At 56.1% G+C, this 52733-nt stretch overlaps 2 protein-coding genes and 1 pseudogene across 4 annotated transcripts; 2 read left to right on the top strand and 1 right to left on the bottom strand.

The window, feature by feature from the left end:
* Positions 1–2473: 2473 nt before the first annotated feature.
* LOC112917412 (small ribosomal subunit protein eS24 pseudogene) lies at positions 2474–2948 on the bottom strand (annotated as a pseudogene).
* Positions 2949–4461: 1513 nt separating this feature from the next.
* On the top strand, positions 4462–17852 carry UBL7 (ubiquitin like 7). Of its 2 annotated transcripts, none has more exons than XM_025983597.2 (11): positions 4462–4589; positions 5975–6187; positions 7154–7273; positions 11076–11158; positions 12000–12084; positions 12676–12733; positions 13514–13647; positions 13907–13956; positions 14185–14352; positions 14930–15052; positions 17605–17852. In XM_025983597.2, exons 1-11 carry the CDS (start codon positions 4502–4504, stop codon positions 17740–17742), a joined length of 1260 nt encoding a protein of 419 aa, XP_025839382.1. In that variant the 5' UTR covers positions 4462–4501; the 3' UTR covers positions 17743–17852. The 2 variants fall into 2 exon arrangements, with proteins under 2 accessions (XP_025839382.1, XP_072602076.1); XM_072745975.1 differs by having other exon boundaries at positions 4520–4807.
* A 9191-nt stretch (positions 17853–27043) lies between these two features.
* On the top strand, positions 27044–49889 carry SEMA7A (semaphorin 7A (JohnMiltonHagen blood group)). Of its 2 annotated transcripts, none has more exons than XM_025996206.2 (14): positions 27044–27291; positions 40208–40359; positions 40906–40947; positions 41259–41351; positions 41544–41628; positions 41747–41857; positions 42674–42813; positions 43434–43618; positions 44511–44619; positions 44701–44899; positions 47357–47484; positions 47599–47753; positions 47933–48000; positions 48317–49889. In XM_025996206.2, the coding sequence occupies exons 2-14, from the start codon at positions 40351–40353 to the stop codon at positions 48676–48678; spliced, it is 1686 nt and encodes a 561-aa protein (XP_025851991.2). In that variant the 5' UTR covers positions 27044–27291; positions 40208–40350; the 3' UTR covers positions 48679–49889. The 2 variants fall into 2 exon arrangements, with proteins under 2 accessions (XP_025851991.2, XP_072602077.1); XM_072745976.1 differs by lacking the exon at positions 27044–27291 and adding an exon at positions 27446–27710.
* The last annotated feature ends 2844 nt before the right edge of the window (positions 49890–52733 follow it).

The following is a 52733-nucleotide window of genomic DNA, read 5'->3' on the forward strand; positions in this document are numbered from 1 at the left end:
GCCTGCGGCCCAGGATGTTATCCTGGAGACCTGGGATCGAGTCCACGTCAGGCTCCTGCATGAAGCCTGTTTCTCCCTCTGCCTGTGTCTCTGCCTCTGTGTGTGTGTGTGTGTCTCTATGAATAAATAAATAAAAATCTTTTTTTTTTTTAATAAAAATCTTTAAAAAAAATGTATGCTCCATGCCCAGCGTAGAGCCCAGTATGGGACTTGAACTCACAACCCTGTGATCAAGACCTGAACTGAAATTGAGTTGGTCACCCAACCGACTCTGGTGCCCCAAATGAACTAAAAGACCTTAAGGAAATGGTATGTGATATGAAAGCATAACATCAATCAGGACTAGGAAAGCTCAGAAATGAAGTGGAAGAGCTCAGAAAAGAATATACAAATAAAAGAAGAAAAATACAAAATAAAGCCTAAAACAAAAGGAACATGAGGAATAAATACAGCAGGTAACGCTAAAAGAGAAATATAAGGAGGAAAGAAGGAACATCTAAAAAATAAAAAAGGAAGATATAAAAGGATTGGAGAAAAAGCAAAAAATATTGAAGAGACAACAAAGATCCAACATATGAATAACAAGAGTCTTCTTAAGAAGCAAATCAGAGCAAGAGAAAACATACAATTCTAAGACTTATAATTCAAAAAAGTTGTCATGAAATTTTTAAAAAATTGATGTTACGTTTTGAAAGATCTAACCATTTGCCTGAGATGACTGACCTAGAACAAGTGACACCAAGGCATAGTCTGGCAAAATTACCAGAACTTATAGAAAAAGAAAATTATTTTTGAGAATTTAAATTTTTATTTTATTTTTTTAAAGATTTTATTTATTTATTCATGAGAGGCACAGAAAGAGAAAGACACACACAGGCAGAGGGAGAAGCAGGCTCCTCACAAGGAGCCCGATGTGGGACTCGATCCCAGGACTCCAGGATCTCACCCTGAGCCAAAGGCAGACACTCAACTGCTGAGCTACCAGTCATCCAAAAATTTTATTTTTATTAGAGAGAGAGTGCATGAGTGCATGTGAGTTGGGGAAAAAGGGGCAGAGGGAGAAGAAGAGAGAAAAAAATCTTCAGCAGTTTCCACATTCAGTGCAGAGCCCAACGTGAGGTTCTCACAGCCCTGAGATGATGACCTGAGCTGAAATCAAGTCAGGCTTAACTGACTGAACCAGCCGGATGCCCCAAGAAAGAAAAATATTTGATGAAACTAGGAGCAAGTAAAAAGGGCAAACAAATTGCAAGGGAAAGAAAATTAGGTTTTCATCATAAGAAAATGAAATATCTTGAGGAAAGAAAATGTGAGCCCAAAATTTTATGTTTAGACAACTGATTTTTACATGTAAAGGCTATTGCTATGAAAAAGCTCCAAGAATATTGTAACCCTTCCTGGGAAATCTAGTAGGGAGTGAGTTTCAATGGTAAAACAAAAAACAAAAAACAAAAACAAAACCACTAGTTGTGAACATTAAACACAGAATTCCTTGGAGAACTAAAAGTGTTAAAAGAGGGATGCCTCGGTGGCTCAGTTGGTTGAATGTCTGCCTTCAGCTTGGGGTCCTGGGATTGAGCTCCACATCAGGCTCCCTGCTAAGCAGGGAGTCTGCTTCTCTTTATCCTGCTCCCCTTGCTTGTGCTCTCTCTGTCAAATAAATAAATAAAACATATTTTTAAAAAGTATTAAAAGGAAGAAGGTATTTAATGGTATAGATTCAGATAATACATAATATGTCTGTTGAAGTAGAGAGGAGTGGAAGGGGTAGAGTGAAAAGTATATGCAAAAGAAAATTTTTAACTTTTCTCCTCTTTTTAATTTTAAAAGATTTTTTTATTTTTTAATTATTTTTATTTTTAAAAAATATTTTATTTATTTATTCATGAGAGACACACAGAGAGAGAGGCAGAGACACAGGCAGAGGGAGAAGCAGGCTCCCTGCAGGGAGCCCGATGTGGGACTCGATCCTGGGACCTGAGGATCACGCCCACTCAACTGCTGAGCCACCCAGGCGTCCCTAATTTCAAAAGTTATTCATTTATTTAAGCAATCTCTACACCCAGTGTGGGGATCGAACTCATGACTTGGAGATCAAGAGTCACATGCTCTTCAACTGAGTCAGCCAGACACTCCTTACACCTTTCTTAACAATTATATTGGTGATGATTGTACTCTTATTTTGGAGAGTGTTATTTATATAATGTGGGCTAAAGTAAATGAGTAGGGCAGCCCGGGTGGTGCAACAGTTTAGCGCCGCCTGCAGCCTAGGGCGTGATCCTGGACACCCTGGATCGAGTCCCACGTCAGGCTCTCTGCATGGAGCCTGCTTCTCCCTCTGCCTGTCTCTCTCTCTCTCTGTGTCTCTATGAATAAATAAATAAAATCTTTTAAAAAAATACAAAAAAGTAAATGAGTAATTATGGCTTACCCCTATGTTCTGTTTTTTTTTTTTTAACATTCTTAGTTTATTAATCCTCTCATGAAAAATCTTCAGAATCACCACAGATAAAGCCACTGCAGAATCTTTACTCCTTCTGTTGTCCAATCTCCAGCTCACTTTTTGCCAGCACCAACACTGGCTTTTGCAGTCCCCTGACTTTCTTCATTTTGTTTCTGCATTCTTTGCACTGTTTTCTTGATGTCTTTTTCTTCTCATACAGGCCATGTCTTGCAAGTCTATGTTTGGGTTCATTTTTCTTTGCATAATCCAAGGAATCATAAATCATGCCAAAGCCAGTTGTCTTGCCACCACCAGAATGGGTTCTGAATCCAAATACAAATATGACATCTGGTGTGGTCTTGTATATTTTGGCTAGTTTTCCCCGAATTTCTGTCTTAGGTACTGTTGCCTTCCCGGGGTGAGGAACATCAATGAGCATCTGTTTCCGCTGAAGTAGTTGGTTGGTCATGAACTTCCTGGTCTGGATAGTTACTGTGTCATTCATGATGGTGGCTGAGCTTCAAGCAGCCGGGGAGGAAAAGAGATACCCCTATGTTCTTGAGAACTAAGAATCTCAGTGTGGAAGACAGGAAATAAACATGCAACATAGAAAAGATTACGAAAACCCCCCTGCAGCCTTGAATTTGAAGGAACCATATAAACTTTTTATCTCTATAAAGATCTAGATCTCTTTCTAGCTCTGACCACCAAAGCACCTTAGAAATAATGAGCAATCTAGTAGCACTAAGCATCTCTAGGTGCTGATTGGGATCTTGCAATACAATTTCCAACTAACAACCATTTGAGCTTCTTGAAGGAATGGTTCATTCTTGGGTTTGGGGCAGGAATTGTACAAGATGAGTCTAGAACTCTTGTCATGACATAGTGTGGAAACCATCAAAAACTTCCAGGACTGTATGTTAAAAGGACTCAGCCTCAAGTTGAAAAAGCTTGGGACACCTGGGTGGCTCAGCAGGTGAGCGTCTGCCTTTGGCCCAGGGCATGATCCTGGGGTCAAGAAGCCTGCTTTTGCCTCTACCTGTGTCTCTGCCTCTCTCTCTCTGTGTCTCTCATGAATAAATAAGTAAAATCTAAAAAAACAAAAAATAAAACACCATTAAGAGTGTGAAAGAGCAAGCCAACCACTGGGAAGATATTCATAATACACATTCTTGACAAGGACCTACGTTTGTGCAATTCTTAATTTCAGTGACGATACCTATTTCTTTTCTTTTCTTTTTTTTTTTTTACGATACCTATTTCTAAAAGTTATTTTTGGTTCGTCTCAAATATGCCTGTTCTTTTTTCATCATTTCTTACTCTTAAAGGCTTGATATCTTCTTCAGTTTATTTACTATTTATTTATTATTTATTTTTATTTATTTTATTTATTCTTATTTATATTTATGTATTCTTTATTTATTTTACTTACTTATTACCTATTTATTATTCATTTATTTATATTTATTATCATTTTTATTTATTTATTTATATTTATTATTTTTAATTTTTAATTAATTTATTATTTATTTATACTTATTTATTTATATTTATTTATATTTATATACCTATCTATCTACCTATTTATCTACCTATCTACTATTTATATTTATATTTATCTACCTATCTATTTATTTATTTACTTACTTATTTATGACAGAGAGAGAGGCAGAGACACAGGCAGAGGGAGAAGCCGGCTCCACGCAGGGAGCCCGACGCGGGACTCGATCCCAGGTCTCCAGGACCAGGCCTTGGGCTGAAGGCGGCGCTAAACCGCTGGGCCACCCGGGCTGCCCCTTCTTCCACATTTGGGCGCTCATCCTAACTTCCGTGCAAACACAATGCAATTTTTTTTTTTTTTTACAATGCAATTCTTACAGTGCAACCAAAATATGCAGTTTCTCGGGACTCCCGGGGGGGCCCAGCGGTGGAGTCTCCGCGCGGGAAATTTCAAGCGGCCCGGAGGCCACGCCCCCTGCGTGGGTTGACCGGAAGCCGAGTAGGCGGCCGGTGCCTCGGGAGGGGTGGGGCCGCCGCAGAAAGACTGCAACTCCCAGAATGCAGCGCGGGACTTCCGGTTTCCGGCGAGTGGCCCGGAGCGTGTTTACACCGGCGGCTCTGCGGCCGGGTTCCTTCCGCGGGACGGGTGAGGGCGCTGGGGGCCCCGGGCCGCGCGGGCCCGACGAGCGTCCACTAGTTAGCAGCCCCCGTGGGGGCGGCGGGGTCGTCGCCTGCGACACAGCGTCCCTGCCCCGCCGCTGGCTGGCTGTAACCTTGGGCCAGGGGCTTCTCCTTGCTGAGTTTCGGTGCCCTGGTCTGTACTGTCCGTGATAAGGCCCTTCAGGGAGCAGCCGGGAGGAGCAAGTGAGATACGGGGTCATGATTCTGACCACGGCCTGCCCTGCCCTAGGAGGGTCTCCCACCCGCAGGAGTCTCTGATTCATTTTTCTGGACACATCGGCCAAACACTGGGACGAAGAGGCAGAAATTCTATTCTTTGCTTTCACGGCAGGGCCTCCCAAGAATGGGAATGGGGTGGGGGGTTGGGCATTAAATAAGTATTTGCAAGCGTTTGCTTACAAAGGGGGTTGTGGGAACGTCAGAGGGAAGGGAGACGGGACGGAGGAGGTTGTATTTGAAGGTGATCCAGGTAGGAGTCGGCAGAGCTAACAGATGGTTCCAGGAGGGAGCTCGGGGGGCGGGGGGGGGGGGGGCGATAGGGGGTGGAGGATGGGAGAAGTAGGTGATGGGGCTTGAGAGGACACTTACAGGATGAGCAGGGAGTGCTGTAAATTGGTGAGTCGCTGTATTGTACGCTTGAAAGGAATGCAAACGCTTGAGCTTGAGTAGAAAACACTAAAGTGATGGGTTGCGGGGCAGCGTGGATATTGGACAGGGAGAGAGGCAAGAGGCAGGGAACTTGTTATACAGGATTGAGGAAGAAGCAAATTGAACTCCAATAAAAAAAAAATATCATGTAAGAAAGAGACACCTAACTCTGGGAAATGAACAAGGGGTAGTGGAAGGGGAGGTGGGCAGGAAGGTTGGGGAGATTGGGTGATGGGCCCTGAAGGGGGCACTTGGTGGGATGAGCACTGGGTGTTATGCTACATGTTGGCAAATTGAACTCCAATAAAATTTTTTTAAAAAAATCATGTAAGAAAAGAATTGATGAAGAAAATTGGCAATAAGGAGCATACATAGGGAGAGGGTTGGATGATCTCGTTTGAACCTCACAACATTTCCTATTAGGTGAGATGAGGTTTTTATGTCCACTTTAAAGATCGAAGGAACTGAGGCCTAGAAAACTGAAGTCTTGTGCTGTTTCTCATAGGATGAGTAAGGAGAGGGAGGACTCCACAGATTCTGGTTCTGGCCTGAGGTTGCGTCCTTTGTTTTTCTCCAACAGTGTCACACTGAATTTGCGTTCATTCAACCCCTAGGTGGGGGTGGGCATGGGGGTGGGGGTGAGGTAGGGAGGGGTAGGGTGGTGGTCTACCCTTTAACCACTCAGGCTTTGTTCCTTTACAGGGAGAAAGAGAGAGCGCGAAAGAGAGAGGATGTCTCTCTCAGATTGGCACCTGGCGGTGAAGCTGGCTGACCAGCCACTTGCCCCAAAGTCCATTCTCCAGTTGCCAGAGTCAGAGTTGGGTGAATACTCACTGGGGGGCTACAGTATTTCATTTCTGAAGCAGCTTATTGCTGGCAAACTCCAGGAGTCTGTTCCAGACCCTGAGCTGATTGGTGAGTTGCTATGGACTGGGAATGGGATGCTGTTCTGACCTCTTTCTGGGGAGGACACTTCTGGAATTACAAGGGTAGACTAAGATTTTGGGGTCTGTTGCCTCCACCGTGTTAACCGTGTCCAGGGAAGTGAGTGTCGTTGGGTGAAGAGGAACATAAGCCAAGTAATAAAACTGCGGGTTGCAGTTTCAGTTGTGCATCATACGGAGCTTCTTTATCACGGAGTTCCTTAACAATGACATGAAAGAGCAGGAATTTAGGGTGGGCTAGGGAAGGAGGAGCTCATCTTTGGGGGAGGCCCCCAGTATGTAGTATTCGAGATGGGTTTTGAGGGATGATTGGAAGGATTTTTGTTTGCTTGATTGGTTAGAGAGAAGGCAGTAAAAAGGGAAAAGAGGATGGCAAGGGTATTTTTTTTTTTTTTTGGCAAGGGTATTCTAGGTGGAGGAAGAAAGAATTAAATGATAAACATAATTTATGATAGCTGAGGGATCCAGTTGGCTCATCCTTTTTTTTGTTGTTGCGTTTTCTTATTTATTTATTTATTAGATTATTTATTCATGAGAGACACAGAGAGAGAGGCAGAGACACAGGCAGAGGGAGAAGCAGGCTCCACGCAAGGAGCCCAACGTGGGACTCGATCCCGGGTCTCCAGGATCAGGCCCTGGGCTGAAGGCGGCGCTAAACCACTGAGCCACCCGGGCTGCCCTTTCTCATTTATTTAAATTGATCAGTCTCCCGGATATTAAGCTCTAGAGGTTTCCCTTGCACAGACTGTGTATTTTATAACTTTGTACACGCTAATGATTTTTTTCACTAATGATTTTTATTGAAACGTATCTATTAAATAAGAGTACTTTTTAAAGCACTCCGGCTATCTCTCCCATTGAGATAAGTTTCTTATGAGGCAGAAGCCATCCACATTGTTTTGAGAAGCAAAATATAAGTGGACCGTTTTCTTTTTAGATTTGATATACTGTGGCCGGAAGCTTAAAGATGACCAGACCCTTGACTTCTATGGCATTCAACCTGGGTCCACAGTCCATGTTCTGCGGAAGTCCTGGCCCGAGCCTGATCAGAAACCAGGTGAGTGAGGAGGGCCCTGAGATAGACAGAGTTTCTGTAATATCTGCAAGAAAAGGGTCTGTGTGTTCTGGAGGCATGGCCTGGGTAGAACAAAAAGTGAGATGGTGATGGAGGATATCTGTATTACTTACTGAATTAATCTTCCATTGGCAGTAGAGTGCGATTTTGATCTACTTGCTATCAACACCGCTAAAGGAAGGGGGTTTGTTCCTCTACTTTTTTTTTTTTTTTAATATATATTTTTTTTATTCATGAGAGAGAGAGAGAGGCAGAGACACAGGCAGAGGGAGAAGCAGGCTTCATGCAGGGAGCCCGATGTGGGATTCGATCCCGGGTCTCCAGGATCGCGCCCTGGGCCAAAGGCAAGCGCCAAACCACTGCGCCACCCAGGGATCCCTCTACTTTTTAAGTTCATTACCCACTGTTTCCTAGTGGGGTAGGGAGTGAGTGTCTATTTAAACTTCCTTAGATTATGGGATCCCTGGGTGGCGCAGCGGTTTGGCGCCTGCCTTTGGCCCAGGGCGCGATCCTGGAGACTCGGGATCGAATCCCACGTCAGGCTCCTGGTGCATGGAGCCTGCTTCTCCCTCTGCCTATGTCTCTGCCTCTCTCTCTCTCACTGTGTGCCTATCATAAATAAATAAAAAAAAATATTTAAAAAACTTCCTTAGATTAACAGTTGATTTCTCAGTGAACTTTGTATCTTTTTGTTGTTATTGTTCTCATTAGAAAAAAACTGAAAACTCGTGGTGTTCCTGTAATGATGTAGTTTGTCCTCTTGTTAGCAAATCTTCCCAGAAATGGCCCTAGGCGGTGATTTGTTCAGTTAGGTCATTCCTGCTATACTGGTAATGTATTTTCCTGAAGCTTGCAAATATCTGAACAATATTAAAGTAGCTCTGGGAGAAAACTTCCAAAACCTTATAAAACAAATGCCTTTTTATTTATTTATAAAAGGTGCGGCTTGGAATTCATAATGTAAGTTTTACATCTGTGTTTAAAAAGTTTCCCCAAGGATAAAGCTAAGCTGTATAAAACAGATAAGCTTTGTGAAACTGGCAGTTTGTTATATTTAGGTACGTTCATGATTGCTGTGATTGGTTATCAGCTTGAAATTTCCCCTCTTTTCTATTCTAAACATTAGGACAAAAAAGATCTTTTTTTGTCCACTAATGGGAAGTGAGAAAAAAAGAAAGGCAGTCTCTAACATTCAAGGGGTTGGCCTGGCCCTCAGGTAAGCCTTGAAACATGAAGTTTGACAGATCACCAACATCTATAAGGCCGCATGCTCTGAGGCAGTAATGGATCAAGACAAAAATAAGATCCCTCTCATTTCTGAACAGAGACAAAATCCTGGACATTGTCCAAATCACAAAAATGACCAAATATCCCTGTCCTCGGCTATTATGAGTGACTGCTCCATCTTTACCAGTTATAGCTTTGGCTTTGCTCTAGATTTCCTTCCTTCTAGGTAACAGTTATTAAGATATCCCGTCATAAAGTCACTTCCACTCCCTGACAGCATTCAACCTAGAGCAAAACCCTGCTTCTTTAAACTCCCCCTCCCCGATCACAGCCAAAGGCCAAATCCCATAAGTCTTCTCTAACAGCATCTTCTTGGGATGCCCACACTTTCCATGGCATGCATCCTCTCTACAGAGCAGTAAACCCACTTTGATCCACTGCAGTGTGCCCCTCTGGTCTTTGGCTGGAGGGCACGCCAGAAGGAAAGTAACATTTGTTGCTCCTTCAAGCCAGATTGTTTCCCTTCGATATCCCATTTAATCATTAGACCTGCAGGCCAGATGACAGCATTAGCATTTTATGGATGAAGAAAAGGAGTTAGAAAAGGTATTTATTCAAGGTCACCTACCTAGAAAGTGAATGCAAGAGCTGGGATATGAATCAAGTTTTCCTGGCTCTGGAGCCCACATTCTTTCCACTGGGCCGGCTGCCTCCCACTTCCAAAGAGTGAGACTGAGATTAGCTCAGAGATGTAGTGACAACCATAACTCTTAGCTGACTCCTGGCTTAAGCTATAAAGAGTCCCTTTTCCTCCTCCATTTGGCCTGGAGATTTATTTTTGAAACAAAGGCACGTTTTATTGGGGGTGAAAATAAACTCAGATCTGAAAAGAAATGTATCATGATGGTATTTTGGATATTTTATCCTTGAGTGCTCTTAGAGGAAGCACATTTCTTGATCTCCCACTAGATTAGCACCTGTAGGAGGAGAACCTGTCAGTCCCTCTCTTCCCACCTGGATCCCTGTGGCAGGTACAAATCTTTTCAGGATCTCACTTAGCCAGCGGCGATGTGGATCCTGAGCTCCGGCCACAATAACCAGTTTGCTGTTCTATCAAAGCACTTCATTGTTTTATTCCCCCATGACTTTGCACATGTTCTCACTTAAGCCTAGGACTTTATCCTACTAGTAAACGTCTGCTTTGCCTTAAATACCCTCTCAGATGGTCTCCCTTGGGAGACAACGCCTCTGTCCTGGCTTGCCCTCTCCATGATGGCTGTCTGCCCCCCGCTCCTAGTGCCCTAACTGGGGTCCACATCTCTTCTGGGGTCCTCAGCATGCTGTTTTGTCATTGTGTGTTTGTGGATTTGATCTAGTCTGGCTTTGACTCCTGTCCCAGGAGTTCCTTGTTGTGGCAGGGACTCTATTTTTTGCCTTCCTGTGCCTCTCCCAAAACCAGGCATGGGATAAATTACTTAGCACGTGTTTGTTGAATGAATAAATTGGGAATTCACTTAAGATGAATATTTTTTGGAAGATACCATTGTCCTGATTAGAAGTATAGGTAAGGACATGGTTGCCACCCCAGGCCCCGGGGTGCCATTCTCACCTTGCTTTGGGACTGTTGCCTGGACTTGGGCAGTACACAGTGTGTATAATCCCAAGTAGCTGTCCTAGGGGAGGATAACCACACTTAAAAGTGTGATCCAGCCTGAGCTTCCTACCTACTCCCTCTCCTTTTACCCAAATTTCTTCGCCTATGAAATGGGCTGATGTCCTAAATAGTAAAGTAACCAAGTAGAAGTAAGATAACTGCTAAAGTTTCCCATATATGTGAATGAATCATAGTGTCCAAAGATCAGAAGGGAGCTTCAAGTCTCAGTGAAACACTTGCTATCAGGCACGTGGTATAAAGTTGTTAAGAACCCTAGGGGTACAGTGTGTTTTTTCTGCCCTTCTTACGTATTTTTTTAAAATTCAAAATAATATTACAGCCTGAAAGAAAATATCAAAAGGGAAACAATCAGCCTTGATCCTGCCACCCTCCCGAATTTTTCATCTTCCCTTTGTTCCCTTCCAGCCTTGGGCCACGTGCACACAGACACGTTTTCTGTAGTTTTACTAGAGAACGTACGCACAACTTTGTGTTCTATTTCTTTCCCTTAGCATATTGTGTCAGTATAGCTCCATATTGTTCAGATGGCTTTCGGTACTTATTTTAAATCACTGTCTAAAACTCTAGTGAGTTGATTATACCCTCCCCTTTTCCAAATGTAAGAAGTCTAGAATTCCCGCAGACTAGAATTCCCGCAGGATATTGATCAGAGCCCTCTTTCTCGTGGTAAGATTCACCTCTGCTGGAACTGGAATTTCTTAGCTTTATGTACTGGAGATGCTTAAAAGAGCGCAGCCTGCACATCTGTAGCACCAGTGGGTTTTTCTGAACGGGCACTCACATTCTCAGTGGGGTGTTGAGGGAACACGCTGAAATGATGATGCTCTGCATCTGCCGCAGGGACAGGGCTGGGTTGTAGGTAACCAAGTGTCTTGTCCCCAGAACCTGTGGACAAAGTGGCTGCCCTGAGGGAGTTCCGGGTGCTGCACACTGCCCTGCACAGCAGCTCCTCCTACAGGGAGGCGGTGAGTGTATGCCTAGGCCCCTTGCCCGAGACTTGCCAGGGTGGCAGGAGAGGGTGTGAACGCTGGTGAGTGGTGTAGAATGGAAGCTGGAGGCCCGTTGCCATGGCTACCAAGAGTTCCTCAGGGAGTTTTTGTCATGCCTGTGGGTCTCAGTAGAGCCCTATCATCCTCCAAAGAGGCTCTCTCAGCTAGGTATTGTTGATTTTCGCTAATGATAATGGTACCACCTCTCCTGATATTGGCCTCATGGATGAACATAGTTACAGCCAGTGGATCCACATACTGTTTCTGCAGGACCTCATTCTTTGACTTTTGCTGAATTGCAGGTCCACTGCTCCTACCTGGATTTCCCCGCTGGGAAAATATGCTGATGTCTCTTGGTAGGAGAATTGATAAGCAAAATTAATAGAGCTGCAAACTTCCCAATATATATGCATACAAAATGATAATTTTATTAGAGATTGAAAAGGGCTTTGGGGACCTAGAGGAACATTTGCTATTGGGCTTATAAAGAGAGCTTTTATTTTGGAAGCATTAGAACTGGAGATGAGAGAGAGGATTAGAAATTGAAGGTTTACTGTGGTCTTGCTTTTTTTTTTTTTTTTTTAATTGTTTGCTTTCCCTCCAGTAAGCCACAATCTTAGAGCAAAGAGAGGTCTGTCTGGTTCCTGGAGAGGTCTCTCTGGTTCCTGGGGCTATTGCTTGCTCCATTGTGGTGTGTGTGTGAGCACGTAGAGGGAGGAAGCCCTTCAGCAGTGTATGCAGGTGCGCGGGTGTTTGCTGAGTTGGTTGGGCTAGTTGAGTCCTCAGCCTCACCCCCACCACCTCATTTCCCCTGCAGGTCTTTAAGATGCTCAGCAATAAGGAATCTCTAGATCAGATCATTGTGGCCACCCCAGGCCTCAGCAGTGACCCTATTGCTCTTGGTAAGTGCTGGACTGAACTTGAGGAAACAGGAATTGTTGGAGAAGGAGAAAGCAAGAGAAGGCCCTTCCCATCTTGTCAAGAATCACTGACCTTGTTGGGGGGCGGGGGTGGGGACCAAGCTGCTTCTCAATATACCCAGCCCTCCAGAAGCGGTCAGTGCCCCTGAGAGATCATGACCTACCTACCATCCTAAGTGAGACAGGAGGATGCCAGATGGGGGCAGCAGTTAGCCCCCAGCAGGGAAGATTTCCTGCACACATCGGGCGGGCGCCGAAGGGAAGAGGCAGCAAAGGGAAGAACCCCAGATGAACCTGGATGAACCCGGAAGTTTGGGGAAGAGGGACTGGTGTGTTGGTCGGTGGCGTGTGGCCTCAGTGCAGGGGGGAGGTGGTGAGAGGGGCACAAGGTGGTGAACACTTGGCTGTACTTCTGGGTACTTATTCCCTGCCTTCTCACAGAGCTGCTCTGTGGCCCTGTGGCCCTGTGGCCCTGTGGCCCTGTGGAGTGGTCATTCTGAGGCCTAAAGCCTCTTCACCCTCCTGGATCTGGCTAGATTTCCAGTCTCTGAGGTGAGCCCTGTTCTCCTTCAGGCGTTCTCCAGGACAAGGACCTCTTCTCTGTCTTTGCGGATCCCAGCATGCTTGATACGTAAGCATCCCCATCTACTTACGGGGTCCCCTATCTCCTCAGGCCAAAAGCCTAATTGTCGTCCTGGATTCTGCTCTTGGATAAACCTCTCTTTATAAGCCCAATAGCAATAGCCCAATAGTATCTGATTCTGCCCAACCCTAACTATCCCCCAGTCCACCTGTAATTTCTGGCAGGAGGTGAGAAAGAGCAGGGGCCACTGGTGGACCGAGAGAGCCCACAGGCAGGGACACGGGCAGATGTGGGGACGAAGCAGATTCTGAGGGAGGTGGCTTTGTCAGCCAGGCTCAGTTCAGATCTCTTCCTGTAGACATGGGGGAGCCTTTGAAATATTTTAGGGTGGGGAGAGAGGCAGGTGCATTTTGGTCCCTCAAAGTTTAGAGCCAGGAGGGACATAAAGGTGATCTGCCTTGTTTTGCAAGTGAAGAAAACAGCCCCAGCCTGGGGAAGAGAAGGGACCCCCAGAGATTTCCCAGGAGAAAGTTGCAATGGAATCAAGCCTGGAGAAGGACCCCTGAGCCTCCGAGGCTGTGCATGTCCCGTCATGCCTTGCTGGAGGGGAAGGTGAAGCATCTGTGGTGGTTACTAGGACTGCAGACCTTGCCACCGTGCTGGGGGCAGAGCAGCCCGAGGACAGAGCCAAGCGGTGGGAGGTGCTGAGGGACTTAAAGGCAGGCACGGGCAGTGCATTCGGCCTGAGGGGCACCCTGAGTTTGTGGCTTGCCGAGGGTGCTCGTTCCTTCTTGGTCACCCTTCTGTTTCCTCCCGCCTCTGTCCCAGGTTGGTGCCTGCCCACCCAGCCCTGGTCAATGCCATCGTCCTGGTTCTGCACTCGGTGGCAGGCAGCACCCCGCTGCCGGGAGCGGACTCCTCTTCCCGAAGCGTGCCCTCCGGCTCGTACCGGGACATGCCGGGTAGGCCCCAGGATGGTGTAATGTGGGCCCCCTAGGGAGCGGCGGAGGCCCCGGGAGTTGCTTTCCTCAGCAGCTATGTATAGCGCTGGCTGAGGGCGTTCCTTGGGAACTCTCGGCTTGAGTCAGGGAGTGCATCTGTCCTGTAATTTTCCAAGGAGAGAAAGGAAAATGTGAATTTGGAGAGTATCTGAGCTGAGATTCTGGAGCTACGCCTGTGCCTTTCTGTTCTTCCTCCCAAAATCTGTTCTCCCTCCTCCAGGTGGCTTCCTGTTTGAAGGGCTCTCAGATGATGAAGACGACTTTCACCCAGTAAGTGGTCTGGCTGCTTGCCATTTAGAGGATATGGTGCCAGGAACGCGCCTCTCCCAGGGACTTGGCACACCCAAGCTGGGAGGGGGTCTTAACCCCTTTGGTGGCCAATCTGTGTCATACTATTCCCTTCTGAACCTGGCAGCTATTCGGGTAGTTCCTGTAGTAGGGGTGGAGTCCCCCTGGGAATGTCACAGTGCCATTTCCCTGATTGCCTCTCTTCTTCAGAGCTCTAGGTCCACGCCCTCCAGCAGCACACCCAGCTCGCGCCCAGCCTCCCTGGGGTACAGTGGAGCTGCTGGCCCCCGGCCCATTACCCAGAGTGAGCTGGCCACTGCCCTCGCCCTGGCCAGCACTCCAGAGAGCAGCTCTCATACGCCGACTCCTGGCACCCAGGTATGGAGGGAGGCCCTGCAGGTGGAGGCCGGGACCCGGGGGAGAAGCTCCAATGGGCTTATCTTTGCTGACCTTGATACTAGATCTGATTTGTACTGAAGTCTGCCTGGAGCCTTGGTGGGGTTCTCACTGCAGCTTGGTCAACCTCCCCCTTCACTTGCCCTTAGGGTTCAGCCTCTGGGATTCAGGATAGTCCAGAATTCCTCCCCTCATAGCTCAGAAGAACGCCCCCCTCACATAATACGCCCTTCTTCATCCCTGACAGGGCTCAGCTGTCACCAGCTTAAGCGTTCCTGGTAATGGTCACTCTAGCTGCCAAGACCATCTCTCCCAGTGCTGGGGTCCTAGGCTAGGTCAGAGGCTCGATTCCATTTCTCTGGAGCAGAAGAGGATGGAATCTTTCCTGGCCACAGCAAGCTTTTAGGTTTCCCTGTGTGGTTGTCTTATGCAGGTCTCTGTTGGGAGGCAGTCGTTGGGTGCCCTAGGGACCCCTGATGGGGTGCTGTGACAACAGCTGGTATATGCTGGAAGATTGAGGTAGCTCTGAGGATGGCACTGACCACTTATTTGTCTCTAGGGCCATTCCTCAGGGACCTCACCAATGTCTTCTGGTGTCCAGTCAGGGACACCCATCACCAATGATCTCTTCAGCCAAGCCCTCCAGCATGCCTTGCAGGCCTCTGGGCAGCCCAGCCTTCAGGTCAGTTTTCCCTCCTCCCGGTGTCCTAGTTACTGGTGACTTCTTAGATACTTTGGATAGTCAACTCCTTTCTGTTCTCTAGAGGGCCTTCGTTGTTCTAGGAGAAGCTGAGGTGTGGCAGTGTGACAGGAGAGGATGTTTCCAGCAAGAGCAGTTGCCCCTGTGGCTTCCACTCCTGTACCGTGTACCCTGTGACTGTGGCCTGACTCCACTGACTGCATGGCTTGGATACTTTGGGCAGTTTTAGTCAAGGAGTCAGTCATTCATCCCTCGAGCAGGACTGAGTGTTGAACATATATATACCAGACCCAGGTTCAGCTCCTGGGACAGAGACAAGCCGTCATCATCCCAGTCCTGAAGGAGTACCAACAGATTGAAACTGGGGAGCAACAGTGTGAGAAGCCTGGCCTAGGCTTGAGGTGAGGGCCTGGGCAAAACTTACCTGAGGAAGAGGTGTTTGAGTTGATTGTCAAAGAATTGATGAGAGGTTAGCCGAGTCGGGAAGGGGGCATTTAGGTGGGAGGATGGTATTCAGGCAGAGGCATCCACATGGAGTATGTATGACCTACCCAAGCCTACAAGCTAGGAGGCGGTGTTTTCGTGGAGAAGATCCTGAGAGGGAGCCAGTGGAAAGGGGAGCAGGAGCCTGAGTGTGAAGGTCTTGTATGCTTGGGTAAGGAGACCAGACTTGATTTTGCAATCACCAGGGAGCCATGGAAGATTTTAAGCAGGAAGTGATACCATCACTGCTCTGCTTCCTGGAAGGGTCACCTAAGTTGAAGACCCTAGGGACGAATATTTGATTGCATGTCCCCGCGCACGAGCTGTCGGCTTCACTCCGCTGTCCTTGCTCCTCACTTGAACCTGGGGATGAGTGGCGTTTCTGGAACTTGTCCAGGGTCACGAAGTCCTCAAGTGGGAAAGACAAGAGTTTAAGCTCCTGTAAAACACTATTTCTAAACCATGGGCCCCGGTGGACAGTGAGGGGAAGAGAAGCAGGACCCGTGGGCAGCTGGTCTTCTCCGTTGTTCCTTCACGTTCCCCAGCTAGTTGCCTCTTCACTCTGCTCTCCAGCTCAGGAGCTTTCACTGGCTCCACCTGGCCTGTAAGTGAGTCCGAGTTGGGTTGTGTGGTTTCTGAAAAGCCGTCAGCTCCTCACCCTTGCGTACCCGCCTCTCTGAATTTGGTTCTCCTTCCCACGGGTGAGCATACTATTCCCTAACTTGTGCACTTCGTCCTTCATGACGAAGGGATATTAATAAAGCTCTGAAAGTACTAAAAGAAAATGTGGGTTAATTTCTTTAAAGCCTTATAGTAGAAAAGGCCTTTTGTAGCTGAGAGTCAAATTCCAGGAGCCATCACATGAAGAGTAATACATTTTGAGTTTGTAGAAGTGAAGGTTTCTGCACAACAAACCCAACCAACAGACAAAACAAGCAAACACTGAAGGCTAGCAACAAACTGGGAAAACATCTGTAACACATACCAGGCAAAGGGTAAAACCCCCAGCATGGAGAATTCTAGTAATTTACGATCAGGAGCTCCATAGAAAAACGGGCAAAGAACAGGAATAGGCTCTTCGTGGAAAGGAAGTGCGGGTGGCCTCTCAAGCCGTGTGATTCCTCGCAGCGCCGTTTCTTGGAATTTATCCTGGAGGTGGAGGTACGCATGTGTCGAAAGCGACATTGTACAGAGACAGTCACTGCCACATTGTTTGTGATGGCAAAAAGTTGGAAACAGCTCGGTTATGGTACGTTTCAGGATGTCCATGAATTGGAATATTGTACAATTATTAAGCTCTTTATTTAGTGGCATAGAGAGATCACATAATTATGCTAGAAAAATGTTGGGAGGGGTTGCTGCCTGTAGAACAAGGTTCTGAGAAAAGGGTAGATATGGGAACATATATTTTCTCGAAGAAAGTAAAATAGATTCTCAGAGGTGGAAATGGAAGTGGATATAAATGAGACTTTTTTTGCTTGTTTGTTTAAAGATTTATTTATTTATTCATGAGAGACACACAGAGAGAGAGAGAGAGGCAGAGACACAGGCAGAGGGAGAAGCAGGCTCCCTGTGGGGAGCCGGATGTGGGACTCGATCCAGGATCCCAGGATCCCACCCTGAGCCAAAGGCAGACACTCAACCGCTGAGCCACCCAGGCATCCCATAAGTGAAATTTTTCACTCTACATCATGCTCAGAAACAAAGCTCATTTAAAAAATGTACGCCCTCCCCCCGTTTGTGTGTCTATCCGTCTATACAATGAACAGGAGAAAGTTTAATTTTTTGAAATTTAGACAGTGAGTAACCTGCGACCTTGTCTTTCAGTCTTTATGTTGACGGTTTCCTTTTTTTATTAGGAAAACTTCTTGTTTGTTCTCTACGCCCTCAAGCCCCCCAGGGCGTCTCCCTCGAAGCCGTGCGTCCTGTGGAACTTCGCAGGGCGACTGTGCTGTAGGAGGCAGCCTTCCTCTGTCCGCTTGAGAGAGCAGAGCTGAGTGAGCCTGTAGGACCCCAGCTAACAGCGTCTGCCTGGTCCTGTCTTTCCGCAGAGCCAGTGGCAGCCTCAGCTGCAGCAGCTGCGTGACATGGGCATCCAGGACGACGAGCTGAGCCTGCGGGCCCTGCAGGCCACCAGCGGTGACATCCAAGCAGCGCTGGAGCTCATCTTTGCCGGAGGAGCCCCATGAACTCCTGCTCCTTGTCACCCCCAGCAAACTGCCGAGGTGGCTGCCCACGGGAGGCACTCCTGAAGGTGCCCCGTCTCCCCTCTCCCCAATACATCTGATGCTTGACCTTTTGCTCTGTCCATTGCGTGGCCATTCTGGCTGACCTGAGCTGGTGGAGGCAACGGGCAGTGTGGTGTGTGGGTCTTGGTGCGTGGCTCGCCCCTGCCTCTGAGCCTGGGTGGAAAATTTGAGGCCTGTGTCATGGGATGTTGTTGATGCCCATGTTCTCTTTCGGGAGAAGTTTTCAGTGATAGCCCCAGACCCTTTGGTGCTTGGGGTTGTGGCATCCTCAGGACGTGGCCACGGCTGGAGCAAGGCTGCCACCCAGTGTCCAGGGTGGCTGCTGTGTGACTGCTGTGACCAGAAGAGGCACGTGCTCCTGAGATGACCCCAGGCTGGGGAGTGGCCAGGAGTATTTTTAGTGGGAGCAGGTAGGGTTGCTTGCCTTCCCACGAGCTTCCAGAAGATTCCATGTCTCTCCCCTGGCCTAGTGCCTTCAGGCAGTCTCTGCCGCCTGTTCCATAATGACGCCAGACTCCAGACCTCAGAGTGGTGCCAGGAGGCAGGGCCCTCTTCTCTGTCCTGAAGGCGTAAATACAAGAGCAGTTAAATAACAATACTAAACAACAACACCAACACGAACAGGGCTCAGCTTTCATCTCGAAGAGAGGGCACCAACCCCCAAGCTGCTGCTCCATCTGCCTGGGCTCTCGTTCCCCTTGGCACAGCGTTCCCTACTGCGCCGCAGACACGTCCAAGTTGAGCGAGTGGGTTTCATGTGCTTTGAATACTTTGTCACATCCTTCCCCTCAGATGGTGTTTCGCTGGAAAGGCGCTCAGAGGTTGCTCCTGCCCTGTGCCTTTGGCAGGCGTTTCGTCCGCAGCATCCACAGTCCTGGTCATTCAGCGACAGCTTGTCACTTCCTGGGACAAGAGGTCTACCCGCTCCCGAGGACTGCCTCCTCTGTCCCTTGCACCCCAGAGCATTTGGCCTTCCGTCTCCTTTCTACCGTGAGGGAACCCCCAGCCAAGCCTGCTGCTCCCTCTGCTCTGTTAGCAGGACCTTAACTGGGGAGAGGAGCAGCCGGTCGCTTGCCCCTGTGGCTCATGCTGGCTTTGGTGCCCAGCACATCCTGTTCTCCCTGCATGACTTCCAGTTACCAGTGCTTCTCTTCACAGGAGGTACCTGGGGGGACCCACCGTTCCAGATATGGCCCGGCTAGCGCATCGTTCCTTTCCTCCTCTAGAAAACAGGAAATCTTCCCACATTCCCGTCTCGGTCCTAGAATTAACGTTGAGGGGTGTTTGCATTGGCTGAAAAGGCCTGGAGCTCACCAGGTTCCTTGGTGCCAGGCTTCTCTATGCCTCAGTGGTCCACTAGGAGCCCAGCTGCCTCTTTGTGGTTGAGAACAAGACCAGGAAGCTCTCTCTCAGTACCCGGTGTCTCTGGCTTATTTGTGCTGGTAAAGGCCAGTTCCATCCTTGTGGGACCACTTGGTCAAATGGGGCTGACACAACCCTTCTCCCTACGGGATTGCCTGCCTGGAGCTAGTGTCATTCTGTGGCAAGTCATACTCTGCCCCTGGGGACTGCCTTTGGAGGCCCTGGATCTCCTTAAACGCCCCCCCCACCATGCTGTGGGACGTTTGGGTAACTCTGTCCTGTCCCTGGAACCGACCCCCAAATACCAGTTGTACTGCTTCCCAGAATTGAACCATTTCCACGATTTCCCTTTCCCTTCTTTGTCAGCTCTTTCCTCCAGGGTCTTGGCAAGTTGGCTTTGCTTCCTGTGGCCATGTTTTAAATAATATATGTTGAGTCTGATAAGTGCCCCCATGGGGTCCGGGGCTTTCCATGGGCCGAGGACTCCTTCCTCACCATTGTTTCCTTTACCTTTTCAACAAACATCCATCCAGCCTCTGCTTTGTGCCAGGTAAACCTGATGGAGTCCTTGCTGTCACAGAGCCACGTCACTGGGAAGACAGAAAAACAGATGTTTGCGCTAAAGTCTGATGAGAGCCTCGGGAGGCAGCTCCCCTGGGCTTGGGGCTCACAGGAAGGGGAGCTCACTTGGGTTAGGGCGGGGGCACCTGTGTGAGGGAGAGCTTCCTGGAGAGAGTGGTGTCTGGCCTAGGGCTGAGGGGGAGAAGGAATTGGGCAGGAAGGTATAGTTTTGAGTGGGCCGGGTGCGGGAAGAACACAGCTCCTGTAGCCCAGTGTGGCAGGGTGGATTTTGAGGTAGGCAGAGGCTGGATCATTTTAAGCCACATAAGGAATTTGGACTTGCTCTAAAGACGCTGGGGAGTCCCAGGAGATTTTGAATCAGGGGAGAGAGAGGCTTGCATTTTAGATAGGTCACTGGCTGCTGAGTGTGAACTGGTGGGGTGTGGGGCAGGCTTGGGGTGGCGGGGGGGGGGGGGGGGGGGAGGCCAGCGAGGAAGCTGTGATCCGCTTAGTGTGACCCACCACAGGCTCACCAGGCGGCATGGCCGTGTGGGAGGAGGGCGGGTGGAAGCAAATTAGCCTCGAGGAATCAGTGTTCCTAGTGCATCTTGGGAAAGGTGAGTGTGCTTAACTAGCCCCCATTATCAGGTGCAGACACTGGGGTTGAGGGGTGTGAGGCCTTGGACAAGTCAGCGTAGGAACTCAAGTCTGTCTTACTCCAGAGCTGGCCCGCTTCTCACGGCTGCCCCCGGCTGGTGGGTGGGGAGGGCTGGGCGGTGGTGCAGGGTCTGCCCTGGCTCAGGAGCTTGGGCTTTATCCCGACGGCAGAGAGCACCTTGGGTGGCTTTAGGCATGGCAGTTAGGGGCAGGCGGGGGGTGGGGGGGCGCAGATTCATGTGAGGTAACCTGACAGCTGTGTGGGGGCTGGATTTGTGGGAAGTGAGATTGGCAGTAGGAGACCGGCTAGGAGGCTTGCTGCCTGCAGATGGGACCCAAGTGGGGGCCTCCACTAGAGCCGCAGCAGAGGGGGCTGGGTGGAGGGGGAGGGAATGTGAGATGTGAAAGAGGCTAGACGGGATGAGCCGGGGGGAAGGGGCGGGGTGGGGGGGACGGTGCAGCAAGAGTAAGGGATTAGGGGTGGGATTTGGAGTGCAGGGCCAGTCTGGGACGTGTTGGGCTCACGGTGCTGTGAGCAGCCAGGCGGGGATGTCTTGTAGAGCAGTTAGATATTAGGCTGTAGATAACGGCCAGCAAGTCTTAAGTTGAAGACTGGGCCTGCATCATGTGAGAAGGGAATTCAGCTTTTCAGGGACAGGTAGCAGGAAGGGATGCCCGCTAAGGCGTTAGACCAGGCAGGGGATGGCGGCTGGTGACCATGGAGCATGGAAGGGGGTGGCATCTGCCACTCTGGGAACATGAGGCCGGAATGGAAGGAACGGGGTGGGGAGGGCATGGTCAGTGCTCTGAGCTGCCATGGAGAGACCTAGTAACCAGGGCTTCTAACCTTGAGCTTGCCAACCTGAGCCATGGTGACCTTGGAGATGCTAACGTGGAACCAGAGCCCCATGATCGGAGTCGAGGCGTGAAGAGGTAGGGGCGGCAGAGGCAGGCAGGGTAGAGAACTTGGGAACCTTGCCTGTGAGAGGGTAGCTGGGGGGAGCTAGCTGGCAGTTAGAGGAGAGATGGAACTGAGAGTGAGCTTTTGCAGTTCAACAGAGGTGAAGTTGGAATTGATCACGAGAACTTTTCTAGGAAGCTACGGGGAGAAAAAAAAGGAAGAGACCCCAAAATAGAATATGTAAATATGCAAAGATGGGTGAATTTTCTGAACAGATCCCTTCTCCTGATATAACTCAAATTTGGCTGGGCTGGCATGGGCTGGGCTGGCACAGCTTGCTGGGCACATGGGCCCCATCTGGCCTGGGCCCCAGACCAAGCTCTCAGCCCTGCCCTGAGCTGGCCTCTTGTCACCTCTGCCGCAAGCTGTGGCATCAGAAGTTTGGTGAGAAAACTGGGGGGTTAAATCCTCTCCACCTCCGGGCCTCCGTGTGCTTACCCAGCCTCTCCAAGTCCCCTCGGGGTCTCCCAGAGAGGGGTTAGGTCGGTTTGGCTGTGCCCCTGGTTTCCCTGGGCCTGGCCCTGGCCCTGTCTGGCTCCTTCACGCTCTGCAGTTGCTGGTAACAGAATTCAGCTTCCTGTATGCTCGGAATGCCTCGTGCAGAGCCCCAGGCACTGCCCTACTGTACCTTGGCAAAGCCGCCGACAGCAGTGCAGTATGGTCGTGCTCATCTATCAGGCACTGTCGTCTCTGTGCCAGTCGTTGAGCTGGGCAAGCACAGATGCCATCTCAGCTGAACCTCATGACAGCCCTGAGAGGTAGATCCTACTCATCCTTTTACAGACAAGTGCTTCCTCTTGAAACAGGATATGGCCATACTGGGCCATACTGGCCATTCTGGGCCTCCAGTGGGATTGGACCGGCACGATTGCATCAGTCTATCACTTGAGGCCTCATGCCTGGCTGCCAGACCTGGAAGCCAATGGGAGTCACTGGGGGGCCTGCTCACCATTCATCCCTCCAGGAGGTGGCAGCTTGCGTCTTAGAAGGGATTCAGTATTCTAGGTGAGATTGGCTGAGAGTTAGGTCATTTCCACAGACAGCGTAACCTCTTGGAGCGCACTGGTGTCCTGTTTGACATTTTCCCTTGATTTGTATAAGTGGATATTGACAATGTGCAAGTCAGGGCTGGGCTGGTGAATGTTCTAGGTGACTGATGGAGTTAGGGTCATGATGATGAGGCATCCTGACCAAGAGAGACAGGAATAGGGACAATCCAAGGTCCTGTGGTGGGGACTGCTCTCATGCAGGATGGGGTCTTATTTTTTCCCCCTCCTAGGCCCAGATTCAGACTCATCATCTTTCTCAACCAGTGTTCCAGAAAGCCACTGCTGATGGGTGGAAATTGGCCCAAGGATGACTAAGATCAATAGGTTTTAGTAGCCGGGGGGGTCTCAGCCCAGTAAGGCAGTGCCTTTGGAGGGCCTTAGGAAGGAAGTCAATCTTTCAACCCTTTACTAAGCTTTTCCAAATGTTGCATTCTGATCCGCCACCCTATTTTTTTTTTCACCACCCTATTTTTGAAGGAGATGGCCACAAACTGGGCTGCCCAGCACCTAAGAGCTTGTCTGCACAAGATTGTTAAAATGTCTTAGGAGTTAGCCAGGATCACAGAGAATGGGCAAAACCCCATGAGGGACCTAGTTGGAACTGGGGTTATTTACCCTGAAAAAAGAGTAGATTTAGAAGGGTTTGACCTCTGTGTTGAAATCCTCTGTTGAAATCCCCTGGCTCTATCCCAGGAAGAGGGATTAGAGTGACCTGTGTGGCCCTGGAGGACAGATTTAGGATCCCTCGTGAGAGTCTTCCCTCGTGAGAGTCTTCCCCGGTGGGGGGTGGGAGGAGCCACTTCATCAGAGCTAAGTAAGGTGGGTGAGGCTGCCTGGGAGGTGAGCTCATCCTCCCCGGAGTATGTGAGGAGCTGCAGGACTGCCATCAGGGCTGCTGTGATGAGGCTCCCGGGTTGGAGCAAATGACCTCTTGAGAGTTGAGAATTGAGATTCTTAGATCACTGTTTCCATGGAAGAACTCGAATAGTTCATGGGACACCTCGTGTCTGCAAGTGTTTCTTTGCGTTCAGGCGGTCCCAGCAGCCCCAGCATCACATCGGAGCTGGCAGGGTCCTGGGACCCCTATCCTACAGAGAGAGTTTTATTTATTTATTTTTAAAGATTTTATTTATTCATAGACACACAGAGAGAGAGAGAGAGAGGCAGAGACACAGGGAGAGGGGGAAGCAGGCTCCATGCAGGGAGCCCAATGTGGGACTTGATTCCTGGTCTCCAGGATCACACCCCAGGCTGCAGGTGGCACCAAACCGCTACGCCACCAGGGCTGCCCCAGAGAGTTTTAAAAACATATTTATTTCAACCTGCAAACAAAAAGGAAATGCAGAAAGTAGGATGAGAGAGGTTTGTTGATCTCTGGTCTAGCGCAGAGACAGACCAAAAGAATAGCTCCTCTTTCACATTTTGTAAACAAAGAAATGGAGGCCTGGGCTGGGCTGGGGCAGGGCTTTGCTTTTCTTGGGTCAGTGGCCGTGATGGGACTTGTGCCCAGCCACCTCTGGTCAGGAGACTTTGTTAGACTAGATGGGTTCCACATGACTCCCATGAGATCCTGCTCTGCCACAGGCCTTGGGCACGGAGAATGGAGGCTCAGAGATGGAGGTGGGGGTGGGGATGGGGGCATGGGGAGGGGGGTGGAGGGAGGCGTTTATCTCCAGAAAGGCTTGGGAGTATAGGGATCTGCACTTGAGGCTGACTCCGCTCTGTTCCGAGGCGGCCACCAGGTGGCACTCTGCCACAAGCCCAGGCCACTGTTCTGAGGATTTCCCTGGTCTCTGCTGCTCCCCGCAGGGGTGCTAGTATTATTTTTGGGGGGGGGGGGGGAGTAAGTAACAGCAGTAAGAACTGCTGTTGTGAGTGGAGCGAAGGCCTGGGTGGACACCAAGTGCTGAGGCCCCATAGCATGGTGGGGCTGGCCTGAAGGGGCTGTTCTGTGCTTGGGCTCCTTATGCCCTACGACGGGCCTCTTGTTAGGGGTGGGTCACTCCTTGGAATCAGGGCTGAGAAGGGGGTCAGAGAAAGCTTGGAGAGAGGAGGAATGCTCTGAGTAGGCCCTGAAAGGCTTTGCTCCGAAGGCTGGGGAGAGGTCCCAGTGCGGCTTCAGGGCTGTGAACCTAGGGTCTGTGTGTGTCCATTACTTTGACTCCCCCAGAGGCCTTCTGGATTTGGCTGTGCCTCAGCTACCCCAGGGAAGACCTCTTCAAGGTATTTTTCTCCTAGATAGGACCCCCTGCACCATTTCTTGCCCCAGCCTTCTCCCCTGGCACATGTTCCCCATACGGGGAGCCTGAGCCGTGGGGACGGGGAAGACAGGCATGCACCCCACCCCCAGACCTATCAGCATTCCCATCTGTGGCTGCTTTTGCAGGTCAGTTTCCCACCATTTGCTGTGAAAGAGGATTGTGCCCCCGCCCTTGCTCCAGGCCTCCGAGCTACCCTGGGCCTCCAGTGGGGCAGGCCCGCTCCTGTCACGGCTCTTACCATTCTCATGTGATGTCCCTGTGTGGCCTGAGGCGGGGAGGTCCACTCCAGCACTGGTCCTCGGCTTTCCCCACCCTGGTACCTGGTCCCCTCTAGGCCCGCGGTCTGGTTGCTCTCTTCTTTTATAGAGCTACTGCTCAAATTATAGGCCTGGTGCTCACCTCCCCTGACCGCCTGTAGCCAACCAGGAGTGGACTGCCATCTGGCCCTTTGCCCCTAGATTGGCGGGCTGGGAGGGTGCCCATTAGTGCAGCAGGTGCTAAGCTGGGCATGGAGGAGCTCCGCCAGAGCCCCACCCTGGGCATGAAGTGGAATAGTCCTCAGCATTCCCCCCCTCATCCCCATCCCAGCCTGGAAAATAAAACTTCCCTGGCATCCACCCCACTTTCCATCTGCTGCCCTGTTGCTTGAGGGGCTGAGCCCAGCCGCTGGCCTGCCCTTCTGCCTGGCACCTGGTGGTAACCTAGGCCCCGTCTGGGTCGTTCTGAGAATCATTTGGATCCATTCTGCAGCCATACATAGCAGGCGGCAGCAGTATGGTGCAGTGCACTGAGAGCAGATTATGATGAGAAGATGGGGGTGTAGGCCCCAGGAGATGGCCTGAGCTGCTTCCCAGCCCTCTGCATAGCTGTGTGACCTTGGATGTATCGCATTCCCTCTCTGTACCTTGGTTTTCTTGTGTGCAAAGGAAGCCGAATAACAGCAAGTACCTTAGCCGGCTGTGAAGGTAGGTGGGGCTAGAGTGAGGCTGCGGAGCGTGCACAGCACAGAGTGACCTCGACGCCAGCCATTGCAGTCCAAAAAGCCAGCCCGCCTTGGGCAGCTCCCTTCCCGTCCATGTGCCTGGTGGCCTCGAATAGGAGCTTATCCCCTCTCCCTCAGTGAGGGAGACGACCTAGAACTGCTGGGGATAACAGAGGTGGAAGTGAGTTGTGGGTTGTGAGTTGCCTGTCAGCACAAGGGCAGTGTTATTAATTCTGAATTCTCAGTTCTTAAAGGCAGGAGCGAGATGATTTCTTAATTTTCCTTTGCTTTGCAGAAAGGACAGACAATGGAGGCCATACAGCTCAGCAGATGAGGTCCTGGACTGAAGGGAGAATGTGTCTTGGAGACCAGCCTGGGCCAGGACACGCTGCTGGCTTCAGGGCCACAGGCTCGGCTGCACACCTGGGGTTGAACTGTCCACAGCCCCCCCTTTTTGGGGCACCGTACCTCTGGGCATTTGGAAGCTGTTGGCCCCACCCAGGAGGTCAGGAACCTAGCCCTGTCTCTGGAGGCATCTTGATTTCACCTTTTAGCCTGTTGGGGTATCTTGGAGCTCATAGGGAAGAAGGAAAGGGATAGCTGGTAACAAAATAAGGAATGGTCAAGCAAAAGACTTCCTGGTGATGAAACTTTGCTGGCTGTGGGCGTGGGCCGGGGCCGGGCAGCCCCCTCTCTATGCTGGATGTTCAGTGTGTGAATCAAGTCCAGCTAGTTGTGTGGGTCCTGGAGGCCTAGGGGCACCTCTGCTACCTCCTCCTCACCCTGTTTTCCTCTCTGTGCAGCTCACCCTGGAGACAGATACCAGTTCAGATCTCCAGTAAGCACTGGATAAGTGGAATTCCTATCCATGGTTCCCTCAGGCACAAAGGTGGAGAGCCTGGGACTTCCCCGGCCCAAGGGAGAGGAGACCCCTCTGCAAAGGGCAGGCATGTGGCTCTGAGAGATCAGCTAATGGCAGAGCTGCCGGGACTATTTACAGAACTGGCAGAGGGACTGGGTCATCAGGTTGCCTGCATGGCTGAACCCTTAGATGCCTTGGGAGCCCAGACTCCTCAAGGCTGGTCTGACCCTGCCTCCAGGACAGCAAGACTTGGGAATGCAGGATGGTCCTTTCTCTTTCTACTTGGGAAAGGGGCCTTCTTAATTACATCCCCCTCCACTCACATGGAAATGAGTTTGGATTTTCTGAGCATACACCAGCTGGCTGGGGGGAGGCAGCCCAGAAGGCTGCTGGTTGGGGAAGGGAGGGGAAGGGAGAGGGGAGGGAGTCAGGCCAAGATGAAAATTCTGTGTTCTCACAGCAGAACGATGATGGGGTGCTGAGTGCTCCCCACAGATCATCTACCCTCTTCCCCCCCCCCCCCCCCCCCCCCCCCCCCCCCGCCCAGGGGAAAGTATCTTGCTCGTCCCTGTTAGGCTCTGCGGGAACCGCGTCCACTTAAGCCAGGCTGTCCTCGGAGAACCACAGCTTTCAGAGTCCAAACCACGGAGCCGGCCATTTGTGAGGTTCCCTGCAGGGTGCCCTGGGAGAGGTCCTCCCCGACTTGTAGCCCAGCCCTTTCGTGGGGTGCGGGGAGTGGATCTGGGGCCCAGAGAGGGACGCACGGGGCCCGCACCGATCACAGAAACCCCCAAGTGAGTCTTGTCCCCGGAGGACCGTGTTCTCTCCCCGAGAAGTTGCCGGGGAAGGGAAGGCGGAGGTTCCCCGGCTGCGGGCGCTGCGCCCCCGTCGGGCAGCAGAGGCGAGGAAGGCTGGGGGGGGGGCAGGGGGGCGGGGGAGGGTGGGGTCAGGGCTCGGCTCCGCCCCTCGCGCGCGGAGCTCGGCTGCGGTCGGGCGCTGGCTCAGTCCGGGCTGCTCGCCGCCGTCGCTCGGGGCTGCGGGATGACACCGCCTCCGCCCGGATGCGCCTCCCTCGGCGCCCCGCGCGCCCGCGCTCCCGGCCCGCCGGCTCGGCCCCGGCCCCCGCTGCGGCTGCTGCTGCTGCTGCTGTGCGCGGCCGCCGCCGCCCGAGGCCACCCAAGGAGCGGACCCCGCGTCTCCGCGGTCTGGAAAGGTGGGGGCGCCGCGCGGCCGGCGGGGCGCGGGGCGCGGGGCGCGGGGCGCGGGGAGGGCGGCCCCCGGGCAGTGCGCGCGCGGCGCTGCGGTCCCGGGCGGTCCCCGCGGGAGCGCTGGGGCCGGGGGGCGCGGGGTGCGCGCTGGCAGGCGGGGCGGGCTGCGCGGCGCGGGGAGCCGGGCCCGGCTAAGTCGCTCCAAGTCCTCCCGGCCGGGAGCCGCAGCGCCGGGCGCGGGCAGGGGGGCGTCCCCGGTTCTGCAGCGCCGGGACCTCTGCGCAGGACCCTCTCTTCGGCCGGGCCCCCCCAGCCGGGGGTCCGCTCCGTGAGCTGCGGGCGCCGCTGTCGCGCGGGGCGCAGGCTGGGCCGGCAAGGGGGGCGCGGACCCTCGCCGCCGCCGCCGCCGCGCTCGGGCTGCGGGAACAAAGACCCCGCCGCCTGCCCCCGCCCCGGCCCCGGCCCCGGCCCCGGCCCCGGCCCCGGCCCCGGCCCCGGCCCCGGCCCCGAGCGCAGCAGCGCGGGAGCGCAGGAGCGCAGGAGCGCAGGCCGGGCAGAGGGCTGGGCACCCGGCGGCGAGCCGGGGCGCGGCACGGAGGCTCGGGGCACGGGGCGCTGCCTCCGCAGTGCCGGGACCAGCCGCTCCCCCCTCGCCCGCACGTGGCAGTTGTCACCAGGAATTGGCGCCCGCGCGGGGGGCAGTGCCCGTGGGGTGGGGCGCGGTCGTCGGGACCCCCGCGCGGCGGATCCGGGGCGGGGGTGCCGCTCTTAGGCCGCGGTGCGCACGCGAACCCGGGGGCCCATACCTCCCCCGGGGGCGCCTCACTTTCGACCCCTGTGTGATGGGTCGGAAGCAGGCCCGGCGGGGTTGGGGGCTTCCCGCCGCGAGGGACTGAGCTCCCCTCCCCTGCATTGCACACAAATGCTTCCCCGCCCCTAGACCCGCAGGGCTCTGTCCCCCGAATTTGGCGGCACTGCGGCCCCCCTGTGGCGGTGGCCGACTCGCCGTGGGGGCTGGGGGACTGGTCTGGTCTGGCCCAGCCAGGAGCCTTTGATGCCTGAGGCGGTTTGCAGGAATTGCGAGAGCCTGAGCATTATCTGGGGCAGGTATTCTTAGCAGAGAGAGGGAAAAAAAAAAAAAAAATCCCACACACAAAATGAGCGGGCCGATCTGCAGCTGCGGCGGAGGGAATGAATGTGACTTGCCCAAGGTCACTCCGCAGCACAGGAGCTCCCGGTGCCGACTGGGGGGCCGATCTGGCGCAGCACCAGCGCCAGTTATGAGTTAGGGAGGGGAGGAGGAGCTAGGCAGCGTTTGGGCCCTGAAGGGGGCTCCCTGGGGGCGAGCTCTGCCACCCGGCCAGAAGTGTTCCCAGTGGGAGTAGAGCAGAAAGCTGGACCTCTGGTTGTCTGTTCGGGGTGGACACTTGCACACCCCTCACTCCAGCCCAGGCTTTCTCTGCATTTCCAGCATCTTTGCCTCACCTCAGTCTCCTTGGCTGTCTTGAGCAGCCCTGCATTTGGGCTCCCTGAAGGGGACTCATACGGCCGCATTCGAGTGTTCTGGAATCTCCCCTTGCACCAAATCCCTTGCACTTGGCTCAGCTTGCCCCTACCCCCAAGGCTTCCTAAGACCCCTCCCCCCATACTTAATGCACAGCCACTTCTTAGCACATAATGTGAACCTCCACAGCTCAGCCACTTAGTCCCCACCCTGGGGCTATTTAAAGATGCTCTCAGCCCTCTTGCCCACTTTCAAGGCTCCCAACCCAGCTCCACTCTTTCCACTGCGCACGGTTCACAACTGTACCACACGGGCCCGCGCTGGCCGTGCCCTGGGCTTGGTAATGCACTATTGATCCCTACCAGGGCCTGCCACGCCCTCACCTATCTCGTCCGAAGGCAGTCTCTGCACATCTTCACCAGTGCCAGGCGCCCCACCGGCCAGACAGACCCTGCCATCAGCCTCTCCCCCGGGCCCACAGCTGGCGATGGTATGCCTGGCTGACAGCTGCCTCCGATTTCCCGTGGGGTGACACATGGCAGTCGGACAGGAATGGGCTTGGGCAGGGCGAGATGCGGAGTAGGCTGAGAAGAGGACCCTCCAGCCTTGCTGTAGACCCAGGCCCCTGACTTCCAGCGGGTGGGCCTCCACCAACGACTAGACCAAAGATAATGGTGTTTCTGGAGACACTTTTCTATGAGGCATAGACTGGGCTTTTAGTTTTGAGCCAGGACAGGTGTGGGGACTGGAATAGGTCTGCAGGGTTCATCTCTGCCGTTTATTTTGTGTCGCTTATACTCCTAAGCCTCAGGGAAAGATTTGATCAGGGAGTTCTGGGAGATTCCCAGCCTGCACTTGTTAGGGAGCTTGAAGCCTCTCCAGCCTGATGACGGCCTGGCCCAGAGAGAGATGGGTGTGTCAGCACCGACCTGCTGGGTGCCCTTGAACTCTGCACCTGTTTCTGACCCTCAGAGTTAGATCAGGAAGGGCTCTGGAGGTTGTCCTCTGAGGGTGTCACTGTGACACATGGGCCAGTCACGGAGGCAAAGTAAGGGGCTGACTTCCCTGCCAGCAGGAACTGGAGGGGAGTGGGTTGCAAGTGGGGGCCAGAGGTTGGCATGCTTGTGTAAGCTGTGTACTCCTCTCTCATTCCATCCCTGCTGGGAGGAGCTGGGGAAACCCAGGCAGGTCTTGACCCCCCAAATCAGAGGTGAGCCATTGTGTCTACAACGAGAAACACAGCTGAGTCTCCAGTCTCCACCTGCCCAGCCGGTTCTGCGCTATCTCTTGTCCAATTAAACAACAGGATGTTATTGTTGACTTGGTGGCTGCTGGGGGAGCCATTATGTGGTGACTCCCCAGGGCAGGGGGTTGCTGTCACCTTCTCCAGGGGATGAGGTCACAGCTGGGGCTCCCCAAGCATCAGCATTTCCAGTGGAAATCCTTGCCCCCTTGGGGACTTAGATGTGCTCATCACCTTCCAGATGAACTCCTCCTGCAGAACCAGGGAAGGGGGGGCAATTCCCAGGAGGAGAGATGGGGTTTTCTGAGTGATGATGTCACTCAGGTGACATCATCTGGCCAAGCCGCGTGGCCCCTTGTTCCTTACTAGTGAAGATTCTGAGAGCAGGCTGGGGTGGGCAGATGCAGGCATGGGCCTGAGGCATCCACAGTGTGGGGAAAAGAGAGCAGAGGTCAGGAACTGGCTCGGGTCCTCCCTCTGACCTGATTTGCTGTGTGACTCTGGGCAGGTACTTGCCTTTTTCTGAGGCTCAGTGTCCTCAGATGTCCAAAGTGGCTGGAGGGAGGAGCTTATACTTAACAGAGCACGGATTTCCTGGGATTCCTGCCTCTCTGGGACGGGCAGAGGCTGCGGTAGCCGGTTCAAACTTTAGCATTAAGGAGAAATTGAAACCTGGGAAGTCAGGGGAAATCAGGAGCGGACGGCCGAGAATCAGCTGCAGGAAGTGGTTCATTAGTTAGTAGTCTTAAAGGTGGGCATAGTGATTTAGCATGTTTGACGCTTGACATTTGCTGGGGTCAACCTTGTATTAGTCTCAGGGCAGGGCTTGGGGACCCAGGGATGAGAAAGTCCACCAGTTTATATAGACTTCTCAGTGCAGGTGGGGAGACGGACAGGCAGGTCAACCTTCAGTTACAATAAAATGTGGCAGGGCCTGTAACAGAGGGCAGCTCTGGGGGTTGAGGAGGCACCTAACCCAGTCTGCCCAATCAGGGAGGGCTTCCTGGAGGAGATGGTAAGTTGGGATGACACGAGTAGTAGAAGCCAGCTGAGGAGGAGAGCGACAGGAGGAAGTACCTAGTGTGATAGGATTTTAGACCCAAAAACTTACAACTAGGACCAGGGAGAGGAGAAGAGCTGAGTGGGGCCCCCAGGAGGGAGACGTTGAGTTAGCCAGGATTGGAGACTCCAGGAAGGTTTCTTACAGGAGGGGACATCTGAGTTGGGCCACTTAATCTTATACAGCCAGTGGGAGGAAGGACCGTGGTTGCAGGGGAGGCCTCCTGAGTGTCCTAGCTCCTGTATGGGGAGCCAGGAGCTTTCTGCCTAACTCCTGACTATGGTTCTCCTGTATCTGGGCTGAGAGTCGCCGTGGTGGGAGGACTCCCCTGGCACCATCCAGGCACTGTTGGTCGGGGAGGGGCAGATCCCTTCCTGTGGCCAGCTTCCCCTTCCAGGCACCGTTACCTCCTTAGCGGAGGGTAGATCACTCCTTGGGCTGGGGGGCCTGGGGGGATTCTGGGCACTCAGGAGAAACAGGGAAACCTGGGCACCCTTCTTTATGAAGGGCCAGGCCAGGGCCCCTGATGTGTAGGTGGTAAGCTGAGGCTCGGACCAGGGGAAGGGGTCCAGCAGCCTGCAGGGGGGCGGTGATGGGAGTGGGTGGCACTGTTGTTGACAGCTGAGTTCCCAGTTGACGTCCTGTCCTCCACCCCCAGCCCTGTGTCCCTTATTTCAGCTACCACACGGCGTCTGGCTATGTCACAAGGGCCTGACCATACTTCCTCTGCTCTGGTTGGTAGCTTTGGGGACAGAAAGCTTCCCCTTCTCATAGTTTCCTTTTTTGGCCAGGCTTGTCTGCCCCCAGAGGTCTCCTTCCTCCCAGGGTTGGGGAGGAAGGGGTCCTCCTAGAGCCTAGAGGACGGTGGTCCCTTATTGACCTCGCAGTCGGAGAGCACGCATCCCCCTTTCCCGGGGAGATGTGTCCCCTGCGGCCCTTCCGTCCCTCCACGGTACTGTGCAGTGACAGAGCTACCACTCTCCCCAGGGCTGCCTGTGGCCGGGCTCTGCACCCACCTTCTCTCCCACACATCTTTCCTCCCACTCCCCAGCGCCCATGTGTTCCTGCCTTGGTGCTGCTGCCCTGCTCGTCATCCCTCCCTGCACCCTCATCACCCTTCTCCTTTCTGCCATTTCTGTCTCACTTCCTCCAAAAAGCCTTGGATGACTCCACCTCATGGCCTGATGGAGCAGGGCCTAGGACATCAGAGGACAAACGTCAGAGATCAGCTGGGCCAACCACACATTCCGTAGATGGGGAAACTGAGGGCAGAGATGATAGAGGCCGGCCAAGGTCACCCAAGGACACAGGCAGAGCGAGGGCCAGGGCTGGGTCTTCTCCCCAAGCCTGCTGTGGGCCCGGCCACTGGCCTCTGTCCACCTGCCCCTCTGCCTACCCGCTCCCTCCCCGGGCCTGAGGCTCACTGAGCCCTTCCTCCTTGGCCAGTTGGGCTGAGCCCAGGCTCTTCCTGCCCCAGTGCTGTCTGCTTCCAGAAGCCCACCGGCCCTGACCAGCCTCCCTCGGGGCCTTAGATTGGGCTGGGTCCATGTGGCTCTTCTGGTCTTTTCCTCCGGGCAGCTGGGCGTCAGGCCTTAAGGGCAGGTTGATGTGTGTCACGGCTTGGGCTAATCTGGGTTTAACCGTTACGGCCCCCTGGGATTAGGCTGATCCTACCCTGCCTCCTGCACCCCTTGCTTCCAGTCAGGGGCTCGGGCTCTGCGCTAACGCCTCGGGGCAGCTCTCACTGCGGAGGGCGGCGGCACCTGCCCCCGGAGAAGGCCCGGGCTGGCCCTCGGGGAGCACAGAGCTGCTTGGAGAGGTCAGCCTGCTGCCAGGCAGGGAGGGCACCCGGGAGATCCGGAACCTAGGGGTAGAGCCAAGGACTGCGACAGGAGGTGAGAGCAGGACATTTCAGTATAAGGTGGCCCAGGGGGGAGAGACTTACTGGGCAGGGAGCAGGGGCCAGGTGAGAGCGAAGGGCAGACCCGCTCGTGCTGTTTATCTCCTGGGCCCAGGGCTTTGGCCTGGCCTAGTGAGGAAGGAATGTTACCCTGATAACTCAGTGCCCTGTCGGTGGCCCAGGAACCCGTTCCAAGACGACTGCTCCGCTGATGTAGCAGCTTGGCGACTACTCCTGTCCACCCCTCCCTGCTATCTGAGTTGTCCTTACTTGCCCAGCCCTGGCCTTGGCTTGGCCCAGGGCCCACGGAATGAGAGGAGGCCTGGCCTTCACCTTCAGGACCCAACGGTCCAGGCAAAATCCCACCAGACAGTGCGATCTGAGGGCGGATGCTGTGTGCCAGATGGTGTATTGCGCAAGGTCAGAGGGAGGATGGAGCAGTGAGGGCTGGAGCAGCCGGGAATACCTCCCGAAGCCAGGCGGCTGAGGCCAGGTGTTCAAGGACAGGTAGGACCATGTGCGCAGACGGAAGGGGAGAGGGGAACCGTGGGAAAGGAGAGCATGAGCAAAAGTGGGGAGGAGGGAAAGAGCCGTGGCAGAGATGAGCAGAGGTGGGCCTTGGCTGCCAGGTAGAGGGGGAGGGCCCTGCGGGGAGAGGCGCTGGGAGCCATGGCGGGTTCTGGAGCTGAGTCGGGGCTGGAGTGTTTTCGCCGGTGCCGGCTGGGGAGGAAGCTGGCTGGGCAGATAGTAAGGGAGGGCTCACGAGCATATCTTGCCCTGCCCTGTGCTCTACCCCAGCCTTGCTGTTTTGTACCGAGATCTCAAGATATTCACCTCCCCAGTCAGTCATGCCGTGGGCGCTCAGATCCCTGCCACCCCTCACCCCCTTGCCTCAGGCCCGCGCGCCTGTGCTCCCTTACACACGGTCTCTTTAGGACATCGTGGATAGAGGTCAGACCCTCATGGGCCCAGAGGCCTCTGACCAGGCTCCACCCTCTCTGGGCCCCAGTCTTCTCTTTGGTGTGGGAGGCACTGGCCTGGAAGCTTCCGAGGGCCCTGCTATGGAGCGCAGTGCTAGAAGCACAGATTCCAGAGTCCGTCTGCCTGCGCGTTGGCCTCCACTCCCCCACCTAATAGCTGTGCGCCCCTGGGCAAGTGGCTCCAGTTCTCTGTGTTTCGCTGCCCTCGCTTGAGACGTGGTGATAAAAGAACCCCCCTTCAAAGAGTTCAGCAGTGATCAATGAGTTAATGTATCTAAAAATTGCTTAGACTAGTGCCTGGCACGTCGGAAGTGCAGTGCAGGGTTGGGTGGCAGGGGTGTCATTGTCGCCGCTCTCCTCCTTTGGCATCTCTGATTTCTGGCGAGATCCAGCCCAGCCCCTGCCCGCGCTCCCTCCACACCGTGCTGGCAGGCTGCCCTCGCTCTTTCCCCTTGCCCCCTCTCCCCCGGCCCAGGCTGAGGCTGAGCTGGGGAGCCTCTCTCAGGTCTCCCCGTCTCGCCTGCCTCCCTGTACCGGGGTGGGTCAGCCATCCTCTGCCCTCTCCCCCACCTCTGCCCTGCTCCCTTATCGGCCCCTGGCTCTGCCCATCCTCTCCTTTGAAGGAGCCACCCGTTGACCTTGGACTTTCTCTGGGGCTTTTGGAACCCGCCGGGCTGAAGAAGAGGCAGAAGGTGGACAGGGCATGCGGCCCATCCGGGTTTCCTGCCTTCCCTGGCCTTTGAGGCTCCTCGCTGCTCCACGTGGGCCGTGGGCTCAGCCTTCCTTCCCTGAGTCTCCTGAGTCTGACTCAGCCCAGGGCCCCCCCAGCTTGCTGTCCACACTGCCTGGTTCCTGGAAGCCTTCACCCCAGCAGGGCTTCCCACCAGCCGGGCTTCTGATCCCCTGAGCACGGTGGCACGGTGCAGAGAGCGCACAGCCCTTGCCCACCCGGAGGGGCCTGAGTTTTCCTGTCTGGAAAATGGAAGTATAGACCCTTGTCCTGCCTTCTTTGCACGGTGGCCGGGGTATTTGGCAGGCTAGTTGATGGAGGCAGAAGGGGATGTTGGCTTCTTCTGCTGCCTCTACCTCCATTCAAAAAGCCGTCTCTGGGTTTTCTGGGACTTAGACTTCCACACTTCCCCAAAACGACCCCTGAACTCAAAGCTGATTGTTTTGTGATTTGTCCTGAGAACCATGGTTGGATCAGAAAACCTAGACCTAAAAAAAAAAAAAAAGAAAGAAAACCTAGACCATAGCAGGTATCAGCCCCTTCAGCCCACAGAGAAGGAAGCAACCCAGGAAGGCCCTGGTCACAGCCAAGCAGCCACCTGGCTGCCAAAGGGAGCACAGGCCTCTAGGAGCCAGGGCTGAGCCCACCTGTGAGGCACGCCCCACTCCCACCCATAGCTGACCTCAGTGGGGGGGAGGATGTGCTCCATCGGCCCAGCAGGTTTTCACCCAGTGGGGAAGGGAGGGGAGGATGGGGAGCAGGAGGTGACCCGGGGAAGCAGAGAGAAGCAATACACAGCATTTTGTAAATCAAGAGGCTCTCTAGGCGGTGGGGGATGTGGTCCTGCAGGGCTGGAGCTGTGGCCCGCCCCTACTTCTGCCTTCCTTGCCATGTGCCTTGGGCCAGTGGCAAGCTCATCTGGCCTCTCTGCTTCCTTAGCTCAGTGATTGTTCAGATCCTCTCCCTTCCACCGTGACCTGTGGGGTATGGGTGGCAAAGGCTGGAGACGCTGCATATTAATTCCTGGGCCACACGCGGGCCCTCCCTCCTCATTCTCAGCCAGGTGTGCGTTGTAGGAATGCAGGGTGGGGTGCCCCGTGGGAGGACATGGCTGGGTCCCTAGTCCGAGGTTGGCCTGGCTCCTGCCCTGTGCCCGGGCCTCCCCAGCTGCCCGACTCAGGCATTCCCTGCTGGTGTCCACATTCCTGCCATTCTCAGCGCCTGCCTCAATGCCCACTTTCAAAGGGCTCCTTGATGTTGGCATTCGAGGCCCGTCGGGTCAGTGGGTCAGGTTAGAAGGCTGTCCCTACCCAGGCCAGGCTATGGGGCCTGTGCCTTGTTGCTCCCTTCATGGACAACAACATCCCCTACGTCCCAGCCCCCACTCCCATCCTCCTCTTGGGCTGCCTCTCTCTTTCGTAAGCAGTGAGGATGTGGGCATAGTGGGGACCAGGTAGAGACAGCACCCGTAGTGTAGGAGAGGAGGAACAATATCCCCCCCCAGGGCAGCCTGCTTTCAGAAAACCTACCCCATGGAAGTCCGGACTTGTTCCAGCCATTAGGCCACTGGGATGGTGGTGGGAGGGTGGGCCGTGAGAGTGATCAGGTCTGATTCTTTACGGTGGCACCTTGCCTCCCACGCTCGGCCACGTTCCTGACCCTCCTCTCTGGCTGAGGATGGGTCTTGCAGCTCCTGCCACTGCAAGGAGGGTGGGGACTCGGGACCATGGAGTCTGGCGTGGGTACAGGGCAGCTTGAGTGTGCTCTTTCTCGGTCCAGAAGGAGCAAGGATTGGCTCAGAATCACATGGGGGTGGGGGCAGGGGTCCTGTGCCTGGCCCACCTTTGGGGCCATGCCCCCCCCCCCCAGGTGCACCTAGCCCCCTCCCTGGCCCGAACCCCTGGTTATTCTGGGAGCTTTTAGCTACCACTTAGTCAGCCACTAATGCGTCAGGCCGGGGAGCGAGGGGGGAGACACAGTGCCAGACGGTGCTCCTTTTAGATATCCAGGATGGGAAGCAGAGGGAGCTGGTCAGGCAGGGAGAGCAGGGAGGTGGGGGGATGCCAGAGGAGCGAGGGGAGGCTTTCTGAATCCTAGCCCTGCCCGGAGGAGGGAGGTGAGGGCAGTGCTGCAGGCCGATGGGCAGGCTCCTTGTGCTGCTGTACCTCCCCACCCCATCGCGCTCGGGGCCCCTGGGTCTGGGGACCCACCGTCCAGTCAGCCTTCCCACCTTCGCTTGGCTCTTTCCCCTGTCTGGGATTTTCCTCCTGCCTGTTCCTGACCCATCTAGCTTTGATCCACCTCCCCCAGCCCTTCGGATTCACTGGGAAGCAAAAAGATGCACGTAAGGATGTGACACTTGCTCAGCCCGCTGGCTGTTTTTAGGGGCAAGCTCTGGCCTCGCTCTGCCTGGCCTTGCCCCGCATTGGGCAGAGCCTTGAAGGCCGCCCCCTCCCTGACCCAGCTCTCTGTGATGGTGCCATGGGGCCGCGGGTGCTGGCTGTGAAGGCTTGGTGCTGCCTTCACTTCCAGGCAGCCCTCCTGCCCCTGAGCCCCCACCCAGCTCCTACAACCTGAACAAAGCTTTCTTTCATGTATTCATCGAGCCGCTGCTGCTCAGACACTTCCCCGGCACAATCAGGCCCTTTGAGGGCCTTGGGCAGTTCGGGAGCCAGGCCGGGGCTGGGTGGAGAATGGGCCAAGGCCGCGTCCTGGGGCTGAGCGGGTGCCGTCCTACCCACACACTGCACCAGGCGCGGAGTGGGGGGGCGGGAGTCTGGGGGCCAAGGGCGGCAGTGCTCCCTGGCCCCCGTGTGTTCTTCTGCAGAATGGGGCGAACAATCTCTGCGTCATGCAGCCCTGGCTGCTGCAGGCGGGGTTCAGAGGGAGTGGGACTCGGGCTCGCAGGTCTGTGCAGGTCCGTCCTGCGCCCAGTGTCATAGCCCCTGCGCCGCACCCCACAGCAGGCCACCCTCACCCTCCCTCCCTCTGTGTCCTCAGAAAGACCTTGTGAGCGGCCCTGAGTTCTGCACCGGGGACAGGTCTGCATGAGATTCGGGGAGGCTCACTTTGCTGTGGCTGTGTCACTTGGGTTTCAGCGGAGGGCCAGGTCTCCCCCTCACACCTGGCTCTCCGGGGCCAGGCCATGCATCTCCCGTCAGGCCCGACTCCCCGGGGGCAGGACTGCAACCCCTAGACTAGAGCTGTCCCCGGGACCCACTCTGGTGCCGCCCCCCCCCCCCCCCCACGCCCAACCTGTGGTTGGCCTTGCACTTCTCTCCTCTCAGGCCGGTGTGGCTTGAGGGGTAGGCTTCGGGGGGCTCAGCTCTCAGGCTCCAGCCCATCTCCAGATGCAGATGCAGACAGGCAGCTTTTCCTGGCCGTGGCTGGCTGGGGGTGGAAAAAGGGCAGCCACAGACTGTCTGGATCCCTGGCTGGCTGCCAATGAAAGGGGAGCCGGGCAACTGACCCTAGCACTCTGGAGAGGTGGGGGGAGCCTGGGGGCTGAGCCCTGCCAGCCAGGCGGTGCCCAAGCCTCGGCCAGCACCCCGCACCCCAACCCAGTGCCGAGCTGGGCTCTCAGCATCGCTCTGCACAGCTGGGGCTGAGAGGGTGAGCGAGGGTGCAGCCCGGCTGCTCAGGCTGTGCGTGGAGCGCTCCGGGAGAGCCAGGGGAAGCCCGGGCAGTGAGTCTGCGGCCCGTGGTGCGGCATCTCTGAGAACCGATTCTAGGAGCCAGTCTGTCCTCCTTCTCGTGTGACCTTGGGCTGGTGTGTCCCCCAGAGGCCCTGCGCCAGGCCACAGCCAAGGTGCAGACTGAAAATATCCCACGTCCAGGACTGACCTGACCGTGCGGGGGGTGGGGGATGGGGTGGGTTGCCTAAGGGGAGAGGGTCGCAGGGACGCCCCGTTGACTGTAGCACCAGCAGGACCCGGGGCAGGCTCAGGGAACGGCGGCCCTCTTCCGAGTGGGCCAGGCTGTGTCCTGCTCCGGCGCCGGTGGGAAACTGGCTGAATTTGCTGCAGCTGAATAAACAGCGGTCGCTGACTTCTGGGGTGAGCCCAAGCTGGTCAGGGGCAGGAAGATGCTAGCTGGGGCTGCTTGCAGGGGGCCGAGCCGCAGGCTATCCCATCTCTAATTTAGTCCTACAACCAGGCCGACCTCAGCAATGTCACCGGAGATGAGACATCCTGTCCCTGGAGGTAGTGGCTACAGACAGTTTCTTTTTTGGGCAAAATTGTCCTGGTCAGCCCTTCTGCTTCGAGGCCTCGGCTGTGCCCTGCGAAGGGCTCCCGGTCGCAGAGCTGCTGGGGAGGTCAGGCCGGTCTTCCCCGGCCAGGGCGAGCCAGCACCCCCGGGACGCAGCCCGGAACAGGCCAGGCTGCGGCGTGCGTGGTCGTTCAGCGCCTGCTCCCGACCCTGTGACCTTGGGCTGCCTCCTTCTAGACTTCCATTTTCCCATCTGTAAAAATGGGGAGGAGCGGATATTCAGATTCCTTTTCTAGCTCCCATGAAAGCTGGCCTGGGTGGGTCAGGAGGGGTTGGAGAGGGCTTCCCAAAGGAAGGGTTGGGCTCTGACCAAAGTGAACCCGGACTCTGAGTGGGCTGCTTAGAGGCCCCACTCCCTGCAACGGGGCAGCCGTGGCTGCTGCCTCTGTCCTGGCAGGAGTGACCCTCACAGAGCAAAGCCAGGGAGCCCCAGTTGAGTCCTGAAGCCTTAGCTTCTTGGGAATAGCAGACTGAAGTGTGTGCGCCTGTGCGCGCGTGCGTGTGTGTATGTGTGTGTGTGTGTTGGGCAGGGATGGTGGGAGGTCTGTTTTCCCCAGGGATCCCTAAATCCTGCCCTCACCCTGAGGCTACACATATTGTAGGGTAGGGATCATGGCTTTGGGGTGAGGACAGCTGGTTGCTGGACCCCAGCAGGGGCCCCTCGCTTCTCCCACTCACGGCTCTGGGTCTTGGTACTGCCCCAGTCCAGACACAAACACTAGTTGCCAGGCAGGTGCTGGTGTGCCAGGGGGTGGAGGCAGGTTCTTGCTGCCCAGGGCCTCGCCTCAACATCTCTGCCAATTGCCTCCTCCTCAGGCCGCGCAGGACAGGACTGGGTTGACTTCGGCCTGGCGGAGCCTCACACGGTGCTTTTCCATGAGCCCGGCAGCTCCTCCGTGTGGGTGGGTGGACGTGGCAAGGTCTATTTCTTCAACTTCCCCGAGGGCAAGAATGCCTCCATGCGCACGGTGAGCCCGGACCCCTCTGCCTGGATCCCCCTGCTGGCCCCAGGAACCGAGCTGGGCCCCTCCCTCCTCCCCCCACCCCAGTCTCACTCCTTGTCTCCCCTCTGGCCTTGGTAGGGGGGCCTCAGGGAATCCCTGGGAGCCAGCATCCCTTTGTAAACTGGCCCACCTCCTATTATATCCCACATATGGTCCCTGGGAGAGGCTCCCTGACAGTAGTCCAGATTGGCACGGGTGTTGGGGAAACGTTGAGAAAGGCCTAGAGCTAGCCCCCCCGGCCAAGTGGGCTGTGCTGCTGCGGGAGGAGGGTGGGCAGGACAGGAAGTTGGGCTCCAGAACCCCATGGCTCCCGTCTTCCAAGATTTCTGGGCTGGCTCTGGGCTTTGGCTCTGGGTAGCAGGCCAGCCTGTGTGATCTCAGGTAAATCACTCAGCCTCTCAGAGCCCTAGCTGCTCATCTATAAAGTGAGCTCATCCCCAAGATGCATGGAAGGTACTTAGAGGCATCTCACCTCGGCGGAGTGGATTAATGCTCTCCCCTCTCCCCCAGGTGGACATCGGCTCCACGAAGGGGTCCTGCCTGGACAAGCGGGTGAGTGGGGGAGAGGTAGTGGGGGGGTGTAGGGACAGGAGTCCTGAGTCTGGGGAAGGAGGCATGGCCCGGCCTTGGGAGCTCCAGGAGTCCCAGGTCTGATGGGGAGACGTGGTCATTCTCTAAAGCTTCTCTGCCCTTAACTCTGTTCTTGGGGGGGGTTGGGGTCAGTGGCACCCCCCCGGGCTCTCCTTTTGAAGGGTGCCTCTGGGATTCAGACTTCTGATGCCTCCTGCCCCAAGACGGAGGGTCCGAGTGCTAGGCCCACCAGGGCCTCCAGCCAACCCTCTCCTTCCCCTTCTCCTGGGCAGGACTGCGAGAACTACATCACGCTCTTGGAGAAGCAGGGCGATGGGCTGCTCATCTGTGGCACCAATGCCCGGCGTCCCAGCTGCTGGAGCCTGGTGAGAAGGCCCTCCCCATGGGCCGGGTCTGGGTGGGCTTCTGCCCCCTGTATAGGGAAGGAGCTGGAGGGACTCGGAGGCTGGCCTCACCTTGGTCCCTGGGAGGATGTAGACCCTGGCTGGGAAGCTGGCCTCCTGGGAGCAGTGGCCATGGCATCATGTGGCTGCTGGACCCTCCTTGGTCTCCCCCAGGTGAATGGCACCGTGGAGTCTCTTGGTGAGAAGAGAGGCTATGCCCCCTTCAGCCCGGATGAGAACTCACTGGTCCTGTTTGACGGTAGGGCGGCTGCGTTGGGCTGGGGGAGGGCGGTCAGCTCGTGTCCGGCAGCCCAGGCTTGGAGAAGGGACCCCCAGGAGCTGTCTGCCCTTACCCGTGCCCCTCCCACCACGCCCAGGGGATGAAGTGTACTCCACCATCCGGAAGCAGGAATACAATGGAAAGATCCCCCGGTTCCGGCGCATCCAGGGCGAAATTGAGCTGTACACCAGTGATACCGTCATGCAGAGTACGTCAGGCTCCAGCTGGGCTAGAGGGTGGAGAGGTGTGCATGCCCAGGGCAGTAGGCGGAATCCTCGTGTTCCCTGGGGGGCTCCCTGGGCCCTCAAGACACTGGGGGCCTGAGGGGCCAGAGGCAGGAGGATGGGAGACAATAGGGTGGGGGCGGGGGGCAGCCACAGACCCAGTGTGGGCTCCCCTGAGCCAGTGCATCCCTCTGCTGAGCTCATGTGGGGGCAACACCTCCCTCATTAGGGCGCTGCCAATTAGGCAGAAGCGACATAGGGGCCCCTGGGGACCTCCCCCCAGTCCCCAGGCATGAAGTCATCGCTCTTAGGCCGACCATAGCCTTATAGGAGAGGGCAAAACAGGGATCCCTGGGTGGCGCAGCGGTTTAGCGCCTGCCTTTGGCCCAGGGCGCGATCCTGGAGACCCGGGATCGAATCCCACGTCGGGCTCCCAGTGCATGGAGCCTGCTTCTCCCTCTGCCTGTGTCTCTGCCTCTCTCTCTCTCTCTGTGACTATCATAAATTTAAAAAAAAATAAAAATAAAGTAAAAAACCTTGTTAAAAAAAATTCTAATTGTTGCTAATCTACATTAAAAAAAAAAAAAAGGAGAGGGCAAAACAGGTGTGGGGTGGGGGTGCAGAGGCTCAGGCCCCTTGGGCTATCTGGCCTGATATTATGGGTTTTATTCTAGGTCTGTTTGCCCCGGGTTTGTTGGTAGAGGTTTGGGTTGTGTGTGTGTGTGCGCGCGCATGCACACAGGGGCGGGTCCTCTGAGCGGGCTCCCAGCCTCACACCCCTTCGCCTTTGTCTCTGGCAGACCCCCAGTTCATCAAGGCTACCATCGTGCACCAAGACCAGGCCTATGATGACAAGATCTACTACTTCTTCCGGGAGGACAATCCTGACAAGAACCCCGAGGCCCCTCTCAACGTGTCCCGCGTGGCCCAGCTGTGCAGGGTGAGTGGGCGGCTGAGTGGGCAAGAGTGCATGTCCACACCTGAGCAGAAGTGAGCAAATGTGCGAAAACACACCTGGGCCAGTTGTCGCACACGTTTGCAGGAAGGAGCGTGTGACATGTGTGCGTGAGTCTGGGTGTGGGATTGTGGGAGCGAACGTGCATGCACAAGAGGGTCTGGGCACCTGTGCATGCGTGGTAGTGTGCAGATGTGTGTATCCTGTGGCATGTGTTCGTGAGTGTGGAAGTGTGTTTACACGTGTGTTTCAGCCGTCTGAAGGTGCCGGGATGCATCTGTGCCATGTGTGTGAGTGTGTATTTGTGAGAGTGGGCAAATGCGTGTCTGAGCTGGTCCGCTGTCTGGGGACGGGCACCCTCCGCCTGCAGGTCCCTACTGCTGGCCCTGTGCCCTGGATCAGCCAGGCCCGCGCAGCTGGAGCTGGATCCAAGCACCTGGCCTGGGAGGACAGGCACCTGGGCCTCGTCACCTGGCAGGTCCCGGCCCCTTTCGGAGGCTCCCTGCCTCCTCTGGAGCCTGGGTGCTGGCATTCCTGGCAGCAGGTGCCATGGCTGTGTGGCAGCTGGTGCAGGTGCTGAGGGGCCTCTCCTTCCCTCCTTTCAGGGGGACCAGGGTGGCGAGAGTTCGCTGTCAGTCTCCAAGTGGAACACCTTCCTGAAAGCCATGCTGGTGTGCAGCGATGTCACCACCAATAAGAACTTCAACAGGCTGCAGGATGTCTTTTTGCTCCCTGACCCTAACGGCCAGTGGAGGGACACTAGAGTCTATGGTGTTTTTTCCAACCCTTGGTGAGTGACCTTCGTGGGGGTTGGGGTTGGGCTGGCATCGGTTACGTGTCCAGTAGGGATCTGAAGGTGTGGGCCCTGCTGGGCATGAGCGGGGACGGTTGCTGGGCCGGGGGGGTGGGAGATGGCCATGCTCAGGGAGATGAATATGCTGACATGCTGGAGTCTGGGCACATGGGTATGCGTGCACGTGCCACGGGCGTGCTTACGCCTGTGCCGGTGCCCGTGTGTCCCTCAGCCGCGTGCTCAGAGGGGGTGCCGAGGCCTCTTAGGGTGCCGGGTGCTATCACACCTGCTCAAGCGCTGCCTGCACCTGATCATTCACACTTCTTAATCACTCTTGTTGATTGAAAACAAGGCAGGCGAGAGTGTTGGTGTGTGTGGGGAGAACTGGGGGACAGGGTGGGGAGGCCAGGCCCCTGTCCTGTTGCTTGAGCGTGGGCAGATCCAGCCTGGCCGGGGCGGGAAGCGGAGTCTGGTCTCCTTGGGCAGCAGCATGCTGTAGCTGTGCCCAGAGAAGTGGGAGAAGCACCCCCTGGAACACACACGCTGGGACTTCTCCAGCCCCGGGGCTGCCCTCTGCACTGAGTGGTTCTGTGAAGAACGCAGGTTGGGGTTTGGGATTACAGCAGACAGAAATTTGGTTAAACTTGCCTCTCTCCCCTGCCTTCCCCCCTCCTCCTGCCTTCCACCCTGCTGTCCCTCCCTCCCTCCTGTCTTCCCCGGCGCCTGATAACTCTTGGGCACCCGGCCTGACCCCCAGGGTAGTGCCTGTCCCCACACGGCTCCCAGGCCAGGGTGCTGGGCTGCGCCTCTGTCCGGTGCTGGGCTGGCCTGGGTGAGAGAGGGCGGTGGGTCCCGGGCCCCCCACTGAGGTGCTCTCTGTGCCCCCCAGGAACTACTCAGCCGTCTGCGTGTACTCCCTCGGTGACATTGATAGGGTCTTCCGAACATCCTCACTCAAGGGCTACCACATGAGCCTTCCCAACCCTCGGCCAGGCAAGGTAAGCTGACCCCCACCATGGCCTAGGCTTTGGCCCACCTCCCAGCCGCACCACTAACCTGGACCTGTCCTCCTTGCCCAGTGCCTCCCGGACCGGCAGCCCATACCCACGGAGACCTTCCAGGTGGCTGACAGTCACCCCGAGGTGGCACAGAGGGTGGAGCCCATGGGGCCTCTGAAGACACCCCTGTTCCACTCGAAGTACCACTACCAGAAAGTGGTTGTCCACCGCATGCAGGCCAGCAGTGGGGAGACCTTCCACGTGCTTTACCTAACCACAGGTGAGGGGCTACCCCGCGACCTTCTGGCCTGCTTTGTAAAAACACACATGATAATATGACTAACATCTGATTGGATCTTTATACTTGGAAGGACCAAGACCTGCCAGGGGTTCGTATGTGCGGCTGTGGAAGAGTCAGGCAGGGAGAGCTTCTTGGAGGAGGTGGGGGTAGAGGGAAGGGGAGCGGTTATCCTAGGATGGGAGAAGAGCAGGCGTGAGGATTCGGAGGCAGAAATGGAGCAAGTCTGAGCAAAGCTGGGTGTAGCTTTGGTCCCGACCTCTGACCCAGGGAAGATGGTAGGAAGAAAAATGCAAAGTCAGGAGGAAGGACCTGGTCACTGGTATCCTGGGGGCCTTTGCCGGGCAGAATGAGGAAATCGGCCTCTCTCCTTGTCTTTGAGACCGTGCAGGCGAGGGGAAACATTTGATGCGGGATGCCAAGAATATAGTGAGACGTGAGGACTTCCAGACAGCAGAGCCTTTGCAGAGTCTCGCAGAGGACCCGTGGCAGTCAGGGTTTGCTGAGCCCGGAAGCCGGGGGGAATGCCCTGGGAGATACCCCTGTGTTCTGGGAAGCCACCAGCTGGGGATGAGCCAGGCCTGAGCTGAGTTTTTGGCAGCTTCTTGGTTCCAGGCTGTGGGCAAAGGGGCTCCTGGGAGCAGGCATGGAGATCAGTATTGGCGGGGCCACGGGCCTTCCTTGAGACTAGGTGGTGGTGCCACCCGGGGCAGTGTCTCCCCGGGAGCCTAGAGCCTCTGGGGCCCCACAGTCAGAGCCTCAGGCGCTCACCCTCAATACCTCCCCTGCCACGGGGCTTCCTGCTATTGCTTCACCTTGTGGCTGTCTCAGGGCCCGAATGACCTTAGTGGTTGGTTGACTCCCGGAAGCCTAGGGAAGAGGAATTCCCCAAGGGGCCTGGCTCCTGGGTCCTGAGACCCCATTTCTTTACTCCCCCCTTCATCCTGGCTGCACCCGTGGTCCCCTGCCCTGGCTCCGCTCAGCAGTGGCTGGCCTAGCTGTGGTCAGCCAAGGGGATAGATAGCAGGGCATTGGGTGCAGGAGAGGGAGGGTCACACAGGACAGGAGTGGGAGCTGGAGCCGGGACAAGGAAAGCTGGGTGGGGCTGTGGGCTCCCCTCCTGCAGCCCTGGGGAGGCCAGCGCACTTGAACGATGAGGCAGTTGTCCTCTTTTATCCGTGAGGGCTGTGGGAGAGTTAGCATCCTGGAGCCTGCGGCAGGGAGGATCGGGGCCAGAGAGGAAATAGAACTTTCTGAGCCCACTGCAGAGAGTGGGAGGTCTCACACCTGGGAGAAGCTGTGGGAGGTGCTCACCGGGCTGCCGTGGAGGAGGCGGAGGGCAATGTGTGCGCATGGGGGTGTGAAGGCAGTGGCCAGGCTGGGGGCTTGTCAGGACAAAGGAGCATCTGGTCACATCTCGGAGCCCAGAGAGGGGGATCATAGACACATAGAGGAGCGTCCTAGGTGGGTGATCATCTGATTGCTTTTTTGGGGCAAGTGATGCCCTGGGAAATCGGGAGGGAGGGAGAGGGAGGTAAGCTATTCTAGAAACTGGGACAGCAGGGGAGGTGGGAATGGGAAGACCTGGAGGTCAGAATGCCCATTAGTCCCCGACAGGTAGGAATGGAGGCAGCACGGCCTTGGAGGCAGGCAGCCTGGTTCTGACCTTGGGAATCTCTATGTGGCATCTACATCCTTTTCCAATCAAACATTTTTATAAAACTTTAAAAATCCTGTAAGATTAAATGCAATACGGAGTCCTGGATTGGATCCTGGAACAGACAAAGGACTTTAGTGGAAAAACCCAAGAAACCCAAATAAAGTCTATAGTTGAGGTAAGAGTAACATCCCAGTGTCAATTGCTCCATTGTGACAAATGTGCCACAGTTATATAAGGTAGTAACGTTGGGGGAAACTGGGTGAAGGGTGTTCGGGAACTATGTACTGTCTTTGCGACTTTTCTGTAAAGCTAAAAATATTCCAAAATGAAAAGTTTATTTAAGGCAAACATCCCCCGAAGAGTCCAGGAAGCAGGGGAATCGTAGGAGCTGAGGGGTGGGGATCTGACGTCTCTGGGTTCCAGGCACCGGCTGGTGACCTTGAGCAAGTGGCTCGGCCTTTCTCAGCCTCATTTCCTCGTCCTGAATCAGGGAGGTAGCAGCCGCCTCTTGAGAGTGTGGAGCACGGCCCTGAGGACCGCTTCTGTGCCCCGGGCCCCGCTGCCCCTGCGGCCTCCTCCAGCGCCTGCGGCCCGACCTCCGGCCAACAGGGTCTCTCCCAGGCTCCTGCACCCCTCTCCAGTCGTGCCCTCCTTGCGCACCCCCGGCCGCGTCTTGGGATCCTGGCCCGAGCCATGCCCCCCAGCCTCCTCCTCCGTGTCTGGAGGGGGGTGATGGAGCCCCCGCGCTGGCCCGCTGACCCTCTGCCCCTCGCCTCCAGACAGGGGCACCATCCACAAGGTGGTGGAGTCGGGGGAGCGGGAGCGCAGCCTGGTCTTCAACATCATGGAGATCCAGCCCTTTCACCACCCGGCTGCCATCCAGGCCATGTCGCTGGACGCCGAGCGGGTGAGCCTCCCCACGTCCCTGTCCCCAGGGCCAGCCGAGGCAGGGCTGGCCTGGTGACTTAGAAGCTGGTGTTGGGGGGGGCCGTGCCTGACCGCAGTCCTGCTCTCCTTCCAGCGGAAGCTGTATGTGAGCTCCCAGTGGGAGGTGAGCCAGGTGCCCCTGGACCTGTGTGAGGTCTACGGCGGGGGCTGCCACGGCTGCCTCATGGCCCGAGACCCCTACTGCGGCTGGGACCAGGGCCGCTGTGTTTCCATCTACAGCTCCCAAGCGTACGTTGGCCCGGATCCCTCGGCCCTGGGGGGTAGGGGTGAACACAGGAGTGGGGTGCTGGAGGTGGGCTGCAGGGGGTCCTCTGGGGGCAGACTGCTGCTGATCGTGGCGGGGGGTGAGGGCAGGGAAGGGGCCAGACCTGTGGGCTCCTGTCCGCTTACCCTCTCGCCCCTTCCAGCTCCAGGTCAATGCTGCAGTCCATTCATCCAGCCGAGCCACACAAAGAATGCCCCAACCCCAAACCAGGTACCCGATCTGGCCCTGCTGGGGCCCCAGTCCCCTAGGGTGGTACAGCCGCATCTCACAGAGACATGGCCTGGTCCTGGGGGCCCTGAGCAGATGGGGCAGGCCAGTCCCGCTGGGGCTGGAGGGGTGTCATATGGGGCGGTTGTGGGGAGGGACGGGAACAGGGAGGGAGGCCAGGTGGGGGGAGTGGGGAGGACGGTGGGCACCGTGTGCCTTTAGAAGCCTTGGGCCCAGAGGCCTGGCCAGCAGGGGAGAGCACAGCCCGCCTCGGGAGCCCTCGGCCCCCCTCATGGCTGCCTCCCCCATTCGTCTCCAGACAAAGCCCCACTGCAGAAGGTTTCCCTGGCTCAGAACTCTCGCTACTACCTGAGTTGCCCCATGGAGTCGCGTCACGCCACCTACTCCTGGCGCCACCAGGAGAACGTGGAGCAGACCTGCGAGCCGGGCCACCAGAGCCCCAACTGTATTCTGTTCATCGAGAACCTCACGGCGCGCCAATACGGCCACTACCACTGCGAGGCCCAGGAGGGCTCCTACTTCCACGAGGCTCAGCACTGGGAGCTGCTGCCCGAGGATGGCGCCACCGCCGAGCACCTGCTGGGCCACGCCCGGGCCCTGGCTGCCTCCCTCTGGCTGTGCATCCTGCCCACACTGGCTCTCGGCCTGCTGGTCCACTAGGGCCCCGGGGCTGGGCGTGGCGCGGGTTCCTGGGGAGTCTCCGTGCGCCGCTGCACGGCCTGATGGAGGACCCAGGCCTGGAGATGGCCAGCCGCGGGCGGCTGCCAGGCCCGCGTGGGGCACGGGCCGTGGGGGCCGCGAAGTTGGGGCATGGATGAACTCGGACTTTAGCTTCTGGAGACCACTTTTCCAGCGCTCCTCCTCAAACTTGGCTAAACGCGGTGACGTCCTCAAGAGCCCACGGGGCGGAGAGCGGGGTGCGGGAAGGGAAGCTGGGACCCTGGCTCTGGACCTGGGGGCCGAGGCCGGAGCCTTTCTGGCCCCTCCACCCCAGCTGCCCCTGCTCCTGCTCCTGGCGTGACGAGCCCAGGGCTGCCTCCGTGGTGTCCTCACCAGCCCTGGGTCCCACCAGGCAGCGGCCTTGCATGTTTATTGAAGGATGTTTGCTTTCCGGACGGAAGGACGGAAAAAGCTCTATTTTTATGTTAGGCTTATTTCATGTATAGCTAATTCTGACTGCATCTGTATGAAAATACCAAAACTACAGGCTGGGGGTGGGGTGGGGCAGGGAGGGACTGGGGGAGAAATGGGCTGGGGAGGGGGGTCCCAGTCGAGCCTCCGGGGACGGGGTGAGAGTCTAGGGGTAGGCATGGGTTCACGGAGAGTGGCATGAGCTGGCTCTGCCCTGGGATCCCAGTCTGAGGGGAACACGGCCCCAGTCCCCGCTGTGGGGGCAGCTATGGGAGGGGGTAGGGTGAGGGAGACAGGGGAGGATGAAGGAGAAACTGGGCCCTGGGTTCACCACGTCCATGTAGAAGGAGGAGCCGGGTCCTCATGGGGGGGGGGTTCCAGGACTCTGCCCTTGGCATTGGGGGTTGGGGGGCGGGGGGTCCTCTCCCCTCCCCTCAGCCCCCTTCCCCAGGGGCTGCGCTTCCATGCTCCTAGTCTCCCACCTTCAGCTCAGGACATGTTATAACTTAGGCTAAACTGTGAATTCCGGTGGGGACAGCCTGGGCCAAGCTCTCCAGGTGCGCGGCTCTGCCCCCAGCCCTGTCCGTGGATCTCGGCAGAGAGCCGGGCCCCTCTCTGGCTGTGTCTGGCCAGCCCAGGGCGGGGCCTGGGGCCGGCGGCCTTCCAGCTTGGGCCCCTGCATCTCTTCTCAATGCACTTTAATAATGTAACATATTACTAATAAACCAGCTATTTATTTACCCGTGTCTGCTCCTTGCCTGCAAAGCCCTGCTGGTTGCGGGGAAGGGGTTGAGGGCTGGGCGGGGGGGGCTCCTGTTTATGGCTCAGAACCTCCTGCCTGTGGAGGCGTCACACACACTTAACTGCCTCTGTCCTTGGAGCCCCGGAAGCACTCCGTGGAGCTCCTGGCTGATGGGATCCGAGGCACAAATGGGATCCGAACCCCCATCTCCTGAGCAGTGCACTGCCTGCCAAGCTGTGGGCTGGAGCCCAGGCAGGTTCCGCATCCCACCCGGCTCCTCACACCTCAGGAGCTGGCCCTCTCTCCCCCTGCACCCATCCCCGCAGGCTCCCCTTCCCTCCACTTTCCAGAGAGGCCTGGCCTGGCCAGGCTTAGGGCCTCAGGCCTCTCAGCCTTGCGGGGGAGAAGGGGGCGGTGGGGGGGGCATCGGGTGGGGGGTGGATTAAATGGTGGTGATGGCAGTGTGGATGCAGGAGGGCTTGAGTGGGGATGGGGTACAGGGCAGGAGCGGGGGTGAGGGCTGCATGCACTGGGGTGGCTGGAGATGCAAGGGGCAACTGGCGGGCAGGACACAAAGTTTGTGCCCTAGCCTCAGTTTGGCTTTTCAGCCCCTAGGGCAGTGACGAGGGCTGGGCTGGGGTCTGCGCCTTAGAAGCCCTGGGGCTCCTGCGGTGGGAGGCGGGGAGGGGTTCGGAGGCTGTTGGGAGGGGGTGGGCAGACTAGGGCCGCAGGGAATGCAGAGGAAGGAACCTTGCCCTCTCCCGGGGCCTTTCTTCTCTTTGTTCTTTTCTGGCCTGCCCCTGGCAGTAGGGACAGGGCCTTTTGGGGTGTGTGGGAGATTTGGGACAGCCCCCCCCTTCCCCCCCCCCCCCCCCGTCTGAGTCTAAGCCCAGCTCCCACAGAACTCGAATCACCCCCCCCCCCATGGCACCCCCTCCCTGTCCGTCTGCCCTGTGCTTTCCTGGGCCAGCCCCCCACAACCCTGGCTGGGTCTTTCCCCCCCACATCCAGCCTTTCCAGATTGACCAAGGCAACAGCAAGTGTGTGGGGCCAGGAGCCTGGGCATCTGGGGGGCCTGGAAGGGCTCTGGGCTGGGGGCAGGGACGTGGGTCCCCGCCCTCATGATCCTGGGCGGGCCTTGCCTTCCCTGAGACTCATTCTCCTTGTTTGTAAGAAGGGGCTGGATCAGGGCTTCTGTGGGGCCCCTTCCTCCCACAGTTCTGGGTTCTAAGACCAACTTGCTTTGTCTTGGAGGGACCTCAGGGCCTACTCGTGGCCTTGTCTACCTCCTCGGAGGCCCACCCAGCCCGTGGTGGGGAGGGGGACGAAGGGTGGGTTTCAGGAGCAGCTAGGAAGGGGGGGCCTCCAGCCCGGCCCCACCTGCTTGGCTGGGTGACCTCCAGTGAGGTCCCTGCTCTCTCTGGACTTTAGCAGGCTCCCTTTTTCCAGTCGGGGTGCTCTCGGTACCCAGATGGGCCTTTGGGAGAAGACTCGAGGGACAGAAGACGCTCCTTTGTCTCTGCAGAGGCAGCAGCAGGGCTGGACAGGAGGAAGCTGTGGCGGGGAGGCATGAACCGAGCGCTTGTAAATCCCACGTAAATGAGCGGGCTGGCAGGCCGGGCACAGGACCCCTGGCCTGTGCTCCCCCGTGGCCGAGGAGCGCGTGGGCCCTGCACCGCGGGGCCGTGTGGGCCGCGTGGGCCGTCCGGCTGGGCCTGCAGGTGCCGAGGGCCACCTGACACCCCAATATCGGCCCCTTGAGGCGCCAGCCAGGCCTGCGCTGCCTTCTGTCTTGTGCATCACCCCCTGCCGCCCCAAGGGGAGGACGTGTGTGCTGTTGAAGACCAAGGCTCCGCTCCGTGGGGGCAGCTAGAGGGAACAGAGACCCCTTCATAACTAGAGGGGCCCCTGAGGCTTACCCTGGGGGCCCGTCTCCCCTGGGGGAGGCCGCTGCCTTCTAGTCTCTCTGGGGCCGGGTCCCTGACCTGCCATGGACAGCCCCGCACACCCCTGCCTTCTCGATGCTCAGGTGGGGTCTCCTGCCCACCTTTGCTCCTGTGGGTCTCTCCCCTGGAAGGCCAGGAGCAGGGTGACCCCAGGCAGACACTGCAGACCGACTTTGAATCCTTCAGACAAGTCCTCGACTGTCCCTTCCACCAGCACCACTGATGCTGCGGCCTGCTCCATCCTGGGCTTCGGACTGGGAGTGCGTCCCTGGGGTCCTGGCCCAGGAAGGCTTGGCCGCCGCCCCTGGGACCCTGGAAGCCTGGTCGGGGAAGTAGAAGTGGGGCTGGCTGGGGACCGTGCCAGTGACGATCCTGGGAGGGGGGTACCCGACCCATGGCGGTGGGGGAGGGTGGCTTGAGTGGGCCTTAGGGGACAAGGAAAAGTCCCCGGGGTGGGGAGGTCACCGGAGAATGGAAAAGGGAACGGCATTTGCGGAGGCCTGGAGTGTCCTGGGCTTGGCTGGAGTAGTGTGAGCTCCGGGAGGACAGGGAGGCTCCTGTCAGTTTGAGTGGCACCAGGGGCACCCGGGTGGCTCAGCGGTTGAGCGTCTGCCTTCGGCTCCTGGGCTCTGGGGTCGAGTCCCGCGTCGGGCTCCCTGCATGGAGCCTGCCTCTCCCTCTGCCTGTGTCTCTGCCTCTCTCTGTTTCTCAGGAATAAATAAAGAACATCTTTAAAAAATTTTTTTTGGGGGTGGCGGCTGCATCTCTAGCACGGAGAATGGTGCCTGCAACACATTCCTGTTGAAACCATGGATGAAAGAGGAGAGAGCATCTGAAAGTACAATCAATTGCTCTGTCAGTGCAGCTCCTGGAAGCGAAGGCCCCAGATCCCCACC

This window comes from Vulpes vulpes, unplaced genomic scaffold (genome assembly GCF_048418805.1).
Source record: "Vulpes vulpes isolate BD-2025 unplaced genomic scaffold, VulVul3 u000000678, whole genome shotgun sequence".
Taxonomy (NCBI): Eukaryota; Metazoa; Chordata; class Mammalia; order Carnivora; family Canidae; genus Vulpes; species Vulpes vulpes.

Bases quoted from the DNA above. Each gene is read 5' to 3' on its own strand.
- SEMA7A (XM_072745976.1), top strand. From the start codon at position 27,539: ATGACACCGCCTCCGCCCGGATGCGCCTCCCTCGGCGCCCCGCGCGCC. The intron at 42,814-43,433 runs GTGAGTGGGCGG...CCCTCCTTTCAG, and splicing joins GCGTGGCCCAGCTGTGCAGG to GGGGACCAGGGTGGCGAGAG. The intron at 44,620-44,700 runs GTAAGCTGACCC...CTCCTTGCCCAG, and splicing joins CCAACCCTCGGCCAGGCAAG to TGCCTCCCGGACCGGCAGCC.
- UBL7 (XM_025983597.2), top strand. From the start codon at position 4,502: ATGCAGCGCGGGACTTCCGGTTTCCGGCGAGTGGCCCGGAGCGTGTTT. The intron at 4,590-5,974 runs GTGAGGGCGCTG...GTTCCTTTACAG, and splicing joins GGGTTCCTTCCGCGGGACGG to GGAGAAAGAGAGAGCGCGAA. The intron at 14,353-14,929 runs GTATGGAGGGAG...ATTTGTCTCTAG, and splicing joins CGCCGACTCCTGGCACCCAG to GGCCATTCCTCAGGGACCTC.